The sequence below is a fragment of the Astyanax mexicanus genome, chromosome 17 (genome assembly GCF_023375975.1).
Source record: "Astyanax mexicanus isolate ESR-SI-001 chromosome 17, AstMex3_surface, whole genome shotgun sequence".
In the NCBI taxonomy this organism is placed as follows: Eukaryota; Metazoa; Chordata; class Actinopteri; order Characiformes; family Acestrorhamphidae; genus Astyanax; species Astyanax mexicanus.
This window is the reverse complement of record NC_064424.1, coordinates 31134029-31206117: the sequence shown is the minus strand read 5'-3', so window position 1 is coordinate 31206117 and position 72089 is coordinate 31134029. Positions and strand designations below refer to the sequence as shown.

The following is a 72089-nucleotide window of genomic DNA, read 5'->3' as shown; positions in this document are numbered from 1 at the left end:
GGTATAGGAGCTGGAAGCGTACGCTCTTCTCAAACAGGGAACACTTGATCTCCTTGTACGCCACGCGTTTCCTCAACAGGGCAGCACTCAGGTCCTGGTATAGTCTCAGAGAGTTTCCATTGTACAGAATTCTGTGCTCCCTTGCCCACCGTAGTGCCTTTTCCTTTTCTGTGTAGCTATGAAAACATACAATGAAAGGTCTAGGTGGTCTGTCTGTTTTGGGCTTCGGTGCTAGTGAGCGATGTGCCCTCTCCAGCTTCGGGGGTTTAGCGAATACCTCCGTGCCCATAGCCTCCATTACTACGTTCGAGATAAACTGTGTGGGTTCTTGGCCAGCTTCACTGCCTTCAGGGATGTTTATGATACGAAGATTAGATCTACGCGATCTATTTTCTAAGTCATCCAAACGGTCCAACAGTGCAGCATTTTGCTTTTGCAAGGTAGTAATGGTAGCCTCAGCCTTAACAATCTTCTCAAAGTTCTTACCCGCGAGGACCTCTGTGGAGGTGATGCGTTTTTAAATGAGTTAACCACCTCATGCAGGGAATACACAGCACTCTGTATGGGTTTCACAGAGTTTTGGATTAGAACAGCAATATCCTCCAGCAGTCCAGCGCGGTGCTTTGCGAGTTCTGTTACTAGCTGAGCTGCTGAAAGGTGCTCCCGCAGTTCGACCTCGCCTTGCTCCGGTTTGTCTTCCTCTTTGGCGCTGGCTGACGCCGCCATGGTCGCTAGTTTACCTGCTAGGCTAGCGGAAGCACGAGTCATCTGAGAGTGGATATTTTGCGCTTTTTGCTTGTTTGGCGTGTCTCGGTCTTAGGTTCTTCTTTTGCCCGATTAGATTGTTTTAGGCACAGTATTCACTGTAATAGTGAAATAAAAATGAAAAGGTATTCGGAGCTCCTCACACACACGTCTTTCCTCTATCCTGTCATACCGGAAAACCCACACTGGATATCTTAAGTTTTACATATAGCACAATGACCATTCAGGGCTTAAACTGAAGTAGACACTTGGGACACATGCTCGCTAGGAGCTTGAGAATATTACGTTCCGGTTGCACTGAAAATAAAGCATGTTTGTGAGGAGAAGTGTGCAGGCGAATAAAGAGCTTTATGGATATTTTATCTGCAGTTCAGTGCTGTATTGTGGATGCTGTGATAATAAGTGAATTTTCTATAATATAATCTGATGTTATTTTTCATACTAATAATTTTTTAGGCTATTTTGTTGGGGAGGCGTGTTCCCCGTGTAAACAATGTGAAAAAACATGCTGTTTTCAGTTGGAGATTCTGGCGACTGGTTTCATGTAGATGGCTGTAAATGTGCATGCAGGTAGTTAAAGTATTGCTTAAGAATATGAGTTGGTTAGTTTGTCGGTGTGTTTAGAATATTTGACGCTTTTAAGAATTCTACTTTCTTTACATAGTCAGAAGAGGCCCACCAGCGGGCATGCTAATAACAGGTTAATGGTATTTTGGCGATAACGATATTCTTGGCTATTTGACAAAACACTCAATTAAAAAAAAAGAAATATCAAGAATACACTACTGCAACAAAATGAAAATTAAATGTTATTATTACATACGATATGATATGGCACAGAAATCGATGGTCCAGAATGTCCTGATACTAATAATGCACTCCAAATATCTCCATATATTTAGGGTTAAAGTAAAATAAATGATACTGGACAGATATAATCTGTCTCTAGTAGATATATAATGGAAAAGGACAACAGTGTGAATTCTTTGCAAAAAAAAAAAAAAAACAGCAAAAAGGTACGATATTTCAGGTTATAATATCGTTTTTGTTAATCAAAAGCACAAGGTAGAGTAAGATAGTAGGTGTTTCTAATCAAGTGGCCAGTGAGTGGAAGCACAAGGTAGAGTAAGATAGTAGGTGTTTCTAATAAAGTGGCCAGTGAATGAAAGCACTAGGTTGTAAGTAGGTGTTTCTATTAAAGTGGCCAGTGAGTGGAGGCACTAGGTAGTAAGTAGGCGTTTCCAATAAAGTGGCCAGTGAGTGGAAGCACAATGTAGTAAGTGGGTGTTTCTAATAAAGTGGCCGCCATTGCCTGAAAATAGTCACTTTTTGTAACATACTTTCTGTCCACATGGTGTCACTGCTGCCCTTATTTAAAAAGACCCTTTGTCTCTCACAAAGGATCATTTAATGGTTTTATTTCTGAGGATAATGGGAGTAAGTACATTGTTTGTCATGGTCAGTAATGAACTCCACTAAGCAGAGTGGTGGTCTCTGTAAACCTGCCAGTTTGCTTAATAAAGCCTATTTTAACTGACTGTGCAGCTTCTTCTGCTGGTGTTAAATAATAATAATAATAAAAAAAACTCTTCTCTAAAGGCTACAGAGGGGTGCACTGGCCCCTTTTCAGAATATATTTGCTATTCATGGTGGTTTGTGGGATTATGCACAGAATGTGAGGAATGACAGAGAATATGGGGCTTTTTCAGTTCAGCTGATTTGGTAAGCATTAATGAGGCGCTGGAGGATCAAGTGGAGTTTGTGTGGTAAAACAGCTCCCAGTTTAGAGTCATTATGGGAAGAAGAGGCATACTGTGGCTTATTGTCTGTGTGTTTGGAATTAGTGGTTTTATTCAATCACAAGTTCCATAACAAAGTGCCTCAAAGTAGACCTGTCATTATAACATATTCTTCTTGGATGATATGTTGTACAAGGTAGTATGTGTTAGTAATTTTACTTTACACCAAGGTCAAAACACACACACAAAAGAACATTGTTAATATTTTTATTTACCAAAATTACATATTTCTAGTCAATTAAATGAAAGAATAAATTCAATTCAAATGTACAAAATGCAAGCTCAAACACTTTTATTATTTGACATTAGACATGCCAGACTAAATGTGTCAGGGTTCTGGCAGCATATGGCAAGCTGCAAGACCGGGATTCGAACCAGCGATTTACCAATTATAGATGGCTGTGACGTCACCAGAGAGCACACTGTGAGTAGAAAGACAGGGGGTAGGGAGTGATTTTGGACGGGACAGTAAATGTTAATATGGAGCAGAAGCTGGTGTCCTGTCCTAATTCTGTCCTGCAGTATTTCATCTCATGCAGATCGAATGTTTGTTCAGTTCTGCTGCAGAGTAGACAGCAATCTACCAATTGTTCTCTCTCAGACTCTGGCAAGCTGCATGACCGGGATTTGAACATGCAATCGAGAAGTGGATGAACTAAATGGGATAGAAAATTGCCAGCTTTGCTACAAACATTGCATTTGTGGTTCCTTAGAAATGTCAAGATAGGAAACAAGCCTCATTTTGATTATTATTAATATGATGATTTTTCACAAACCTGTTTTTTTGGTGTCCACTGGGCACTTGGTGCTCTATGCGCAACAATTGATTCAGCATATGATGGATAATTATTAATGAGTATTATATATTTAGAGATGGACTGATTGGTGGTTGTTAGTCTAATAGCGATTACTGAATTTTAGATTGATCAGCCAATCACAGAGGCCATTGAGAGAAGCTCTGGTATCAACCACATTGAAACACTGTGGAATTCTGTAAATTCTAGTAAAGAACTGCACTTTGGAGTTAAAACTGCAGACATCCCAAGTTGCAAAAGTTGATTTCAGGGATGTTACCCATACCCCACCCCCGCCCAAAAAAAAACAAAACCAAAAAAACTTGCACACACACCAAAGGATAAAGAAATTTTACTTTTCTTTTAATTAATTTGACTTTTTTTTAAATTAAATTTAGAGTATTCAGAGGTGAAATTAGTTTTATCTTTTTTCTATTTGGAAGGTTGTCACGAAGTGACCCAGGCAGGGAGACGAGGAGGCGGACACAAATGCAGGTAAGGGAAAAATGAATGATTTAATAAATAAATAACAAGTAAAAATCTAGAAAATAAACACAAAGCAGGGATATATATAAGGAGCTTAGGGAGACGGAAATAAACAGGAAACTAGAAACATAAAACTAGATATAAACACAGAGACTAAGGCGTAAGGAACAGAGGCAATGAAACACAGAGAAACGCTGAGAGACAAAACGACATGGGAAGGTGCAAAGACCGACAGAGGACAAGGCGGCAGAGGAGGGCTATTTATAGTAACAGGAAACACTAAAATTAGAAACACCTGGGGAAGGGGCAGAGCTACAAATGAGACACACATGGAAAAGTACTGAGACAGGAGACACAGGGGAGCACAGGTCACGTGGGGAAGACATAGAGACACGAGACAAGGCCAAGATGTGACAGAAGCCTCCCCCTAAACGCGCAGCTCCCGAGGCGCGTAAAAACGAACCCCGGGGGCTGGCGGCAGGGAGAGGCCAGGGAAAACAGGAGTCGGGACCGGGGACCGAAATGGAGACAGGACAGAGGACAGAGACTGGATGGGAGACTGGACGGGGAACTGGACAGGAGACGGAGACTGGACAGGGGATGGAGACTGGACAGGGAACGGAGACTGGACAGGGAACTGGACGTTGGACAGAGACTGGACAGGAGACAGAATGGGAGACTGGACGGGGAACTGGACAGGAGACGGAGACTGGACGGGGAACTGGACAGGAGACGGAGACTGGACGGGGAACTGGACAGGAGACGGAGACTGGACGGGACTAGACATGGGAACAGGGACGAGGACATTAACAGGGACAGAAACAAACACGGTGACTGGGACAGGAACGGAGAAACCACCAGGGACAGGAACCGGAACAAACACAGACACGGGGACCAAGACAGGGAGAGACACAGGGACCAAAAACACAGGAGGGTGCCCAGGATTGGCAAATGTCTGAGGGGAAGTCCAAGGAGCCAGCCTGGGCACAGTACTGGGATGAAATAAAGTTCCGGGAGCAGGAACCGGTGGGGTGGCGACTCAGGCAGCGGGAGCTGGTGCTGGCGGCGTGGCGACTCTGGATGCGGGAGCTGGTGGCGCGGCGACTCTGGCAGCGGGAGCTGGTGCTGGCGGCGCGGCGACTCTGGCAGCGGGAGCTGGTGCTGGCGGCGCGGCGACTTGGGCAGCGGGAGCTGGTGCTGGCGGCGCGGCGACTCGGGCAGCGGGAGCTGGTGCTGGCGGCGCGGCGACTCGGGCAGCGGGAGCTGGCACGGGGACTTGGGCAGCTGGCACTGGCACGGAGACTTGGGCAGCTGGCACAGGCACGGAGACTTGGGCAGCTGGCACTGGCACGGAGACTTGGGCAGCTGGCACTGGCACGGAGACTTGGGCAGCTGGCACTGGTACGGAGACTTGGGCAGCTGGCACTGGTATGGAGACTGGAACTGCTGGAGCAGACACTGAGACTAGAACAGCTGGAGCAGACTTGAAGGCTTGAACAGCTGGAGCAGACACGGAGGCTTGAGCATTTTCAGCAGACACGGAGGCTTGAGCAGCTTCAGCAGACACGGAGGCTTGAGCAGCTTCAGCAGACACGGAGGCTTGAGCAGCTTCAGCAGACACGGAGGCTTGAGCAGCTTCAGCAGACACGGAGGCTTGAGCATTTTCAACAGACACGGAGGCTTGAGCAGCTTCAGCAGACACGGAGGCTGGAGCAGCACGCACAGCAGCATATGCAGGCTCTAGGACAGCAGGAGTCCGAGGGCATGGCTCAGCAGCCTAAGACACCTCGGAGATGGGCGTGGCCGGCGAGAGAATTTCGGAGCTGGGTGTGTGCATATCCAGCGCTGCTGCTGTGAGGCCTGAAGCCGCGGGTGAAACAAAAACCCGGACTGGATCTGCAGCCTCGCCGGTAAAGTCCATTGCAAGCAGCGCGGGGCCGCCGGTAGAGACCAGCGCGGGAAAAGTTTCTAAAATAGTCCCGGAGCATGGCTGGGTTGCCGCGGAGATAGTCCCAGAGAGCGGTTGGATCGCAGCGGCGGAATCCACCTCTGCAGCCGCCATGAAAGCCAGCTCCTCAGCCTGAGGTGCTGGCGCTGCAGCTGTGGGGCTTGAGAGTGCGGTTGCCGCAAAATCCCGGACTGGATTTGTAATCCTGGAGAGCGGCTCAAGCACCGCAGCAGTCCCGGAGCGTGGCGTCTCAGCCGCGGGCTTCACGGAGTGCGCCGTCTCGGCCGCGAGAGTCACGGGGTGCGGCTTAGCAGCCGCGAGAGTCACAGAGCGCGGCGTCTCGGCCGCGGGCTTCCCGGAGCTGCCTCTGCTTTCCTTTTTTTTATTTTTTATTTTTTTTAAAGCCTTTATTTGACAAAAAATGACAGTTACAATATCACAAAAAAATTGCACATCAAAAACATTTCATATCATATTACAATAATTATTAATATTGCCTCCACCATGATCTGCTTTCTCTCACTCACTGAACAAATCCCGTCCGGGAGGGGGGAAAAACACTGCCCGCCCACACTAAAAACTGATTGGCTGTCTCACAGACTCTTTGCAGAGAACAGGCCAATCAGAACCCTCTCTGTTTCCCCTCTCTCCTTCCCACACGCGATTAGAGATGAATTCCAGGAGATTATATGTGACTCGCAGGCATCAGGGAGCCACTACCGAAATGTGGGAGACTCCCACAGCTTCAGGGAGACTTGGTTTGTTTGAAACTGGAAACACAGCTGAAACATGCTGGTTATCCAGTATTAAAACAAATATTTTTAAAATTCCTTTAGCTTGCTTACTTTTGCTGTTGTACGTTTAATAGTGGTAGTTAAATGTCCTCTTTATCTTTTGTTGCTAATGGCTCATCACTGTATGGGCTGAATGATGCACTCTTGATAGGGGTATCCATCTTAGAGAAGTATATTGTGTATTTTTCGTTTTAAAGCTGCTGTGAAGCAAGGAGCAGAAAGCATATCACTTCTAGTCCAGCACAGTTTATACATCCATATGTGGTGTGGCATCAGAGCTGTTATTTATGGTGCGAGACTGGTTTTCTCAGCTGGTGAGAGAGCCCCCAGATGGTTTGGTTCTCACTTGGGTTCTGCTACTGCACTCACCGTGTGGAAAACTGGTGTTTAAGACTTAAAATGGAAACACTTTTCATAAACTTTATTTAATTATTTCTCACTTAATAATTACAACTCACTCAAGAGGAGAAAGTGCAGATTGTAAACTTTTATTCAATCCACTATAAATGATTTAGAATCCACTCTGCATAATTCAGTACACATTATGAACTGTTCATAACTAGTTTAGTCAAGTGAAGCGGCTTTTATTGTCATTACATCTGAGTACAGGTACACAGTGAAATAAAATTACGTTATAGTGCAAACATGAACTATAACACTACGATAAATACAGCAGACAATAGACAACTTAGAGACTACAGAGACGATTTCTTCAGTATCTACTCTAAATTATTCAGTGGCCCATATGAACCGTTCTGTGTGTATTTATTAATCTACAATATATGCTATGAGTCATTCAGTATTCACCGTAAATTATTCTGCATGTACTATGTAATATGCATTATTCAATATCTATTTATATTTATTGAGTATCTGCTATAAATTATTCAGTATTTATTTATAATTATTCAGTAACTGCTATTAATGATTCAGAATTAATTCAAAATGTCCAGTAACTGCTATAAATAATTCAGTATTCATTCAGAATTTTCAGTAACTGCTATGAATTATTCAGTATTCTGAATTTTCAGTAACTGCTATGAGTTATTCAGTATTAATTTAGAATTTTTCAGTAACTGTTATTAATAATTCAGTATTGATTCTGATTTTTTCAGTAACTGCTATGAATTATTCAGTATTAATTCAGAATTTTTCAGTAACTGCTATTAATAATTCCGTATTCATTCAGAATTTTCAGTAACTGCTATTAATAATTCAGAATAAATTCAGAATTTTCAGTCACTGCTATTAATTAATTCAGTATTAATTCAGAATTTTTAGTAGCTGCTATGAGTTATTCAGTATTTATTTATAATAATTCAGTATTTATTTACAACTATTTATTGTCACGTCTGGTGTTGTAGGCACTCCTTGTCCTTCCACACTTAGCTCCAATGGCGGTTCTCAGTTAGACAACTACAACACCCAGAATGCACCATCCACTGACATCACACACACTGCTGATCAGGTGACACCTCACCTGCCCTGGCCAGGAAGTCCTGAGTATTGATTATTACCTGTAGTATTTAAGGTCTGCTCAAACACACACACACCTACGCCGCATATTGCCTGGTTTCGTCCACATTACAAAGCGTTTATTCTGTGAATTTTCATGTATTACCTGGACTGTTTATCGTTTCCGTTTGGATCACCTTTTGATACTGCCTGCCCCGTGTATGACCATTGGACTGCCTCACTATCCTGTAATGGTCTTTACCTCAAGGTATCTGTTTATAGGTGTTGTTTACTCACTGCTACTTTTGTTGTACATACCGTGTGCAGCAGTGATGGTATAGTTACTTTGAAAAAGTAATCCGATTACTGATTACTCCTTTAAAAAGTAACTTAGTTACTTTATGGATTACTTGATTTTAAAAGTAACTAAGTTACTTTACAAGTTATTTTATTAGTTACTTTCAGCAGCTGCAGACACCACCTCCCGCCTCCTTAACATAAACATTATAACCAGTTTTGCCAATACTCCCTTTATTGTAAAATGCATTTTTAACAGCAACAATTTATCTCTATTAAGTTGAACTATTTCCTAAAAATATATATATATATTTTTAATAAAAATAAAAAAATTAACTTAACATATATAAAAAATATATATATGGTCTTTCTTGATTTTACTAAACATAAATACTTGTTTTTATAAAAAATATATAAAATAAAGAAAGTCTTTTTTGACCTGACATATTTAACACTGTAAAACTGAACATTGAACTTGTTGTTCTCTGCAGGGCAGCAAGGAGTGGTTTTATAAAACAGAACCGTGTATATGGTCTAGTCCAGGGATCACATATTTGCAGACTGCGGTCCGGGTCCGGACCCAGACGTTGTCCAATATGGACCCATACCGGACCCAACTACTGAGAAAGATTTAATTCTGACAGTGTTCATTTAAAGCACCGGAACTTTGTGGCAGACCGCTGCCCTGGCTAGTGAATTGGGACGCGGCCGCAAAAAAACGCCTTTATAAAGAGATACTGGCAAAACCCGAGAACTGGCGAAAAACGAAAACGGGCGGAAACTAAAGACACGCCGAGCGCAAGAGAGAGAGACAGGGGAGAAAGCGAGACGCGTGTGATTGGGGAAGAGCGGAGGGGGAATGGGTAAGGGAGCGGTGTGTGTGTGTGTGTGTGCAGGAGATGAGGTGGAGAGAGAGAGAGAGAGAGAGTAACGCACAGTGACTTAAATAAGTAACTTTAATCTGATTACTGGATTGGAAATAGTAACGCGTTAGATTACTCGTTACTGAAAAAAAGGGTCAGATTAGAGTAACGCGTTACTAAGTACTGACATCACTGGTGTGCAGACAAACCAAGTGTCCCTGAAGCGGCGGGAGTCTCCCGCATTTCGGTAGTGGCTCCCTGATGCCCGCGAGTCACGTATAATCTCCCGGAATTCAGAAGGTGTGCCCCAAATGCGCACACAGGTGACAGACTTTTTTTTCTCTAATCGCGTGTGGGAAGGAGAGAGAGAAAACAGAGAGGGTTCTGATTGGCCTGTTCTCTGCAAAGAGTCTGTGAGACAGCCAATCAGTTTTTAGTGTGGGCAGGCAGTGTTTTTTCCCCCTCCCGGACGGGATTTTACTCAGTGAGTGAGAGAAAGCAGATCATGGCGGAGGCAATATTAATAATTATTGTAATATGATATCAAATGTTTTTGATGTTGTGAAATTTTTTGTAAAAGATAAAAAGATAAAACTCATTTCACCTCTGAATACTCAAAATTTAATTAAAAAAAGTAAAATTAATTAATATAAAAGTAAAGTTTCGTTATCCTTTGGTGTGTGCGCAAGTTTTTTTTTTGTTGTTGTTTTTTGGAGGGGGTGGGGGGTGGATTTTTTTGTGTCTTTTATGATATATGTAGTATCTGTTAGGAATAATTCAGGATCTACTATGATCAGTGTGAGAAACCATGAGAAAGTGAAGGTTCGGGTCATTGTGGAGAGCGGGGGGATTACAGGGGGAGTTGTGATTGACATTAGATCTGTTTGGTGATGCATGTCACTAAAAGGCCAAGTCGGTGAGGAATTTCCAAATGTCAGCCCTGCGCCCCTCCCTCGCTGTGGAGCGGGTGGGAAACTGAGGACTCCGCTGAGAAAAGCGCAGGGTCTCACTTTGAGAATTTATGTCACCGCCGATATTTAGAACCGCTCTGGGCAATTGACCAATAGAACGGGGCGCTCTGGAGCAGCCACACATCAGACTACACTTAAAAAAGGTGCTGCAAAGGGGCGATGCCTTAGAAGGGCCACTTTTGATTCCATGAAGATGTTTTTTTTTGTGGCAGTAAAAGCTGTTCTAAGTTTTAAGAGTGTTCAAGGTCACTGTGCTCAATGCCAGAAGTGGACTAGAGGGAAACTGAGCTTAATCCAATACCACTGGGATGAGTTGGATTGGCAATGGCAGCTAATTATCTAACCTCAGAGACAAACACAATCACCATTTGTGTTGCACACATATTTAAAGGAATGATGCAAAAAAAATGTGAGCAAGTGTGTGGAATGGCCAGGGCAGTCCAATTTCCAAACACTGGATTGATTTTTGTGCCCCACCCAGTCCTCCCCAGATACGGAGTTTACGCGGGTTGCCAGATTGACTGGCACAGTGTTTGCTATCAGGGTATTTTAACTGTGTTTATTTTCTTTTTTTCACAGTTTATGTTTGTACTTTTTGCATGCACTGAAAAATAAAAATTCACCTTTTTGAACTCAGTTGCTGGTTTCCCTGCAGTCTTAGTCGCTTTTGACGTAAATGTTCATCTTATATTTTTCCTTAGTATTTTTTCCTTACTGATGTATGTATCCATTTGTGGCGAGTGTAAGGTACAGGACAGTTATTTATACTCTTAAATTAATAAACCCAATAAATAAGTGAAATTGTAGCCAACTACGCCATCTGGACAACCCAGGAATTAAGAAAAATTACCCAAATCTACCAATCAAGATGTAGGTCACACAGGTTCGAATCACGTGGTCGGAGACAGGGTTATATTAAAATTAAAATTTTAATAAATATTAAATCTTAACAAACAAACATCACAACCAATAATTCAAAATAAATGTATTTAACAAAAGAAAATAACAAAAAGAAAAAGAAATAAACACAATCACACGGACAACCAAAAAAACAAATAAGCAGTAATGTTTTAATAACCCAGAGCTTTATTGAGCCCAAATGCTTCCAGGCTACAAAACAAAAAAACATCCTGCCACACATTCTTCTAGAAAAACTCCTCCCATTCATGTCTCTGTTCCTATAGCATGTTTAAGTGTTTCCAGATGTATACCATGACACCCTATATTAGCAGTTCCCCCAGTCTAGGACCGCCTTGAAGATACTGTCTCAGTCTTTGTATTGAATAATTGTATTATACTTACAGGAGTGTCTGCAGGGTCTTCTTCTTCATCTTTAAAGATCTTTACAGCAAAGAGACAGCAATAAATGACACTACCTACATGCTGATTTTTGTCCCAAAACTCTGGGTTCGGTGAGGCAGCGTCACAAGAAAATACATGGTCTGAGAAATATGATTACCACTTCTATCTGTTTTATTAACCAGATTTCTTGGAGATAATCAGATTAAAGAAATCTGAGTATGCTGATTACACGACCACTTAAACAACAAGATGACTGCAGAAATCTGTTTATGATCACAGTATAAAGTGTGTAAACATATTGTCAGAGTGTATTTGTAAGACTTTTATTTAAAGTTTCTGTTCCTGTTTCTGTTATTGTCTTCTTATTCTTCTTATTCTCATTACTGTGAGATCGACAGAATGGAACAGCCGCAGCGTTTAAGGTGTAATGGAAAACTCGAAGAAGCAGCTGCCGTTGTTTTAGACCCATTTATCTCCTGTCAGCTTAACAATTTAAGGGTATAATCTTTTCAGGGTCGTTTTGTTGGGCCGTTTTCGATAATTACACACAGTTTTTGGGTTTATGGATTGGGACGAGCCTCTCCCCACCACCCTTTCAAATTGCTCTGGCCACCCAGTGAATTGCCACTGAGTGGAGGGAAGATGGTGATGATGACCAAAATGACTGTAATAACCCCACACTTATGACATTTGTCACCACAGCCGTATTCCGTGCTCAATCGCTGACCCTCAAAGCGGCTTGCTCTCCTGGTTACGACTCGGAGAGAGCAGCCGCTCCATGAAAGCGTCTCTAATTGTTCGATATCGAAGTACAAACCTTGATCGTCTATTATATTCCTCAAGTGTACCACAGATATTTCAGGTATTTGCAGATGTTTTGACCGTTTGTTCTTTCAGCCCAGACGTGACTACACATCACAACAACACTCTGAATGGTCTGAAAGTTCTTCCCACAAACATTTAGAGAGATTATCTGGGCCAGAGTTTCCAGAGGAACTTAGAGGAAATAATTTTCTCCAGACTGACTGTCTGGGCCTCATAGACTCCAATGGGCGTCATATATTGTATCTCTTTTGCACCAAAAATGAGCTGGTGGCAGTTCCTGCAAACTAGCAAACTTCCTAAGAATAGAACTGGCTTTCTATTGGTTTAAGAACCTAACAATCTTATATGTAGATGTTAAAAGACATTGCGTTATGGCTCTAAATTATTTATCTTAAATGTGGCCAATAAGCTAAGAGGTATTTTTAAGTTTTGATACTGTAGTTTTCAGACATCACAAGTTGCACAAAATAATTTCCGGGATATATACAGTACAGGCCAAAAGTTTGGACACACCTTCTCATTCAATGCATTTTCTGTATTTTCATGACTTTTTACATTGTATAATACTGATGGCATAAAAACTATGAATGAACACATGTGGAGTTTTATGTGCTTAATAAAAAATGATCTTGCCTCCACAGTCACCGGACCTGAACCCAATCCAGATGGTTTGGGGTGAGCTGGACCACAGAGTGAAGAAGGCAAAGAGGCAACAAGTGCTAAACACCTCTGGGAACTCCTTCCTTCAAGACTGTTGGAAAACCATTTCAGGTGACCACCTCTTGAAGCTCATTGAGAGAATGATGCCAAGAGTGTGCAAAGCAGTAATCAGAGCAAAGGGTGGCTATTTTGAAGAAACTAGAATATAAAACATCGCGTGGGCATATATTGTGTGTAATATATTTTTACCTTCCCAAACCCAGGAAAGCATGTGCGTTAATCCGCCCTTGTTTGTGACCCTTGACTATAAAGGTTATTGTGTGGTGTGTTCCACATTAGCTGGTGAAATGGATTCATTTATGTACTGTAGACAATTCCCTTTACACTTTGAAGAAAAACATTATGACAGTAGTTTTTGCAGTTGTAATTCCTATCCTGACCTTTGGGGGCAGTACTGGTTATTTACCACAGATTAAAGCCAGCCAAAAATGGAAGCCATGTGGTAACAATGGAGGTTCAGAGGAAGCTGTTGCTTCATTCCTCTGACTAATGAACCTTTTTTGAGGAACTTAAAGTTTGAAGATCAGCGTAAATGGTTTAATTAAGTTTTGTTCTATTTTTTTCTTTTCAGAAAAGTTCTTGTTTTTCTATTTTTGTTCTCTTCTTTGCTCTCTGTCAAATAATTCGTAAGGACTTCTATGGACAAATCTCGCAACCATCTACAACAATTTCACTGAAGCTTCTTCACGGCCACAACAAAGTTGGATTATTTCTTCACTACATTTCCCAGGATGTTTTTATGGACTTCTAAGGACTATTTCAGCCAGACATGGTAAGGATGATCCTATTCTTTTATGGAAGATCCTTTTAAAATAATTTAAAAGACTGGAAAAACTTATTTCTTTGGGTGTGTTTTGTGCATTTATCAATCAATAGATTTTAATTTCTGTAATTTTAGCTTTTGTTAAATTTGCGGTTTAGTAAAACATTTATCTGCTCTTATATGATGGCACTCAAAACTTGGTATTTAAACCGTTACCGTTAACCGTTACAACATGACCCATTCAATTGTCATTGTTCCAGACCAACGTCCACTGAGATATCTCTCATAGTACATCTCTTGAGTCCTTAAGGACACATTTGCCAGCTGCTTTTTCAGAAGAACCTCTCTCTCCCACGTCGCCGCATCTTACTGGTGCTTTAAAACACATTTAAACTGTCTGCCTTATGTTTTCTAACTAGTCGGCACGGTTTTCATCACTTTTCAAGTTGTTGTCGCACTGTTATAAAGAGCCTGGCGTAGGCGACGTGTTTGCACTGAAGCGTTTGAACCTCCAGCTTCCAAAGTAAGAAGCAAAGAAATAAAAAACTCAAAGAAGGAAAAACACACTGAATATGAATCTGTGCTGCAGTGTTTTTATATTCAGCTAAGCCTCATACACTCACCTGCAGAGAATGAAAAGCCATACAGTGGTCTGGGTGATGATCGGCCAGCTTGAAGAGGGCTTAGTGGCACATTTACAAGATGCGTTTCGCTTTAGACATTTTCAGCTTTGAGTATGTTTAGCTTTAGGTGCTTTTCGCCTGAGATTAGCTTTTAGGTATTGTTAGCTTTTAAAAGTCTTTATCTGGGGCTGAGCAATATATCGTAAATACTGATCAGTACTGATATTTTATTAGTATATTTTTAAAATGTGAATATATTTCTGTGTGTGAATGAATTGCAAAAAAACAGTAGATGTAGGTTGTTCATGTGAAATTTAACACAAGAGTCAAGTCAAGTTTTATGTCAGTGCGCGTGTGTGTGTGTGTGTGTGTGTGTGTGTGTGTGTGTTCAGCCTCAGTGCTAGTTTCAGCCTTTTAGCATGTTAGCTTGCTGTTAGCTCCCTAGCCTGTTGTTATTTTGGCATGGTTGTGGCTGACAGTTCCAGCAAAAAAATCAACGACTGTGTTCCTTTTTCCTGATCACTGCCTCTTGACTGTGATTGCGATGCTCAGGGGTGCTAGTTTCCAGTGTAATACCCAAACTTTGGTTCCTTTCCAGCGGAAAGATGAGCAGAAACTGGGTTAAATCGAAGTACTGGCCATTTATTGTAGCCTGCTTGGTCATGAAATGAAAATAGAACGAGTGGCCGTGCTAAAACAACAAAAATTAGCAAGAAAGAAAACGACTGACTACACAGCTACACTACAATGTTTCTTGTCAATCCTTCCAGTGCGTCCAGTCGGATGCTACAATATCTTTAACTAAGGAAAATGACAAAAAAATAAAGCACAGTGACTTGGATAAGTAACTTTAAGGATTCAAGGATTCAATTTCAAGGATTAAAGGAGATTTTATTGTCATTCGCATCATCACATGTGGTACATGAGGTGGAACGAAATTGTGATCTCACGATCCAGTTTTACACCCAAAGAGCTGTTATTAATAGATATATAGATAAAAAAGAATACAATAAAAGAAATAGAATATACAAAATAGATAGATAAATATCCCAAGAATAAAAAAAATAAATAGAGAGTAGAAGGTTCAGCAACATGAAGTCCAGAGTGCAAGTGAGCTATAGCAGCATGATAATGTGAATTAGAGCAGTGGAGATAAAGTGTCTCAGTGCAAGTAAAGTGACCGTGTTGGTAAACAGTAAACAGTAATTTGTCCTTGGTGTCAGTGCAGTGTGTTGTTAAGTGGAGTTTAAGAGTCTTACAGCTTCCGGAATGAAGCTGTTTCTGAGTCTTGTTGTTTTGCACTTAATGCTCCGCAGCCTCCGGCCTGAGGGGAGTGGGACAAAAAGTGCGTGTGCTGGGTGGGTGGGATCCTTCCTGATACAGGTGGCCCTTTTCCTGCACCTGGAGGTGTAAATGTCTGTGGTGCTGTGGAAGCTAACTCCAACAATCCTCTGTGCAGCCTTCACCACCCTCTGCAGTGCTTTCCTGTCTGCAGCAGAGCAGCTTCCATGCCACACATTGATGCTGGAGCACACGACGCTCTCCACCACACATCTGTAGAAGGAGGTGAGGACTACGCTCCCGAGTCCAGCTCGTCTCAGCCTCCTGAGGAAGTAGAGCCGCTGATGTGCCTTCCTGACCAGAGTGGAAGTGTTGTTGCTCCAGGTGAGGTTGCTGGTCAGGTGCACACCCAAGTACCTGTAGCTGTCAACCACTTCCACCGCAGATCCTCCAATGTGCAGGGGGAGGTGGGCATGCTTGCCCCTTCTGAAGTCCACAATCATCTCCTTTGTCTTTTTTACATTGATGCAGAGGTTGTTTTCTCTGCACCAATCCTCCAGGTGTTCCACCTCCTGCCTGTAGCTGGACTCATCTCTGTTTGTGATGCATCCAACACTGCCGTGTCGTCCGCAAACTTCACAATATGACAGCCTGGATGGAGAGGTGAGCAGTCATATGTGAGCAGTGTGAACAGGAGGGGGCTCAGCACACAGCCCTGAGGGGAGCCAGTGCTGAGGATTATGGAGGGGGAGGAGATGTTGTGAATCCTCACAGACTGCGGCCTGTTGGTCAGGAAGTCTAGGACCCAGTTGCACAGGGAAGAGCTCAGTCCAAGTGAGGAGAGTTTGGTTATCAGTGTCTGAGGAATCATGGTGTTGAAAGCAGATATGAAGTCCACAAAGAGCATCCGAACGTAGGAATCCTTCTGCTCCAGGTGGGTGAGGGCAGTGTGGACCACGGAGGAAATGGCATCCTCTGTGGATCGGTTCTTCCTGTATGCATACTGGTGTGGATCCACAGTGATGTTGATGGTGGCTTTGATGTGGGTCTGAACCAGTCTTTCAAAGCACTTTGTGACTATCGGAGTGAGGGCTACTGGCCGGTAGTCATTCAGACCTGTCACTGTGGAGCTCTTGGGGACCGGGATGATGGTGGCGGTCTTCAGGCAAGTGGGGACAGCTGCCTGGATGAGGGACGCGTTGAAAATGTCGGCCAGGACGTCCGAGAGCTGGTCTGCGCAGTCTTTTAGCACCTGTCCGGGGATGTTGTCCGGGCCGGCAGCTTTCCGGGGGTTAATCCTCCTCAGCGTCCTCCTTACTTCTGCTGGTGTCACGCTGAGGGGCTCCTCTCCTGGTGAGTGTGGGAGTCTGGTGCTGGGGGGTGTGTCAGGGTTCTCAAAGCGGGCGTAGAACGTGTTGAGAGCCTCAGGCAGGGATGGGTCTTTGGAGCTTTGTGCAACGTTAGATTTGTAGTCCGTGATGCACTTGATGCCCCTCCACATGCTCTGTGGATCCTGGGAGGAAAAGTGTCCCTGGATTTTCTGAGCATATGCAGCTTTTGCCCTCTTAACTCCAGCAGTCAGGGCTGCGTTCAGCCAGGGCTTCTGGTTCGGGTAGCAAGTCACAGTCTTGGTAGTAGTGACATCCTCCACACACTTGCTGATGTACCTGAGAACAGCAGATGTGTATTCCTCCATATCCAGCTCCCCCTCACACTCAGCAGCCTCCCTGAAGACCTGCCAGTCTGTGCAGCCGAAGCAGTCCTGCAGCACAGCGGCGCCGTCACTGGGCCACACCGTGATGGTTTTCTGTGTGGGTTTTGAGCGTCGCAGTGGGGGGTGGTATGCGGGGACCAGCATGATGGAGATGTGGTCCGATAGCCCGAGGTGGGGGCAGGGGAAGGCTTTGTAAGCGTCTTTCACAGAGGAGTAAACACGGTCCAGCGTGTTATTACCTCGCGTTGGAATGTTCACGTGTTGGTAAAACCTCGGCAGCGTGTTCTTCAGTTCTACGTGGTTAAAATCCCCCGCTACCACGTAGAACGCGTCCGGATGCTTGTTCTGAAGCGAGCTGATGTTGTCATAAAGCTCCTTCAGTGCGTTGTTAGCATTAGCATCCGGTGCTATGTAAACAGCAATCACGAACACCGCCGAAAACTCACGAGGCAGATAGTGAGGACGACACTTTACAGTCAGCTGTTCTGTCGCCTCGAAGCAGTGGCTGTTTACCAACACGCAGTTTGTGCACCAACCTTTGTTTATGTAGACGCACAAGCCGCCCCCCCGGGCTTTCCCGGATAGCTGGCTGAGGTCCGCTCGGAAGAGCTGCCGGCCGGCGAGCTGGAAGGCTGAGTCCGGCATGGTCTGGTTCAGCCAGGTTTCCGTGAGACAAATCACAGCGCAGTTCCTCATCTCCTCAGAAACATTCATCCTCAGCCGCAGCAGGTCCAGCTTGTTATCCAAAGAGCGGACGTTAGAGAGGAAAAGCGACGGAATCGGGGGTCGGTTAGCATTAGCCTTTAGCCTGGCTAGCACCCCAGCGCGTTTTCCTCTCTTCTGACGCCGCTCGCACCGCCTCCTCCTCTTGCCCTTTGTCTGCAGCGATCCGCTCCCCCACGCCGGAGCGCGGAGGAGCTGCAGCTCGCCCAGCGTAGCTCGGATATTATTGTCCATAGTTGCTGTTACTGACCAAACTGACCAAACTGTCCTTAATCCTCAGAAATGAAAGCGCAGCGTAAGTTCTACTATAGACTCCAATGCTACGTCACCTAATTACCTATCCAATCAGATTTTCTCTTCTGCTTTAAATAACGATCACTCATTCAGTACCTTGCTGCATTTCAGACGCTGTTGGTCGCTCTTCCTGACGTTGTCCGCAGTTCTCTCGCTTGTGTCCTGTTCTCGCTTCTAGTGTGTCCGACCGGCGTCTCGTGTTGGCCTCCTGTTGCTAACCTCCTACTGCTGGCCGCTTTGTCGTCGGACGCCTCCCGCTCCTACTGACGGCTGCTGCTCCCCACGTCCGGTCGGCTGTGCACGGAAGACGCAATCTGCTTGCCACGCGCCGCGCCGTTGGCTGGCGGCCCGCTACTCTACCCCCTCCTGCTCTGTCCCGCCGCCGCCCCAGCCCACTGTCGGAGATAAGCCCCGGCTGTCCCGGTCCTTCAGGCGGTCGCTGTCTCGGCGTGGAGTTCGGACTCTGGTTTGGTCGCTGTCGAAGAGCGCTGTGGATCTGCTTCCGGGTTGCCTCTCCCTGTAACGCAGTGTTCTGTCGTATTGTGCAACCCGTCGTGATGTGCTTCTCGACGCCAGTGCCCATGCGCGGGGCCTTTGTTTGTTTTCTTATTTCGTGGTTTTCTGTTAAGTTGTGGTCTCCCCTCCTTACTCTTAACTGTCCTCCGATATTTTGTTTCGGCTTTATTGTATTCCTGCTGAAGCATGTTTGAATATGGGGCTTTTTCTAGCGTTTTTACTTTATTTGTGTACTAGAATAGCGCGGTTCGATAGGGTGGCAAGTTGTAACTGAGCACCGGTTCACCCGGCCCCTCTGCCTTCGCTCCGCCTCCCCTGGCCTCTGCTGCTGCTGCGGCTGGCGCGGACCTGCCCGTATCTTTCTCCTCTGGCGCGCTCTCCCTGGAACTTTGACTTTTGCTGAGCTGACTGGCGCGCTCCTGCCTGGATCTTCTAATGTTGCTGTGCTGCCTAGCGCGCTCCTGGTTCGTTCGCCGCTACTGCGCTGCTGGTGCGCTTCTGTCGGATCTGCTGCTGCTGCTACTGCGCTGCTGGTGCGCTTCTATCGGATCTGCTGCTGCTGCTGCTCCTGCCCTACCTGGAGCTTCTGCCGGATCTGCTGCTGCTGCTGCTACTGCCCTACCTGGAGCTTCTGCCGGATCTGCTGCTGCTGCTGCTACTGCCCTACCTGGCGCTTCTGCCAGCTCTGCTGCTGCTACTGCCCTACCTGGCGCTTCTGCTGGATCTGCTGCTGCGCTGCCGCGTGTGTTTCTGCCTGGGTCCTCTGCTGCTTGGCCTCTTCCTCCTCCTGTTTAGCTACTGCCGTGCCTGGCCCGGCTTTTGGTAGGCCGTTTGTTTCTGCTGATGCTGCTATGGTTTTCCCCGCGCTTGCGTGCTGTCATCCTACAAGGTAAGGTTCTTCTTTTGCCTTCCTTCCGAAGCCCGTTTGCCCCCGGCGCGTGGATGGTCCTCTTCGCGGTCTATTGACCTTATGGCTGGCCGCTCTTCTACCTCTTTTCTTTTTCTTTTTTCTGTTCTGTCTTCTGTTCGCTGTTCTGTTGATTTTCCGGACTTTTGACTACATTCTAACATTCTACCGCTCACTGCTTCCTTCTTCCGTCGTCTCTTCCCCGACCTCGCCTCCCTTACTGTCACGTGCAGTTACTCATGATTGGGTTTTCACGTATTCGCTTCTTCGTCATATTTTGTATCATGTGCATGTTTGTGTTTCTCAGTGCTTTCAGTCTCTTGCGTTCCATGTCATTGCTCCTTGCACTTTGCTCCGTAAATTATTGATGGCAGTTGGCAACATCTACTGCTCTGCCTAGTTTACGGTATTCATAATGGTAATAATATTGATAGTACTAATAGTGGTAATGGTAGTAATATTAGTACTAATAATAGTGATATTGATAATAATGATGCCGATGTTACTCTTTATTTTGTAGCACCTTCGTACGTTTCAATGCAGCTCATCGTGTGCTGTACATGGAATAAGCACGAAAAATAAATATGTAATGGTTCATAATAAAGCTAGTGGTGCTAGTACTAATTAGACATAATGCTAGAATACGAACTGATGTACAATGAATTGTCCAACTGTAGTATATTATTTATTGGTATATTTATTTATATAAACCATACATAATGATAATAATAATAATGGTACTGCTGATACTCTTACGAATTATTGTACCTGTAAAATGGATTAGTTGTTAAAGCTTAGTTTAAAGGAATATGTCTTCCTCTGCGTTTTAAAACTGTTTGCTGCTGACCTGCTTCCCGGCTTATCTTCTTCTTACCTTTTCTTTTCTATTTAATCTTCTTATCTTTTCTGTTCTTCTGTGTTTTGATCCGTATATAGTGTGTTTCTTTATTCTTACTGTTCTTTATTTCTTATGAATCGTGCTGTTGCTGCTGGACGTCTACATTTCCTTAGGGCTATTTCATATCTATGTATCTGTATCTTTATCTGTCTCTGGGTTCGCGATTTCGCTTGGGTGCTTTTCGTGTGTTCTCTGTTTGCTGTGTCGTTCGTGGCTTTTCTAGTCTCGCTTTCTTGGTTGTGGTCCGGTATTTCTCATTGTTCTCCTCGGCGCCGTTTCTTCGGCTGCGCTCGGTGCGAGCGCCGCTCTGTTTGTCGGTTTTGGGTATTTATTTCCAAGGGCGATAGTTTGCCGACTGTTGGCTATTAATTTTGACCCTCGCCCCTGGATCTGCCTCTCAGTTCTGTACGAAATGATCGGTGGTGATCGCGTGCGTTTCATTACTTTTATTTTCTCTGAAATTATTAATAAAATACGTTGTGACCGCGAAGCTGTGATCACGATCCTCATTTAAGTTGTTCTTTCTGCACTCCGATTATGTCATTGCTCAATTTAATTACCTGGGACTCAGTAATTATAAATTAATTTCATAATTGGTAACAAACTTTCTCTCTACAAAATTATTGATGCCAATTAATAAGGAACGTCGTAATAGTCAGATTATCCGAGTTCGTTTTCTAATCCAGCTATATGCTTACTCCTCAAAGGCATTGCAAAAATCCTCTTCCTCAATTTAATATAGCTTGCCATTTACAGAAATAAATCTAATTTACAAGTCTTATATATTCTCCCTATGTTTCCACTGCATACGGCAGCTTTTATGGATTTAAGCGCACAGGCATTTCACAAGCGCGCGCCGACAATATTTATTTGATCAGTTCAATGCCTCACGCTGTCTGATTTAAGCTCTACTCCTTCCTTCATTTCTGTTTGCGCGAAACATTCTGTTGCAGATAACAGGGCCCTGTTTTACAATTAAAATACTAAAAGTGCACTTCTATTTCTGTCTTCACTTCTGGGGCAGCTATCTGCTTTCACGCTCTTCTAAACTTTATGCGCCTCTGTTTGGTTTCACCTAATAGCTACCCTATGGCGAAACAGTGGTCAGATTTCACCTGTCAAATGTCAATTAGGAAACGCTGACCATCTCCATCCTGCTACGCTGGTCGCTCTCTTTAGGAACGACGCAGCCACATCCTCAGCGAAGCTGACGTCACCATTTGCTACTTGAAGAAGACGGGTAATTTCAGCACACCTGTCACACACTTAGACCAGAACTGGACCTACTGCTGAACGCTCAGCAAGCTCATTCAACACTGTCTAAGTAAGTATTATTTATAAGCAAACACTGGAGGCGGTGGAAGTACTACATACTTTAGAGTATGTTAATTTGTGCATCAATCCGGCGATTTAAATGATCTATTATACATCAACATTTGCTTTTGTTTCAATGCTTCACTAACAGTATTAACCAGTATTAAAACGATCTGTGATGCTCTCCCAACACTGCTGATTATCACATGTCTATACCTATAGCTTAATGCATTATGGCCCGTGGTCATTTACATCAACACATGCCAGGAGACAATCTCCTCTTTATCTTGGGCTCACAGCCCAGACGACATGACATGAGGATTATTGCATGTTACTAACAGCATGTTTTTTCAGGGGTCGAACCCCGCGCTCAGCGTTTTACAGGGCGCGCAGCCCGTTACTAACAGCAACGCATGCTTTGGGGGCGGTCCCCGCGCATGAGGGCTCAACGCCCAACCTAGATGCATGTTTTGGCCCTTGGCCCTCACTAACAGCAATGCATGCTTTTCGGGCTCGACGCCCAAGTGTATGAATGTAGAGCCCGTGGCTCGACTGCTCGAGGGCGCACCCCTCGCATAACCTCTTCTCTTTCTTTCTAACCTCATTTTCCTTATCTCCTCCTTCGCTCCTCTATCCCGTTGTTTCCCTCTGACCTCCTTTAGGCCCTATTGTATAATGTTTTCCTTCTACTATTTCTGTATTTATCTTATAACATATTTGTGCTGTATCTTAGTCGCTTCAGACAAAAAGTCGGCTAAACGTAATTTAATGCAAGGTAATATTATGATCGATGAATACAGAATGAACAAATGAACGAAATAAATAAAAGCATGAGGTAGGCACGCAGCCTACATATTTGTGGCATTCCCCGCGTATGATCGGATGAATACAATGAATGAACGAAAGACTGAAAGAAGGCATGCTACCGTATGTCTTTTGGGGACGTCCTCTACGCATAAAAGAATAACGAAAAATGAAATGAATGAATTATAAGGGCTCACGCCCTCGGGGGCGCACCCCGCTCGAGCTAGTATCTAGAGTATGGAAGAGGGCTCGCGCCCTTGCGCTTCGGGGGCGCTCCCCGCTCAAGGCTCGCAGCAAGCGCATGTATGAACGAGGGCATCGGCCCATACTAACAGCATGGAAAGTTGGCGCGATCAAGCGCATCACTGGGCACTACACTCATGTTAACTCTGCTTGTTATTGCACAGAACACCCACATTTAGATGCATCCAGCATGTGCTCACATTACGCAATTCACAAGTTAAATGATAAATAAACTCACTCATGCATGGGGATATTCATGGTATAAATAAAACACACCACTGTCCACAATCTCGGTGCAACATAAAATCGTAACATTGTATTATGCTATTATTAATTAAACATTTTTTTTCTATTACAGGAAGTAGAAACCAGGTAAAGATCTGCGGTGGGTATATTTATAATTTATACTTTTGGGGTTGGCTCCGCCCTGTCTTCAGTGTACGACAGGATCTGCAGAGCCCAGATGTATCAAGCCCTGGGCCGATGACGGGCCTACGCCAAAGACTCTAATACATGAAATCGTTTCTATACGACTTTCACGAACATATACGTGTACTTGTTTCGCCTACAAATATTTTGTTCAAACATTAAATAATTCAACTAACTAAATTTGCTTCCGGAGTCGTAATAGTAGAAATGAAAGCGCAGCGTAAGTTCTACTATAGACTCCAATGCTACGTCACCTAATTACCTATCCAATCAGATTTTCTCTTCTGCTTTAAATAACGATCACTCATTCAGTACCTTGCTGCATTTCAGACGCTGTTGGTCGCTCTTCCCCTCCTCCCTCCCCGCCGCCTCCAGGTTGGTCCCGTTTGGTTGCCCGGGGGTTGGCTCCGCCCTGTCTTCAGTGTACGACAGGATCTGCAGAGCCCAGATGTATCAAGCCCTGGGCCGATGACGGGCCTACGCCAAAGACTCTAATACATGAAATCGTTTCTATACGACTTTCACGAACATATACGTGTACTTGTTTCGCCTACAAATATTTTGTTCAAACATTAAATAATTCAACTAACTAAATTTGCTTCCGGAGTCGTAATAGTAGAAGTTCGGTTCTGCTGTAACTCACATGCGTGGGGCGTGTAAAGTTGGGTTCAGAACCGACGTAAAAACAGCTCAAAATAGGGTGTTCGCTAGGAGCGTGAGAAGCCGCTGCACTACTGCGCGCCGCCATCTTGCAAAAACAAGTCAGATTACTGGATTAGAAATAGTAAAGATTAGATTACTCGTTACTAAAAAAAGACGGTCAGGTTAGAGTAAAACCTTACTAAGTAACGCGTGGCTGACACCATTGTTTAAACTTTCTAAATTGTGTTAATCAGTGATTTGCAACTTGTGGGCCGTGGCCACTCCTTACTTTGAGCTTGTTGATTGGTCAGGAAAAATACAGTCAAATGACTGACAAAGGCAGCTGATGGCTCAGCAAGTTAGTTATTATAAATGTGAAGATTCTGAGAGAAATACTTGGTAGAGTTTTAGACATGATTAACATGGATTATTTGTTAAAACCAGGTCTTCTACGTGAAAAAGTTAAATCCTATCAGTCTTATAGGCTGTACTGATTGTTGTTGGTAAATGGTAGATTTAACCTTCAGGTGCAGAACATCATGTGGTGCATTAAGTTGGTTAATGTGTGGAAACTCCTGTGTAAAATCTGGGTTGGTCTGGATTTCTTGCCATTTTGTGCAGTGGTTGGTCTACAGTATACAGTTCTGAAAAATAAGAGAACACCTCAGTTTCTGACTTAGTTTCTCTTATTTTGCTTTTTATAGGTTTATGTTTGAGTATTTTTGTTTTATTCTATTAACTACGGCTGTTTCTCACAAATTCCAAATTAAAAAAATATTCTCATTTAAAGCATTTAACTGCAGAAAATGAGAAATGGCTGAAATAATAAAAAAAGACACAGAGCTTTAAGATTAACCTCAAATAATGCAAAGAAAACAAGTTCATATTCATTAAGTTTTAAAAGTTGGTTTTTAATCACAGTTTTCATGCATCTTGGCATATTCTCCTCCACCAGTCTTACACACTGCTTTTGGATAACTTAGGGCCTGCACTCCTGGTGCAAAATTCCAAGCAGTTTAGTCCTCTTGATTTTATTCCAGAGGTTTTCAATTTGGTCAAATCAAAGAAACTCACTAATCTTAAGTGGTCTCTTATTTTTTTCCAGAGCTGTATGTATCTAGATCAGGGGTGTCAAACTCATTTTGGCCGAGGGCCACATTGGCATATTGGCTGTCCTCCGAGGGCCAGATGTAACTTATAAATGTAATAAAATGTAACCAAATGTAATATATGTAAATGAATGTAATTACTCCTTAATGTTAAATAACTCTCAATATATTATTTATTCAATCAAATATTACAGTTGCATGGAAAAAATGTTTGCTTGTTGCTCTATTAACATAAATCCTTTTAATTTGTCATGTCATGAAATCCAAAAACTCCATCAATCAAGAACCAAACTATTCAAGTGAATAGAAATGACATCAAGTTATATTAACTTTGAAATTATTAACTGAAATAAGGCTTAATAAATATAAAATCAAAAATTGTGAGCTGTTAAGAACATAGCATTTCCTCAGATTTAGCAGTTCCTCATCCAACCACTAGTGGGAGCTGCAGCAGCAGCAGCAGCACCACAAGTCCGCAGTCTTTACTGAGTCAGAGCTACAGCCCAGCCACGGGCTACAGGGCTCAGCTCAGCCAGTCTGGAGCGTTTTTAAAATTTTTAAGTTCTTCTGTGTATGAAATAAAGATTTTTGTAACCGAATAATACAGCTCTCTACAGTTCATCTTTCAGCCCAATCAGCTAACAGCAGCCGTTTAGAGCATGAGTCACTGCTGGGATTACATTAAAAACAGGTCAGTTAGCGCGCTGCTAACCTCAGGATGTTTATAACTACGGAGTTTAGTGGACACACCACGGCTGCAAGGTTAGACTGTTGAAGGCTACTGAAGACTATTAAAGGCTATTGGAGGTTATTGAAAGGGTTATTGAGGGCAGAATACAGTAAAGGCTGGTTAGATAAGTGATTCACGTCCTCGTACTTTGCTGCGGTGAAACTGCGACTAGCGCTGTCACAGTGATGTTTATTAACGTCATTAAAACAGATTTTGTCAGCTATTGTCTTATAAATATTTACACAGAACTTATATCTCTCCTAAAAAGCGTTTATTTTGGTCAGTAACACTCTTCGTAACACAAAAGGCATACCGGTCTTTCGCCTTGAAGCACAGCCGTCCGTCTGCATCAGCTTCTCTTTTTCTGGACATTATGGGATAAACATTTATATGTCTCAATTCCACCCGCGAAGTTACACCTTCCCTCCGGCAGGGTTTCCACATCAATGACTACACTGCCGTGTAGTGGGAGAAAGCCGTAACTTTGCTGGTAATACAATCGACAAGCATTGTGGGAAATGTATTTTTTTGGTCAAAGAACGCTTCTGACCTATTTATTATAGACACTAAGATCTTACAAGCTCTCGCGGGCCACATAAAAAGACGTGGCGGGCCACATTTGGCCCGCGGGCCTTGTGTTTGACACATGTGATCTAGATTGTGGTTTTCCACCACAGCGTCTTTTGGGCAGCCCATGGTGAGCAGTGTTCTGGGAACACTGATAAAGTTCTAGAGGAGGACCAACACAAACAGTGCAGCAACAGATTCAGAGCTTCAGTCTCTGACTTTACGTCTACAAGGTCGAGCAGCTCTAGTAATTCATGACAGTGAGTGCGTACAGTGTTTAAAAACTCCAGCAGCACTGCTGTGTCTGATTCAATTGGTGTATTGATGTAAAAAAAAAAATTATATACTTATTCTAGACGTTTGCTTGTTTTCAAGGCACTGCTGCAGAAGTCGCATTTCCACGACGATGACTATGTGACATACCAGCTACTTCAATACATTCTGCAGTCGAGACTATATTATAACACAATGAAATGGTCTTATTTTACTGCCTAGTTAAGGAGGGGAAAAAGCAACATATTGTACCCTATAATAAGGCCTCAGCTCAGAGAGGTTCTTTTATACGTGTTCATTCCTGCCGTTCTCATCAGGAATGGCCTTCAGTTTATCCTCTCTGTTCTTACCGAGCCTGAAAGGCAGCGAGCAGCGCTTTTATGAGCTGCTCAGGATAACAATCTAAAGTGCTTCTCTTTTATATTAGCCATGCTGTGTTTCTAGGGGTATTACCTTTCAGAGCGTTATTACTGTCATTTTGCTTCATGATGGAGATTCCATTCTAACTTTTCCTTGTATTTTATATCTTCCAGTGGTCCAATTCTTTCTGTTTATGCACCAAAAACAGTCTGAATTCTTTTGTAATGGTGATTGTCCAATTTTCCAGTGGCTTAGAATAAAACTGTTTAATTAACTGTGTATATAACTGTATATTATTATATAAGACTGTAGAGAAAACATTTGACATTTGTTCTCTATAGAAATAAAGCCAATATTGTCTGCTATGTTGTCAAATTTGCAACCAAAGTCTATGCAGTAGAGACATAAGGCAAAGCCACTCACCTACTTATTTGGAAGCCCCACCCCATTTGAGTTTTTGAGCTGTAAATGTGACTGTGGTTGGGGGGGTGATTGGGGGGTGGAAAGGCAGGTAGGCGGTCTCTGCTGCAGTGCTCTTAGCCAATCAGAGGCTATATGTTTGCCTGTATAAATATTCATGAGCAAAGGCTTCACAATCCAAAATCCAACTCTTTCTTCAGAGACCACTAATTCAGTGATCTAAAGCAAGGCTAAATAGAAAAACCTACGCACTCATTCATTGGCATTCATTTATACTAGAGACCACAACTAGACATTTTCGCGCTATAAGGTGCACTTAAAATAATTAAATTTTTCCAAAAATCGTCAGTGCGCCTTATAATCCGGTGCACCATATGTAGGAATTTTACCAGTCAGATTGTAAGAAGCAGTTTCCCTTTCAGAGGTGAGTATTTTCGGTCTGTAGCCTACTGCTAAGCCTAGCTGGCACTGCTGGAGCAGCATTAGCATTAACTGCTAAGTGCACTAAGTGCTAGCTCTTTAGTTGTTCAGAGGTGAGTATTCCTGGCCAGCACTCGTTTGATTTTAAAATGAAGTCTTTTTTAATTATAGTTTGGTTTACTTAGCTTAGTTTTACTTAACTTAGCTAAGTCCACCCCTCCCAACACCACCCAGTGGTGAGACCTGCTGGTGAGACCTGCCTTATAGTGTCTCTTAAAATGAGCCACAAAATCCGGTGCACTTTATGTATGAAAATAGACCAGAAAATAGACGTTGATTGATAGAGCGCCTTATAATCTGGTGCGCCTTATAGTGCAAAAAATACAGTCATATGTGGATGGATGATTTGAAAGGTTTTCGTGAACTGCTGAGCATGTCATTTGAGGACTTCAGCTATAAATTGGCTTGCAGGACAGCTCAGCCTGTGAGACAAGTGACCACAATTTCTGGCATGTCAGAAATCCCTCCTGTTGTGTGACTGCTCATTCGCAGCTCGTTTGGGCAGTTAATCAGACATCGCTTTCCATCTCACAATGTACGATAAACGACGCGCGATGAAGCTAAAATTCGGCCTGATCATGAACTTCAGTCTCATCCGACCAGATCAGGCATAAAATTTGGCTAAAATTGTCCACCTGGTTTAACTCTGTTGAGTTATCCAAAAGCAGTGTGTACGACTGGTGGAGGAGAGCATACTAAGTTGCAGGAAAAAACAGGGTTATTCTACCAAATAGTGATTTCTGAACTCTTAAAACTTTATGAATATGAACTTGTTTTCTTAGCGATATTTGAGGTCTGAAAGCTGTGCATCTTTTTTATTTTTTTATTATTTCAGCCAATAGATGCTCTAAATGACAATATTTGGTCTAACTCTGATGGTACCTCCCTGAAATTAATTGAAAGTCAATGAAAGAACACCTGTCACACAAATGTAGTTTATTAAAAAAAATGTGCTGATGCTGAAATACATGAGCATGAACATGAGATTATTTTTACAGCAGGTACCGAGTGTTTTCAGGTCTCCATCCTAGGAGTCCTACAAGCACACAGCGAAAAAAAACAAAGGTCTTTAAAAGATGCAGAAGCGCTAGTCTCAATAAATCACGTCTCATCACAGCATCAAAGTACTCGGCAATCGGCAACAACGATAGACGACGGCTCACTCTACTCTACGACACCGTTACTGCTGTTAGATAACAAACAGCATCCGACAGAAAGATAAAGGAACATCTGTAAGCCTGAAAAAGACAAAGACGGTTAACCTGGATTTGAAAAACAACACTGTCCCGTTTTCTTCAAACGTCGAGTCTTCTTTAAACACACCTCTGATTCAAACAGACTCTCAGATGATGTAAGTGCTGATGGTGTCTGCTGTTTTGTAGATAGAAAGATCAAAGAGGCAAAGTCTTGCTGGTGTTATAGAAGGCACTATGTACTGATTCTTAACTTCTACAGGGGAAGGCTCTCCAGTTAAAGAAATGGTGTTTGTGTGAGAAATTACCAATGAATTAGACCACTCTTCTACCAGTTGAAAAACAGCTTGAGGCACAATCAGGCGCTCTTTGTCGGAAATGAGGCTTTAAAGCCAGATTTAGACATGTCTAGACTTTCCCATACGGAAATCTGATATGATCCATATGAATATGTCTGTGTGTTCAGTGATACTTGACTAAAACCTTACAAAATACAAGATGTATGTACATATAGAGTGGTGTGAAAAAGTGTTAGACCCTTTCATTATTTATTTATTTATTTTATTTTTTTGCATGTCTGTTACTCTTAAATGTTTCCGATCATCAAACAAATTGAGATATTGGTCAAAGAGAACACAAGTAGCTAAACACAAAAGGAAATATTTAAATGAAGGTTTTATTATTAAGGGATAACAAATCCAAACCTACATGGCCCTGTGTGAAAATGTTGTAATTCTGCCACATTGGAGGGTTTTCCAACATGAACCACTTTTTGTGACCTCTTGGATGAGTCGTTGCTGCGCTCTTGGGGTAATTTTGGTTGGCAGGCCACTCCTGGGAAGACCCTTCCACATTTTCGCAATTTGTGGATAAAGGCTCTAACTGTGGTTCGCTGGAGTCCCAAAACTTTAGAAATGGCTTTATAACCTTTTACAGACTGATGGATCTCAATTAGTTTCTTTCTCATTTTTTCCTGAATTTCTTTGGATTTTAGCAGGATGTTTAGCTTTTGAGTATCTTTTGGTCTATCTAGCTTTGTCAGGCAGGTCTTTTTTTAAGTGATTTTTGAGTTTCACCCTTCTCCCACATTTATTTAAAAACTGCATTTTGTGTTTACTTGTTTCGTCTTTGACTAATATTTAAATTTGTTTGATGATCTGAAACATTCAAGAGTGACAAACGTAAAAACTAATCATGAAAAACCATGAAGAGGGCAAACACTTTTTCACACCACTGTATTTAAACCTTATAGAATATGTAAGTATGATATATTGGACATTAGAGTAATACTCTTTTATATTATAACATTATTATCTTTCTTCTTTCTAAAGTCACTGCTCATCTTATCAGCTTGTCATATAGTAAGTACACTTTGGGCCCTAGCTTATACATGCCCATTGCTATCATACACCACGCCAATAAACTATTTTCACTCCTCCACCTGCGTTGCTTAAAAAGCGCTGGAGTTTACGAATATATCTATGCCGATGGGTGTAGTGGTCTGGAAATGAGGTTTGTTCAGGTAAATTTTGGGTGTATTGCTATCTTGGCAGCGGAAAACACAGGTGCACCACTGACTGATTAAAACCCACAACTAATTAAGAGAATTAGTTCATGTCTTTTGTGTGTTTCGAGTCATGCGTACTCTTGATACCAAAGACTTACTGACGCCCTGAATCAAGCTACATGGGGCATGGTTGACTACTTGTCTATAGATCGCTAAAATAGGGTCTCTTGTATTTCTTTATTTACAGACAGTGGGATAGTTGGATGGAGTAGTCTCAAACATCTAGTAGAATCTAAGTGAAGACTTGTTTTTAAAACAATGAAAGAGCAGGTGTTTGTGGTACTTTTATATAGGCTATATAGTGCATGCTGGATATAAGGGGAGTCCATATATTGTAATATACAGTACCAAAAATGTCAAAAGTTTGGACACATTTTGGCATTCAATGTTTTTCTTAGTTATTACTGAGGTCACCAAGTCTGTGGTGTTAAACACTGGTAGTTGTGTGAATGCAGCTGGATATTGTAATATTGTATATATAAATACAGTGTTCTCAAGTCTCACGCTTTGAGCGTGTGACACACGCACCTCAGCAAGTTCACTTGCTCACACGCCACACATGGTATTTCTCACGCTTGCCAATCCATCGGCTGTATATTATAACATACTCTCGTTGAGCCAATCAGAATATAGATCGCTCTGTTGTTAGGCAGACCTAGTCAAAGAGGGTGGAGTTTCAGCCAACTGAAGAACTTCTTTCTCCCTTAAGGGGCTTTGCTTGAATTTCTAAGCCCTCTTCCTACTTGTGTCAGTAACTTAAGTAAGAAATATTTGCACTTTGATAACATAAATTTCATATTAATATGTGTGTGTGTGTATTTATAGTAACTATGCAATTTGCTCTTTATTTTTTAGGATTGTTGTTATGGGATATTGGTGCGTTTTTTGTTGCTAATGTTTAATTGTTACTATTGCTACACTCGCAGTGTATGCAAAATATATAAGAAGTATTTTCACTGTCCAAAATATATATTTTGATATAAAGTGTGTTGGACTTGAATTAAGGGTTTTTTTTGTCAATAAGTGTAGACATGAATGAACTGTTGCTAAAATTAGTGAGTAAACATTGGAAATATATGTGCAAACAATGGAAAGTAAATCCTAAACTAAAAGTGTCGTAATTATAAAGCCTTTGAAATGACTCCTTCTAAGCCCCTTCAAGGTCAACATTAGGGTCAACATTTTCTACAGAGAAAGCACAGGTTGATAAATGCTGGAGCATTCCTAAAAAAAAACACACAAAAAAACCCCAGAATTTACTGATTATCAGACACATAATCCAAATCGAATCTTCATGCCATCTCGTTCTTCTCTGTCATGCTGGAGAGCTTTAGTCTCTCTTTCTCTTCCCGTGAAGCTGCCGCCGCTTTGTCTCGGGCTTCTCCCTCCACATGGAAGCCCACCATCAGCTGGTACACCAGTACTCCCACCACTGAGCCAAAGAAAGGGGCGAAGATTGGCACGAAGAACCAGTAATCTCCAGCCCTGTGGCAGAGAAGCAGAGGAACATTCAGAACAATGAACAATAATGACTGTGATTACCACAGGTGGGAAAACGTCACTAAGTATTAAGTAACAAGTAAGTTCCAAGTCTTTACCCTTTAGTCCTGAGTCAATACAGGCAAGTCTCAGTCAAGTCCCATGTTTTACACTTCAATCTTAATCAAGTCACGAAAAGTAACATCCTTTTAATATTTAACACCAATGAGCTTGATGAGTAGTATATTAACCTTACATTAACAATACATGTTTGGAAAGTTTGTATTTATTAAAGCATAAATAAATTAGCTTTATCTAAAATTAGATCAGTTTTGTGATTTTTCATTGTTGCATTAAATTAAAACCAAGTTGATAAAGTGATACTGTTTTTTTCCTGTGTACGAAACCAGGCAAACAGCTATTTTATGGAATGTACAGGGGTTGGACAATGGAACTGAAACACCTGGTTTTAGATCACAATAATTTATTGTCCCGACGGACAGTTCTGGTGGCAACAGAAGAGTTGAGGTGCCGTGGTTTTATGTTGTTTGGATACAATACGGTTTAGCACCCGAACATCCCTTTGAGACAGCTTCCTCCTGGGTCCACAGTTAATCCTGTTGGATGTGGTTGGTCCTTCTTGGTGCTATTCTGACATTACCCTGGATACCGTGGCTCTTGATACATCACAAAGACTTGCTGTCTTGGTCACAGATGTGCCAGAAAGACGTGCACCAACAATTTGTCCTCTTTTGAACTCTGGTATGTCACCCATAATGTTGTGTGCATTGCAATATTTTGAGCAAAACTGTGCTCTTACTCTGCTAATTGAACCTTTACACTCTGCTCTTACTGGTGCAATGTGTAATTAATGAAGATTGGCCACCAGGCTGCTCCAATTTAGCCATGAAACCTCTCACACTAAAATGACAGGTGTTTTAGTTTCATTGTCCAACCCCTGTACGTATTAAAATATTAAAAATACTACAATTACTTTGGCTCCAACAGCTTTAGATCCATATTTTTTAAGTTGTCTTTGCAGAATGCTGTACCAGTCAAACGTTTAAATTGTAGTTTTAATACTGAGGACTATATTAAAGCTATAAAGGAAAACATGCGGAATTATTCTGTAAACAAAAAGTTGTAAACAAACCAAAACATATTTTATACTTTAGATTCTTTTGAGTAGACAGATCTGCACACGATTGGTATTTTAATCCCAGTGTCTTCAAGAGGTAGAGTCAACTGGAATAGTTTTCTCAGTGTCTTGAAGGAGTTCCTGGAGGTTCTGAACAACAGATTCTGTTTTTCTTTCACACTGTGAAGCTCCAGCTCATCCCAAATCACCCACCCCAGATTAGCAGGTTTAGATCAGGGGATTGTGGAGGACAACGTAATTCTGTATGTGTCCCTTAATTGTTTTGGCGTCTTTAATATTAATCTACAATGTAGAAATTACATGAATGAAAGAAATAAAGAAAACATTGAATGAGAAGGTGTGTCCAAACTTTTGATTAGTACTCAACAGTACAGCTGTTTGTTGACATGGTTATTGACTTATGGACTATATAATCAGCAAGCGTACTGAATTCTGTATTGTTTATGCACAGAAACTGCTAGAATGCTGCCGGTGTCACATGATACATGTGGCTGCTGTGAAAAGCTACGGTGGTCAATAGTTCCAATACTTTGCTCTCAATAAAAATGTGTGGGTTCAGACAGAAGGTGCTGTCTTCTGAAATAACTCACGTGAAGACCTCACTGCCCCAGCCTGCGAGTGCAGTGAAGATGCGGGGTCCCAGATCTCTGGCAGGATTAACAGCATACCCAGAGTTGAAGCCCATCGACAGGCCGATCACCAGCACCACAAAACCCACAGTAAAAGCCTCCAGCCCCCGCGGGATGGGGTTGTTATAGGGGTCAACGATGGCCAGGATACACACGATCAGAGCTGCTGTGCCAATCATCTGTGAATTAATAATATACATACATATAAATATCATGTGTGTGTGTATATGTTCTGCTGTTTGATATATATATATATATATATATATATATATATATATATATATATATATATATCAAACAGCAGAATGCCTCTATCTGCTCTATTAAGCTACAGTTTGTGTACTGAACATTAATATAAATCCTTATAACTGTCAGAAATAAATACAACTATTAAGTTATAGTTACTGTTTACGTTTTTAAGTATATTTAATTTTTATAATTGATTGCTGAAGGTTCTGGACGAGGTGTTTTTTGCTAAATTTAAAGGTGGTAAAAAAGTGATGGAGTGTGGTATAGTGAATAAGGACTGCTGTGCTTGTGGTGATCGTGACCTAGTTCTGGCCACGCGACTGACTGTTGATTTTAGTCAGGGTTTAACCGGATCAGTTGCACAAGTGTTTTTTTTTACGCCAGAAATGTACCTGAACACACGTCATTTCCAGGCTGCCACACCCATCTGCTTTAATATACTCCTAAAGTCCAACGCTATTTCAAGGACGTGTGCGCAAGGTGTAAAAATAGACTGTTCACGGGGTGTATGATGGCAATGCGCCACGCTACATGCCTTGCACAGGGTGTACGATAGGGCCCACACACTGTGTTCCAAATTATTATGCAAGTGATATTTTTCCACAGGTTTCAAGCAATATGGGAAAGAAAAAGTATCTCTCTGCTGCTGAAAAGCATCAAATAGTGCATTAGGTATTTCACGAAAATTGAAGCCTGACGTGAAATGTTTATTGATTGTGCACTTTAAAATACAGTGTGCCTTGTAGTATGAAAAATAAGGTAATTTGGAACACAGTGTATATATACTTGTTTTGTTTACAGATATACATTGGTACAAATATACTTTTGGTCTAAATGATTTCAAAGTCTCAAGAAGGAAACATCATTTGGGCCTTTGCAACAGCCAGTAACATAAAATGTTCTGAAATTCTTTTAAATAGGTAAATTCATGCTTTTTATGTGAAGCTCAACTTTTAATGCAAAAAATACATAGATATTTCAAATTGATTGGCATGTGTGTAAGGTCTGTGATTTGAGAAAATAAAAAAAGTCATTTGAGGGTGAATATGGCTCCATGACTATTTTCAAAGTCTTAAATGGCCACACCTGTATAAGCTGTGTGTATAAGTGAGGCTCAACACTGGCAAGTGATGTGATTTATGGAATTTTGAGCAAAGCCTTACAGTAGGTACCGATATATGGGGGACATTGTATTTCTGATGTTGTGGAGAGAAACATAACATTGCTCGATCCACAGGGTCGAGCGTATACTAGGAATATTCATTATCACCCACAGTGGACAGTGCAGTGGGTGGTAATGATTGTGACTGGCGGTGTCTGGCTAGAATTGTCCTTGCATACAGACAAGAGACTTTGTCAAAAAAACACATCCATATTTAATATAGTAAAAAAAAAACACCACACGCATTGCCACAGGTCAGTGCAGCGATGTTTAACTTCCAATAGTATTGTGCCCATGAATTTTTGTCGTGTCCCATGGAAGCTTAAAAATAGACAAACTACAGTAACTACTTATAGGCTGAACAAACTTTTATGAACTTTTAAATTTAGCATAATATTCTGCACATTTTTGACATTAGCTTTAAATTGGCTAATGGGTTAAATATTATATTTCTCATGTCATTTCTAGTCATTATTGGTAAATCCATGGAAAGGGTGCTAAGATTACAGGCTAAAGCTGCTGTAGAGTGATATGGCTTGGCTGTTTTTGTCTTCCTCTTACCTGGTCAAAGAAGCCGTTGATCAAGCTAAGATGAGTGGAGGGGTAGGTAGCAAAGATTCCAGCGGTAGCGTTCTCTCCCACCACAATCAGACTTCCCTTACGAAACTCCCACAGAGCATCTACCATTACACACAATGACATTTGCACAAAGCCACATTACATGAAATGCCAACAGCAGCAACTTCAGCAGTTTAGATTATCTACTAGATTGAAGAGAGCTGGAACATATACACATTTACACAAGTTTTAGTGTAACGTATCCTCTCAGTCCCAGCTTTAATCACTTGAGAGTGTTCTGAGTGGCCATCTTGCTCTAAACTTAGCCCCGAGGTTCTCTGAGTTCCTGTCCTCTGACAGTCTGTCTCCTCACGTTTCATCAGATCCAGATGGCATGGCCCTAACGTACAAACATCACCCTAAACCAGGGGAATTTCATTAAAATGTAATAAGTCCATGTTAGAGAACATTATTCAAGGCTGAGTCTGGACCATGATAATGTTTTAAATTGCAGAGGTATATTCTGTTTACTCATGTAGTCTAGTGGTTATATAAACATTTTGGGTAGTCTATCATGTTGATCCATTGATCAGTTCTGGTCCATTCTTGATTAATGCTTAGTTCTGATGTATTATTGATTAAAGATTGGTTCTGGTCCATTCTTAATTAAAGCTTGGTTCTGGTCCATTCTTAATTAAAGCTTGGTTATGGTACATTCTTAATTAAAGCTTGGTTATGGTACATTCTTGAGAAAAATCTTAGTTCTGGTCAGTTCTCATATAAATCTTGGATCTGTTCCATTCTTGATTAAAGCTCAGTTCTGATCCATTTCTTATTAAAGCTTGGTTCTGGTCTATTCTTGATTATACCTTGGTTCTGGTTAATTTGTTATTAAAGCTTGGTTCTGGTAGATTCTTAATTAAAGCTCAGTTTTGGTACATTCTTGATTAAAACTGTGTTCTGGTCCATTCTTGATTAAAGCTGATTTCTGGTACATACTTGATTTAAAGCTCAGTTCTGGGTTATTCTCCATTAAAGCTCAGCTCAGGTTCATTTTTAATTAAAAGCTTAGTTCTGGTCCATTATTGATTTAAAGCTAATTTTTAGTCCATTCTTGGTTAAACCTTACTTCTGGCCCATTCTTGATTAAAGTCTGGTTCTGGTATATTCTTTATTAAAGCTTAATTCTGGTCCATTCTGGATTTAAAGCTCAGTTCTTGTCCATTCTTGATCAAAAGCTTAGTTCAGGTTCCTTTTTCATTAAAGCTCAGTTCTGGTCCATTCTTGATTAAAAGCTTGGTTTTGGGTTATTCTGATTAAAAGCTTGGTTCTGATCTATTTGTGATTTAAAGTGTAGTTTTCAGTTATTCTCATTATAAACTTGGATAGGGACACTAGCATGAATTAGCCTTAGGGTAGAGATGTTTCTTGCAACTCACCAAAATACATGCCAAATATGATCCCTGATCCAAGGAAGGCTCCTAATGTCTGGAACAGAAAGTACACAGGGAACTTCTTCCATGGCTCTCGGCCCAGAATGCACAGGGAAAATGTGACGGCCGGGTTCAGGTGGCCACCTGTAGAAACCAGAAACCAGAGGATCTTCATAATTAGGCTAATCTGACATGCCTGAACCATGATTTAGAGAGCATGTCTGGACAAAATCTACTTTGCTTTGCTTAAAAACATTCTTTTTCTCTTTCTCCCTTTAATGCTTCATACAGAAATAAAGGCACTAGGTGGTTCTAGAGCAGTTATTTGCTATATGCAACAATAAATAGCATAACTGAACCATATCTTATAGCTCCTAAAAGCGTATAGGTGTTTCTAAAAAAAGTGGCCAGTAAGTGAAAGCACAAGGTATTAAGTAGGTGTTTCTAATGAAGTGACCAGTACACAGAGAGTGGAAGCCCAGTGCACAGACACACAGCTTTAGGCCTCGTCTTACCTGAGACTTGACCACACACTAGAATTCCCAGCATGGCAGCAAAACCGAAAGCGAAGTTCACTGTCAGGAACATTCCATGAGAACCCTCGCTGAGAACCAACTGAGCAACCGCTCCACAACCAAACATCTGCAGCAGAGAGGGAAAGAGAAGCACTGCATTAAACTGTACTATTAAAGAACATCCAATCACTTTTTATTAAAGACATACAGTATTAGACAAAGGGTTTTATTTATATATATATATATATTTTTTTTTTATTTATTTTCTACTTTTAAATATTAGCCATGTTTAAAACTGAGTTGAAATCTGATCAAACGGGAACATTTTCAGTCTGGGTGTAAAAGTTTCCAGTTTCTAATGCTTAACTAATTCCATTTAACAACTTTAACATTCAACAATTTAAATGCTGCCCCTCCATGTTTAGACTTTACCTTACACAGGACTTACTGACTGGTTTCCTAAGGATCTGAGAGATCTGCTTGTCTCACAGATGGACATGCTGATCCTAAACCATTGACACATTTGTAGAAAACCAAACCAAGTCTTTAACATCTATTCTGTATAAGACAGAGGTATACAGTATAGGGTATACAGTGTAATGGGAGTACTTTTTGGAAGTTCAGTAAGGAGACAATTACAGTAACCAATCCTGCTAGAAAAAAGGTGCTAGTTAATTTATCCAGTCTTGGTTTTTAGAGAGGAACTCTCTAATCTTGTTGATGGTACAGTCACTAAACTCCTTCAGGGCAGTTCGACTGTAAACCTCAGTTTACAGTCGCACCTTTGTAGAGGGTTGACCGGTAACAGTGTTTAAAAGGAAAAAAGAGTGACATAAATTTTCAGCTTTGATTTTTCCTCAGTATTTTCCTCACTAATGTATGTATCTATTCTTCTAGAAAAGACTCCTCCTATGGATGTCTCTGGGCCTAGAGCATGATTTAGTATTTCCAGATGTACAGTATACCATGACACCCGATTTAAGCAGGTCCCCAAGTCCAGGAGAAAGCAGGAACATCAAACTGGTCAACATCTCTCTCCAGGGCTGGCCTAGAACCGCCTTGAAGATATTGTCTTAGTCCTTGTAATAAATAATTGTATTACACCGAAGACAGCATCTTCACATCAAAGAGATGATGATAAACTGAAACAGATCTTAAAAGAAAGACAAAAAAGAGGAAAGATCTAAAAAAAAAAAGGCTCACAAAAAAGAGAAGAGATCTTACAAGAAAGCAAAAGGCTCACAAAGAAATAAGATCTTAAAAGAAAGCCACACAAAAGACATGAAAGATCTCAAAGTCAACGTAATTTCTAAGATTCTTTTACAAAAAGAAAAAAAGTCTTTTCTACGTTTTTTTGCTTTTAATTTGTTTGTTTGGATTCCTTTGTTGCCTTTCATACCAGGGCTGGACTGGTAATCTGGCGTACCGGGCAAATGCCCGGTGGGCCGACAGTCCTCAGGGGCCGATGCTGTTGGGTGGCCCATTGGGCCCATCTTCAATATAGACAGTCGACTGAACCAATTAGGATATAGGAAGAAAGCGGCCACACCCACTCTCTGCGTGGTTTAGCTCTGAGCACATGGGCGACTGGAAACAGTGCATGCAGGGTCCAGCGCTCGTACTGTCTCTCTCTCGCTCGCTCGCTTAAACGTGCGCACGCGCTCTCTCTCTCTTTCTCTCTAACTGTCCCTTTTTCTCACTTTCTCTGTCTCCCGCTCTCTGTCTTTGTGACTGTCTCTCTCTTTTTCTCTCTTGCTCGCTCGCGCTCTCTCTCTCTCTCTCTCTTTCTCTCTCTCTCTCTCTCTCTCTCTCTGATGTAAGTGATTGACACCACTAATATAATTTAATTTTATCAATCTAAAGCTAATATTTCTTAAAAAGAACTCAAACACTAAAATGCATTCAGTAATTAGAAAAATATATATATTTGTAGTTAAAGTAATGCTGTTGTTTTTGTTTTTAATAAAGCGCCAAAATCATACTCATTGTTTATTTTGTTCCACCTAGATCAAAAGTTTCTCTCATAATGAGAGTAGGAGAGAACCCTGGTTTCAAGCATTTAATAAAAGAGCTCCAGCCCTGTTACAACTTTCCATCCCAAAAAACAAAACATGATTATAATAAAGATTCATTTTTTTAAGTTGATAATGGTGAGGTTATACAGAATGCCCTGTTTGTAACCTGATACAAACATATGTTATAACTGTTTAAAGGAGGAAGCACCTTTAACCTGAAGAATTAGAATTGAGCTGTTATATCAGAAAAATGGTGGAGTTAACAATAGACTCTAAACGTCTTATATTTAATATGCTGATGATACATTATGCTTTTCTGTAACCCCACATACATAATATACAAGTTTAGTGCTTCGCTAATTATGAGGGGCCGGTCTAAACCAAAAATGCCAGGGCCGATTTTTGTTGTCCCAGTCCAGCCCTGTTTAATACCAACATCATTTTAAATTTCTTCACATCTGAGGCATTTAATTCTGATGTGAGTGTGTGATTATTTACACATAAAGTTGGTGCCATGCTAATTGGTGAAATTCAAGCTCCCATTACTGGCCCTGTTACTCTCGTAGCTCCATTGTTTTGTTTTGTTTTTTATTTCTGATTTTATTTCTGATGAAATAGTGCTTGTTATCTGAGCAATTTTTTTTTTTTTAACAGGAGAGAAAAGTGTTAAACTGATTTCGATCAGCAACTAACAACAACCATTAAAGATTTCAATCTGATGACCTTGTAGATAATGAAGTTGCACACAATAGAAGTTTTGATTGTTATTTCATTGTTAGAGTCTAACCTCTAAGAGCAGACAGAGTCATTATGGGAGATGTAACTCGCATGGCAAGGGTCAAACGCTGGCGGCCAGTCCGGAGTGTCACCGTTTAATGGGGAAGCTCGTTACTTCGCCCGGCTGCCAAACAGGGAGGACTGGTATTAGTGAGGGAGCCTGTAGCGCTTTTCTCTCGACAGCCATTCCGTCTGAAGCCCATGTTAGACTAACAAGCACAGGAACACCGAATCTGAGGCAACTCTTACACACCTCGTTAAAAATAGCACCATTGCTGTGAACAAAGCAACTTATTCAAAACTCATTAAAGGGGATGTTTTAGTTAAAAGAGATAAAGCACCCCTGCTAAAAGGACAAAAACTGACAAAATTCGGAAATGCTGGTCGACCGGAATCAGACCAACATAAACCAGCTTATATTAGGATGATAAAGCCAGAAGTCTACAGTGTTGCAGGAATGTTCATACATGTGTTTCTAATTTTTAATTTCTAATAAGAGGTTTCAGGCCAGGAGTCCTTCAATTATTGGGGTTTTCACACTACATTAGTGATCTTTGACACAGGGAGACGAATTAACCCCTTTACAGGTCTTGGAACGTATACAGGCTACAAGTGTAGATGATACAAAACCCTTTTTCTCTACAGTAAAATAGGTTATTCGGTACATTCGGTACATTGCTGGGCGGTTTGGCCAAATGTATATCACAGTATTTTTTTTTTATTCTTTAATATAGGTTTGTGAGTTACTGTACTGTGAGGAGTACATATAATATAAACACTAAGGCTTTAAATCAGGGGTGTCCAAACATTTTTTGTTGGGGGCCAGAAGGAGAAATATATTTGAAGTCACGGGCCACACTCTGTAATAAAACAAATAATGAAATATACCATAATATAATAATACATTTTCCTGATTATTTCATTTACACACCATTTTACTTGACTTACTATCTTTATCTTTGACAGTGTTGTGTAAACTAAGATTTTTCAAATTGATGTTTAATTTCATGATGTCTCTTAATATTAAACTCCTTAATTACGGCAACTTTTTTAGACTCTTTTAGCCCGTTTTTCTACGCTAAAAATGCGCACCCTCTCCGCTTTTAGAATCTTTGGCCCGTTTTTCTGCGCTAGAAATGCGCACTCTCTCCGCTTTTACAATTTCTGCCCTGTTTTTCTACGCTAGAAATGCACACCCTCTCCGCTTTTAGACTCTTTGGCCCGTTTTTCTACGCTAGAAATGCGCACTCTCTCCGCTTTTAGACTCTTTGGCCAGTTTAAAATACCTTGCGGGTCGCTCCAAAACAGGAAATGGGCGGCAAATGGCCCGCGGGCCGTAGTTTGGACACCCCTGCTTTAAATTAAGGCTTTGATTCTGTGCTTCTCAGCAGAGAAAACTGACCTGGGTGTTATTTTGTTTTGTATTCTGTTTAATATTGATGTAAAAGTTGGTTAGGTTTGTGCACTGCTGCATGGAGTTTGGTGGTGCCAAGATAGCAATGAATATACGACTGTTGCATAGGTAGCTTTTACGCTGCAAAAAAAAAAAATCTTAGTAAGATTTGTTTAAAAAAAAAAAACAACAATTACAAAGTCTCAATCACCTAAACCAAGCAAAAATCACTGATATTTTTGCCTTAAATTTGGACACAAGAATCAGAATAACTGGAATAATTAAGCAATAATACCGAAGAGGGAGTGCTATAACATGTTATATTGGCACTGCTGTGTTGTGGATGTAGGCACGAGGATGCAGGCCAAATGTGATCTGTTTAGTTATTGGTTGCTGCTCCGTTTGCAGCAGCACTGTTTCGCTGCATCGTTGCTAGGTTACCTGTATGAGTAATACATGGAGAGCTTCGGTTACAGTGCATTACCGGCTGATAATGGCACTAATACAACACCTCTCAGCCAATCACACTGCAAGGTCGGAACTAACTGTGGAATAATAATAAATAAACTGTGATACTTGTAACATCTAGCTATTGGCCTGCTATTCAAATTTTTTTTTTTTTCAAAAACTTTTCCCTGCTTTGTTGACCTACAACAGTTCTGTTTTTGTTCAGATTTGTACCGTTTTACTTCTAGTAGGCTGTCAATCTGACAACAGAGTTGGCCTCAATTTATGATGCAACAATGGTAGCAAGTCCAAACAGCTGCGCTATTTATTGCACACCCAGACTGAGAATTCCAGAACCACACATGGATCTCAGAGGGTCGAATGTTCGAAGAAGCCCCAGCTGTAAACACAACAAACAACAGAATAAAAAAATATATAAAAAAACAGGAGAGTAATATGAATCTGTGCTCCAAACATCACAGGACAGGAAATGTGTTTGCTATTTACAGAGCCACGCTTGGCCCAGTGTACCCACTTTGGTGCATGAGCCGCCGTCAAGGAATGCACGCTATTATGCACAGCATGTGCTGGACGGTGTGTGTGTACCTGTTCTACCCCCTACAGTGCTGTGCTCTCCAGCTACGCTGACTTAGTAATAAGGCCAAAACAACATGGGCTGCTCCATAGACATCACCAGGACTAGATTTGTGGTGGAACACAATATTCCCAGTCAAAAAGCAATAAAAAAACGACTCTTATAACCAAGCCACACCCCATTTGTGCTGGCATTTGAGGTCACATCGTGTGTCTATTAGATATATTTTAAAATACGTATTTAAACAGTCTGTTTTTCTTATCTGAATATAGACATTTTCGAAAAACTGAAATCTCTCTCATTCATCACACAGTGATGAATATGCCTACACTCTAAGAAATATAAGTACAGATTTGTACTTAAAAGAGTACAAAGCTTGTCGCTGGGGCTGTACCTTATATTGAGGCACAAAAAAGTACCTTTCAGTGAAAGTCCTTTTTTGTACCCATGGTTTTTGTGGCAGTAAAGATCATAAAGATTATAAACATTATCATCAACTAAATATGGCTCAAAAACTTGATGATACAAAATTGTCTGGCTTTCAAATAAAAAATGTGCAATTTAAATATATATTGTTCATTAGTACAGTGATGCAGAATACTGAATGTACCCTTTGGCTGGTTAAATGGTACAAATTTGTACTTATTGCTGTTAGAAATGACTTTGTACTTCAGAGGGAACAAATCTGACCCTGTAAAGACCAATATTGTACCTTTGAGGGTACAATTATAAAGAGTGTACCTTCGAGTACAAAAAAGTACTCATATCGTACCTCTGTTTTTTAGAGTGTACATGAGTGTGCTAGCCCTGTAGGGGCGATATTGTCTCAAAAAGAAAGACATCATGAAAAAGGAAGACCACAGATGCTGCCTATTTTAATACACAAGACGCATAGGATTTTAAGGCACATTATGCGACACTAGTAAGGAACGGAGGTGTCGCCATGTTTTCCATCTAATTCAGCATTTCTTGCCGCTGGGTGGTAACTAAGTAAAGCTAAGCTAAACAAAACTATAATTCTTAAAAAAAACATTTTCTTTAAAAGTCAAACAAGTGCTGAATGTTAATATATACACAGATTTCTCTCCTGAAGACTGTTTATTTGGGTGATTAAAGTGATTCTGTTTCTTACAGTAGGCTTAGATTTCTAGATTTCCACTAAGTCTGGGTGCAACAGCATTAGCATTAGCGGCTAACCACTAGCGCTAGCCACAGTGCTACACTAAGCTAGCGGTTTGTCCCACGTAGCTTGTTTTAACACTGTAAACACGCAGGCTACACTCTGATATTCTTGTCTCTAAATTGTGGAAGAGCTATTCAGTCTTACAAAGAATTTTCACCTTAATCTTAAGTCATTTTAACTCAAAATAAGCACAAAAAAAATTCAGCAGTCAGGTTATTCTGGTTATTGTGTACAAATTTAAGCCAAAAAAATGAAGGACTTTTGTTAAACAAAGAACATTCACTCATGATAATAACTAGACATAGACACACAAACACAGATAACTCTGTAACTATTCAAAATAAAAGTCTTTTCTTTAGAGAAATCACAGATGAAACCTGAGAGTGGTGAGTACTGTTTCCTACACCTTTAGAAGACTCTTGGAAACTGGAGAAAACTGGTATTGGAAGAGTCAGGTCTGGCTAAAGCACATGGCAACAATGCCAGCGTTTAGCTCAGCTTAACACTGGACTACATCTCAATTTCTGCAGGGAAGAGAAGAATTTGAGTTCTGATAGGTGAAATGATAAGCAGTATTAAAGTCATTGCTAAGATGAGAAAAAAAAAAAGCTTGTCTGGGCCATATAGCACCGCTACTGAACTACTAAAAAAAAAAATTGACCAAATTAATCATGAAATATATTGGGGTGGGTGATACTGTCTACAAGAAAATAAAAGTTTAAGTAAACAAAAGAAAACTGTCTCTCCCAACTTTTTTTCTGATTCGGTGTCGTGATTGTCAGATCAGATCAAGACCTGCAGGAATAATGCAGACAGAATGAGGTTAAGCTCATTTTTTGAGTCTATCGAAATTCGCAGGAGATTTATAGTTCAGCTGAGAACTTGTAACAGCCGTGTAAGATGTGAGATATATAGATAATTAGATTCTAATAATTCCATCAGAGTTTTTGATGCTGTTTTTACGATGTTTGATCATTAAACCTTCAGAGAGTATCACCCTCAGAGTGAATCCCCCACTGGAGCTTCTTACTTTACACAATTCCTGGAACGTTTCCTGTCTGATACAGCTTGCATTCACAGTGGGTTTGCTACGAGGTTCAAGGTGTCATGTCTCTAAGAGACATCATTAACCATTTACTGCCATCTAGACACTTGTACATGCTCTACTGTTCCAAAGCATGGCAGAGTTGGGCTACCTCCAAGATGCTAATTGGCTATTTACCTCAAGCCTCTGTATGCACTGAGGAGCAAACTGCTAACCTTTGCTAACCTCAGAGTCTCGTCCTGATGGAAACTGATCTGCCCTGGAAGCCTCACAGTCTAACATTGGGTTAATTAGCAGCTTATTTTACCAAGTTGTAGTGCAGAACAACAAGCTAGCCTTTTAGCTGGTTTGGTTTGACTTGTTACACTATTGTTATTGTTGGCTGTTAGTGGCTAACTTTCACAACAGTAGCTTATCCAGAAAGTTCCACAGTGAATGGAATAATCTCTGTGGTGCTCACAATCTTCACATGAAACATGATAGATAACTGCCTTACATGATGTACAACAGGTTTTCTAAACTGTGTAAAATGTCAGGATTTTACAGTGATTTTAGGAGAGTGTTTTCATAGAAATGCAGATTTTTACAGCTTTAAACATCTTTATTTTAGGGCCCCACCATTTCACTGTAACTATACTGCTTTATTTTTACAGTAGATAACCGTATCCTATGAACACAGCTGCTGCCTGTATATATAAATGTAACACTTGAAGGTAAAACAGATGTTATTCAACAATTTAAATGGATTTAAGACATTTTCCAGGAATTTACTGCTGTGAGACTTTGCTGTTTTGAGCCTAAGTACCAGGCAAAAAAAAAAATTATAGGCTTAAAAAGTAACATATAGGGCACTATTTTAGTGATCTATAATGCACATATCAATTTTGCTTTGTGCAGCTGTTTTTTGGGATCGTGAGGGCAGCTCAAACTGTGCAAAAGGCATAAACTAATTCTTTTAATTAATCATGGGTGTGTTTTGGGTGTAACATGAAATAAAAAAATTGGTGTGCCAGTATTCATTCCATTAGAATAATAAGTGAAAGGTGTGCTCTGACTTTGGTGCGTTCATGTCTTACAGCACGGCACTTGTGTGTGTCTCAGCAGCGAAAACTGACCAGCAGCTTATTTAAGGGAACAGAAATGTTATTTAATTCTTTATCGCATGGATAAGATAGGATTGGTAGGATTGGTTTTAATCAGTCAGTGGCGCACCTGTATTTCCTGCTGCCAAGATTCAAACACGTCAGAAATTTACCTGAACACACCTCACTTCCAGGCCACCACACTTATCAGTGTAGATAATATTCATAAGCTCTGATGGTATTTTAGCGGCGCGGGCACAAGTCGTGAAAATAGATGGTTGATGGGGTGTAAGATAGCCACTAGCATCGGCTAAAAAACTAGCATCGGCTAAAAGTGCTGCATTTTGGAATATTGGGGATAAATAGAGGTAGGCTATTTGACAAAAGTTTGTACTCATTATCATATTTCACTACACCACAAGTCTATTTCACACTGGATTTCTCCTTTAAAGGGGAAACGAATGTTTACAGTGGTGGTGATGGGAGCCATGGATGGCCATGATTAGAAAACATACATATATAGCTGTTTTATATTTTATCCAAACCCACTAATGATTAAATAGAAAGGAAATGCATGAATTTGCATATACAGTAAAAATTTAGTCTTATTAAACAGTCCTTAAAATAAGCTGCACATGCACTATATCGACCAACCTACTGTGATACAAATCCTGCTTATTAATTTATTCTTCCAAAATCAAGGACTTAAATTTTTTTTTTCTGTTTTTGTTGGTGTAGCTGTCTCTGCTCTGCAGGGAAGCCTATTTACTACATTTTGGAGCACTGCTGTAAGGATTGTATTGCATTAAGGAAGTTAGTGGATGGTTAGGGTGTTGGATGACCTCCACCACATCTTATCTATAGCTTGCCAACTTACACCAAAGGTACTGAATGGAACTCCATCATTCCAGAAAACACAGTTCCACTGCTCCACAGCTCAGTGCCCCAATGTTAGAGGCTTTATACCCCTCTATAGTCCACATCTGGAATCAGGCATGATATAGTTCTGGTTCATATGTTCATATTTATATCTGCTCCAGAGAATCCTATTCTATTGGCAGTACTTCTCTATAGAGACTAGGTAAACTGTGTATTTACATTTGCACCTCTTTGTCAGCAATAGGTGCAATTAAAATAAAGAAGTCGAATCCATTATTTTAGAAGGCAGAAAGAAACGGATAAATGGTGACAGAGCAAGCTTATATATTATGCTTCAGTTTAAGCTGTATATTGTTTTTAATAAGGAAGGCATGCTCTTAAAGTCACCAAAACACAGCTGCTAATTTCAGACGGTGCTGTTATACAAGGCCCACTGAACTCTGAATAAAGTTCCAAAAATTGTCTTCACGGTTCAGAATGAAATTTTAAATGAAGGATTTAAAATGGAATGCTCCTCCGAGCCAAAGAGACCAAGCTGCCCAATGGGAGAAGACGAAATGGTCACCCCGATTGGACACCCTTCACTCGTGATCACTTCTAAAACCCTGCTTCTTGGAAATCCTCCTCCCTTTAGTGTTTCATAAAGAACATCTATAGGCATTTAAAGTCTTTTTATTGTAGAATATACCTTTGAGTCAAGATACAGTGGAATGAAAAAGTTTGGGTAGCCCATACCTGTCAAGTTTTAGATTTAAGAATAAGGGATATTTTCCTCTGTACTCCTAAAGCCGTCCCACCAGCCCAACGAAGGTTCAGTATCCCTTACATTTTAAGACGGGTTTACAAAAAATCTAAAATAACCACAAGTGAACCACTTACACACTACAATTAGATTATCAGAATCTGAAATGTTGTGGACATTCCTACATATGTCATTCTTTTAATACAGCCAAATTAAATACCCTTTTCTATATATTTAAAAAAAAAATTAAGATTTCATGTCTTTTTGTAATAAATGCACTCTTTTATATGATATATTTTTTATTTATTTAATGGATATAAAATTTAACAAAGGGTGCACAAATTCTGCAAAATGACTGTAGGTGAACTAAAAATGGTATTATGAGCTTTTACTAAAAGGACATGGACCAGATATGTTCCATCAGTAAAAATTAGTCCTAAGGGGCATACACAATAATTTTTAATTAATACTTCTTTCTTTTGATCACTCCACCCCTGATCAGTTCAGTTCATTTCGGTCCTCTCCACATTTCTAGTTCTAGAGTCACAAGCTGTATTTTTTTCTAAAGTCACAAGCTGTATTTTTAAGCAGCTATCAGAAAAATCTCATCACAGTTTACATGATTAGCCTACCGTTACCTTTCTTTTAGAAAAAATGCTGTATATCCATGTATGTTTTAACATCAGCTGCTCTAACTAGCTGCCTGAACTCACAGCGACGGGGGGCTTTCCCACACTGACCCTCCTTTGCAAGCTGATTGGCTGTTTCTCCTGAAAGGCGGGACTTTCTCCTTGAATCGGCTCCACGATTGGTTAAGAGATCGGTCAGTGCCCTGTCTCCTCAATAATATATATTTTTTTATTGTAGTATAATACGGGAAATTTACGGGAAAATACTAATACGGGAGGACGGTGGGAAAGAGGAGTAAAATACGGTAGTTTCCCGGCCAAAACGGGAGACTTGACAGGTATGGGGTAGCCCTGATATTCTCATGATTTTCCTTTATAAATCATTGGTTGTTCCGATCGTCATTCTTAAAAAAAAAAAAACATTTTCATTTAAAGTCAAACGAGAGCTGGACGTTAATCTACACAGATTTCTCTCCTGAAAACTCTTTATTTGGGTAAGTAAAGCGCTTCTGTTTATTTACAGTAAGCTTAGATTTACAGATCTCCACTAAGGTTAGCCAGACAGTGCTACACTGAGGAACCCGGAGAGTTCTGGTAAGCCAGGGCGATACTAGCTAGCGGTTTGTCCCTTGTAGCTTGTTTTAAGAAGATAAACACAAAGGCTACAGGCTAATAATACTAAAAAAAACAAACTAGCTTAGCGTTAGTAGGTAATGCTGCTGCCGCCGGGGTTATCAGCAGGCTACAGGCCGATAATACTTAACTCTTAACGGCAAAAGACCTAACTAGCACTTAGCGGGTAAGGCTAATGCTGCTCCAAGAGGCTAGAGACCAATAATACTCACCTCTGAATGGCAAAAGATCTAGCGCTTAGCACAGTTAGTGGGTAATGCTAATACTGCTCCAGCTGTGCTAGCCTGGGATAACAACAGGCTACAGGCCGATAATACTCAACTGTGAACGGTGAAAGAGCTAACTAGCGGTTAGCAGGTAATGCTGATACTGTTTTAGCAGTGCTAGCCGGGGTTAGCAGCAAGCTACAGGCTGATAATACTCACCTCTGAACGGCAAAAGATCTAGCGCTTAGCACGGTTAGCAGGTAATGCTAATAATGCTTCAGGCTTTGTGCTGGAGAACTAAACTGAAACTCCTGTATAATGCTGTACTTTAGCAGAGTGGCTTTACTGCTCTTTACAACCTGACTGATAAAATTCATACATAAGGCGCAGTAGATTATAAGGTGCGCTGATGATTTTTAGGAAAATTAAAGGATTTTAAGTGTTCAAAAAATACAGTATGTACATTTCCATAGACAGCAGTAGGTTTAAATAGGACAAAATGTGCAAATTTGATTTGTGGCCGACCTGTAATACGGAAATCAACCAAATAAATAAATAAAAGCTCTGCTAACAGACTGGCATTTGTGCTTAACAGATCCAGACATAGTCCTCTCTGTTTACGTCCATCAGATGTTTCCAGGAACAGCATGACTGGCATGTTTATCACACTGCTTCTGAACTAGCTTCAGGCGCTCAGTCATGGCACAGGCTGACAGAGAGAGATTTGATCTGCTCTCACAGAACCAATGAACCGTTAACATTGAAACAACATGAGATCAGGTTAGATCAGACTCAATACTGTTATTCATTTACATTTGCCAAGCTTTTCTCACCAGCTAGAGTCTGTCACACTAATGTGGACGCCCTTAAACGAATGTAATATACAGCTCTGGAAAGAATTAAGAGACATCATCAGTTTCTGAATCTATCAATCAATTCTTTGATTTTGCTATTTATAGGTTTATGTTTGAGTACAATTAACATTGTTGTTTTATTCTATAAACTACGGACAACATTTCTCCTAAATTCCAAATAATGCAAAAAAAGCAAGTTCATATTAATAAAGTTTTAAGAGTTCAGAAATCAAAATTTGGTGGAATAGCCCCACAGCTTTCATGCATTTTGGCATGATCTCCTCCACCAGTCTTGCACACTGCTTTTGGATAACTTTATGCCTGCACTCCTGGTGCAAAAATTCAAGCAGTTCAGCTTGGTTTGATGACTTGTGATCATCCATCTTCCTTTTAATTATATTCCAGAATTTTTCAATTTGGTAAAATCAAAGAAACTCATAATTTTTGTGGTGTCTTATTTTTTCCCAGAGCTGTGTATATATATATATATATATATATATATATATATATATATATATATATATATATATATATATATATATATATATATATATATATATTACATTTCAAATTGAACTGCTAATCACTTGAGCCCTTATGCATTAGGTAACAGTACAACTGACAATAAAGGGATGTAAAATGAAATACATTACAATATTATAACCAATAATAAATAATATAATAATATAATAACCAATTTAAATACTTAGTGTCTTTAGTTCCTAATGAAATACTATAAAATTATAGCTGGCCATACTTTTAACTAATACATTTTCATGATTTTTTTCATGACTTTTCCATGCCTTCAACGCATATTTTTCATGACCATACGATTTTTAAAACATATGTGCAGAAAATTAATCTGACACCCAATTTTTTATAATAAAATGTTTGTCACATCCTGAGAGCTCAATTGTGTCAGGCTAATTTACTAAATTAACTGAATTAATTTTTTAGTTTAAAATAGATTTTCTCCATCGATAAATTGAAACACAAAATTTGTAGATCAAATTTCCATGACTTTTCCATAACTTTTTGGGTATTTTTATTTTTCCAAAACTTGGAAATTGCTATTTTCAAATTCCATGACTTTTCAAGGTTTTCCATGACCGTATGAACCCTGTTAAAAGAATTGTTCTGTAAATTAACAGTACAATTGAGGCATAATAATCACTGCAAATTTATTGCACTGCAGTTCTTAGCCAGCATATAGTTTTTGTAACTTGCTCTTATAACCTTCAACAATAGATAGATAGATTACAGTACACAAAAGTAACTAGGAAGGGTAAGATAAAACAAAACTTATAAAACTACAAATACCAAAAAATGTGTACAACAATTTGTATTTGTAAACAAATACAAAAAAATACAACTACAATAAAATATATAAAGTATAAAAGTGCAAAAGTGCAGTCATTAGTGTGTAATGGAAATAGTGCAGTTGAACACAGTAGACAATGAACACCAGTTGATGTGCATATAATGAAGGTATATGGTGCCCGCTATACAGAAAGTGCAAATACACAGTTATATAATAATTAACATTTGCAGTGCAGGCTTGTGCACAAACTACTAGTGCAAAATAATGTAATGTAAAAGGGCATCTCTGAGAGTGTGTCTGCTGAGATGAGGGGTGTGTCCATGTAGTGACCAGAGTGACAAAGTGTCAGAGTCTTTAGTTTGCTGTGCTGAGAGGAGTTGAACAGATTTATGGCCTGAGGGACAAAAGACTTTCGGAGTCTGTCTGTGGAGCAGACAGTAGCCTCTGTAGGTATGTGTCCACACTGGTGGTGGTGGAGCTTCAAATTGTTGCTTCAAATTTATTGAGCAGATTATATATCTATATTACTTTTTACAGTCTCTAAATTGGTCAAATTTAGGAAGCTTTTGCATGTCATAGATGTATTGTGGATTTGCCTGGTGTTTAGACTCAGAACAAAGTCAACAGTAAATTCTTGGGAAATTCTTTCATTCTAAGCACCCGTTTTTATTTTTTATTTTTTTCCATCAAATGTTATTAGTCAAGTCTGAGGGCCAAAAAGTAAAAAATCCTGAGGTAATAAGTCAGTGTTTTGACATACTGGCTTAACATTTTGATGAAAATAATGAGAATAACGACATGTCTGGCTCTCCTGGTAAGATTTAGGCTTTTGAAAGTTCCAGTCTGAACAGTGTTGAAACAGTAAGCTTTTAAGAGTAATTTACTGCTGCGGCTTGTTAACAGCTTTGTTCGCCCTTATTTCAGGACTGAAAGGGAGGGGCAGAGTCAGTCATTTCTGGACACGTTTAGCTGCTGCCAAACTCGACACAATCCATCATCCTTTGGAGGCTTCATCTAATAAGCTTCTCTTGATCTAATGCAGTAATAGAACAGCCCATAAGATGATGTTGGGAATTGCCTTCGGGGGAAATAGCGAAGGCCGATGGCTTGTTAGAACCGGCGCTGAAACCAAGTGACGAGATGCGAGCAATCCCCGGCCTTCAACAAGATCAGTGAAAAGCCCAGCTCTGGCAGAATGCCTCAAAAACATTGAAACTATAGTTACATAACGAGAAGAAAAGTTCAGCTCGGGCTACAGGCTCCGTTTCAGATAAACGTCTGCTTTAACTTTCACTTTATTAAAAAAATTAAACAAAGTTTAGATTTGATCAGCGTTGTGCATTCTGCGTTGATAAAAACCAGATACAATCGATAATAAACTAATAATAGGAGGCAGATGGTCCATACTGGTCCATAACTGGCATAACTACATGTTCTACCACTGCTGTTACTAAGGTACACTTTCATTTTTAATGGAATACTTTGGTAAAAAATATATATTTACAGCTGTAAATATTAACAGATTGTGTTTTATGGATGCGCTGTATGTTGTGGAAAGACCAATCAACACACAGATTTGATGAGCCAGTAGAATTAAAGCAGATTGCTACATTCTACATCTACACAGCGGTATATGGAAATAATGTATTTCTTTCCACTCATAGATATAAACACATGCATAACTATGTGAACCCTGTATGTGGAGACTTCATTGAGAGAAACGTAGAAAAAATCCATCATGGTTGAAAAAAGTGTTGCTAAAGTGCCCTTTAAAGTCACAAAAAAAGAGACAAAAGAGACAAAATGCCATATTGTTTGTCCTTCTGGTTGAAAAAAGTGATCAACTGCCCACTAAGGTGCTCCTTCTTACAATAAATGCATGATTATTAGCCTTGTAAATCAAGGAATTTTACCATTTATTTCAATAAGGGCCCATCAATGAATGCCCTTCTCCCTATCCAGTAAAAAAAAAACAAATGGTACCATTATGACACACCTACTAGACAGTGTCCCAAAAGATTTGAGAGAGATTCCTTGTATTAAAACAAAAAAATATATTAATTTTTTATAGGTTTGCAACTAGTTTATCATCAGTAATAACATTGCCTAAAAAACTGTGAAACATGGTAGTGGTAGGTTTACTTGATACAAGTCCAAGTCAAGTTATTTTTTTTACTAAATGATAAACCAACTTTGCCCATCTTTGCTTCTGAAAGACTCTGCCTCTCTAAAATGCTCTTTTTCACCCAGTCATGTGAACTAGCAATTTAATTCTTATTGCAGATGTTTTTTGTATTAGTAGCATTTTTTCCAGCCTTTTGTCTTTTTTATAAAACGGTAAAATGTCACATATTCAACCTATGGTATGTGTTCTATGTTCTATTGTAAATAATTGAAATTATAATAGAAATTGTGGTTGTAAATGAAAAGGCTATATTTGTTTTGTAAGTCATGGCGACGGTCAGGCCTGATGCCAACACTGTAGTTCTTAAGTCTGTCTTTTCCCTTCTCGTCAATGGACATGGGCATCTCTAGAACTACAATCCCCAGCATGCATCTGACAATATCCTGTGTTTGGACTCATCATTCCCAGGATTTTAGAATTGTTTTCAGCTGTTACTTATTTGTATGTGTATATAAACCTGTTTGTTTGCATTGTTTTTGCGAATTATTGCCACTGTTAATCCAGTGACATATTGACCCTTTTTCTCTTGCGTTTAACTTAAAATTTTGAAGGCTAGCCCTTTTGTAGTGTTTGTACTGTTTTCTGTTTTATCCAGACTGTATTTTTGGCTCTGGTTTTCTCTTTGTCTCTCGTTTTGGCTCTGATGTATAGGTTTCTTCTCTTTCTGGGTTTGATTATCACCTATATAATGACTAGGTTCTCATTTTTTTTTTACCCTAAAATTACAGCCTCATCTACTTTCTACCACAAGCGTCTGACTTCAGTTTGTACGTTTGTACAACGACTCCTTGTTCCATTCAGCACCACTGCAAAAACAACACTGAAATAGGGTTGAAATATTGTCAGCATACTATAATGGAATATAATCAAGAGGAAGATGGATGATCACAGCCATCAAACCAATCTGAACTGCTTGAATTTTTACACCAGGAGTGCAGGCATAAAGTTATCCAAAAGCAGTGTGTAAGACTGGTGGAGGAGAACATGCCAAGATGCATGAAAACTGTGATTAAAAACCAGGGTTATTCCACCAAATATTGATTTCTGAAATCTTAAAACTTTTCTTTGCATTGTTTGAGGTCTAAAAAGCTCTGCATCTTTTTCTTTGTTATTGTAGCCATTTCCAATGTCCATTTTGCTCAAATCAGTGCAGATATACTTGACAAGCTAAGAGAATAAGGTGAAAATAAATAAAGGGACTTCATTGCTCAGCAAACATCGATACTGAGTTACTTAAACAGATTATGGCGAATGCAGCTGTGGGAGGGATGTATAATAAAAATATGTAAAAAAAAATCCATCAGTTGTATCTTTTTATCTGCTAAAAACATGCTTAAAATGAAATTAGAACACCAGTTCCCTATACGTAATAGTTTGTGTATTTGATTTCATCAGAATCTACATTATTCTGTTTTTTTTTTTGTTTTTTTTTTTCGGATACAACCCCCTTACCCCTTTTTGGGACTCTCCTCAAATTCATGCACTATTTTGGTTACGGATTTTTTAAACCTCTGATCCTAGAAATCCCCCTGCGTAAAAAACATTATTTAATGATGATTCGGCATCGGTGAAACTTTAATATGATGTTAAGTTCAAACCTGAATTTGCTTAGGGGGCATCAATTGTCTACAAATAGCTAATTTTCGCATCTTGTGGAAAAGTTGTGGAACTGTCTTTATGAAAAAAAAAAAAAAAAAAAAAAACTACCCTTATTTAAAAGGGTTTATACATGGTTTATAAAGGAGTTTATAATGCTTATTACCTATGGTAGTTAATAAATAATAATAATAAAAAAACATTAACAACCAGTATAACATAAAAATACAAAGAGAAATAACAAGCTATAATTTGCCAGGTAGGGATCCCACATTATTTTATACGGTCAAAACAAGATTTACTGATTTAATCAGTAATGATAATGTGGTGTATATTCACATATTAAATGACATTCTATATTATTTGCATTATTTGAATATTTATATTTAGAATTTAGCACGATAGCTGACATTTTCATGATTGGCACAGGTAATTTTTTACTGGTTATTTCTGATTTTTAAAGCATTTAACCATATTAATAACATAAATAAACCCATTTATAAGCCATGCATAAACCCATTTATTTTATTTTTTTATTTTATTTTAAAGTAGTAGCATCTAATTAATTAAACAATAAAAACGCATAGTTTGTAAGTTAATCTCCTCAAAACAATGAATGAAATAAAAATAAAGACAGCAGCAGAATCTCACCACCAGTATGAGGGTTCCCAGGCACTCGGCCAGCGCCTGGCGCACCAGCAGGTTCTTGATCTGGAACATGCGTGCCAGTTTGTCCAGGAGCTCCTTCTGCTTGCCCATGATGCTTCAGTCAGCCAGGGGCTCGACCCCACAGGTGAAGAGGATGATGAAGATGAGGATGAAGGGCCTGGTGATGTGCTGGACTGAACTTTTACACCGTGAAGTGAGTGTGAGTGTTTTAGAGCAGCTCAGCCATCCTACCCTTTTAAACCAAGTAAAAAAAACACACACCACACACACCAGAACTATCCCTCTACACCTTCCAGCCCTCCCAGTTCCCTCCCTCTATCTCCACCCATAACCGAGAGTAAGGCCTCCTTCTCCAGTTTTCTGTTTGATTCTGTTTTTCATATTTTGTCTCTTGCAGTCTCTGCCTCACTGCAGTGCATTCCTCGCACCAGATTTGAAGCAGATTTGAAGGTTTGAGCTTGTATGAGTGTGTATTCCTTTCTTAGTGTGGACCACCTCCCCCTAGTACAGGGGTGTCCAAACTTTTTTTGTTGGGGGCCAGAAAGAGAAATATATTTGAAGTCACGGGCCACAGACTCTGTAATAAAACAAATAATGAAATATACCACTTTAAAAAATACACTTTCCTGATTATTTTTATGTACACACCATTTTACTTGACTGACTATCTTTATCTATCTTTGACAGTGTTGTGTAAACTAAGATTTTTCAAATTGATGTCTCTTTATATTAAACTCTTAATTACGTCAACTTTTAGACTCTTTGGCCCGTTTTTCTGTGCTACAACTGCGCACTCTCTCCGCTTTTAGACTCTTTGGCCCGTTTTTCTGCGCTACCACTGTGCACTCTCTCCGCTTTTAGACTCTTTGGCCCGTTTTTCTGTGCTACAACTGAGCACTCTTTCAGCTTTTAGACTCTTTGGCCTGATTTTCTGCGCTACAACTGCACACTCTCTTTCTGCTTTTAGACTCTTTGGCCCGTTTTTTTGTGATACAACTGAGCACTCTCTCCACTTTTAGACTCTTTGGCTTGTTTTTCTGCGCTACAGCTGCACACTCTCTCTCCGCTTTTAGACTCTTTGGCCCGTTTTTTTGCGCTACAACTGCGCACTCTCGCCACTTTTAGACTCTTTGGCCCATTTCTGACACCTAGCGTTCAAACTTTGAATCTCACATTCTAAAAACCTGCTTAACAGCGGGCCAACTTTCATTCTATTTCTAAAATACCTCGCTGGGCCACTCCAAAAAAGGAAACAGGCCGCAAATGGCCCGTGGGCCGTAGTTTGGACACCCCTGCCCTAGTATGATGAGAAGATGAACTTTTAGGGCCCTATTTTAGCGATCTATAGTGCGCCGGTTAATTGTGCATCACATAGATTGATTTAAAGGAGAACTCTGTTGTAAAATTGACTTTTTTTGGTGTAGTAAAACATGATAAAAAAGTACTTACCTTTAATGAATAGCACACCTCTGTTCTCCCACAGCGTTCCAAGATCCAGAAATTGTAACAGTTTGTCCAAACACTCTTCATTCATGGGGGCATAATTTGCCCCATAATTAGTTTTTTCGCCAGGAGTGATGGCGGCACTCGGAGCTGCAGCTTGCGTTATACGATGTAAACAGTGTTTTTTAATAAGGTTCTTGTGCATTTTTTAAAGTTAAAAATGCCTCATTTTAAATGTCAGGGCTCTTCAGATTCTAGCAAGGAGGTGTGGAGCTACTTTAAGGATGGATATCGGTGGAAAAAGCGATTTATTATGCCCCATGTCACCCAGTCTAAAGGGTGTTTAAACAAACTGTTGAAATTTCTGGATCTCGGAACGCTGTGGGAGAACGGAGGTGTGCCATTCATCAAAGGTAAGTACTTTTTAGCATGTTTTACTACACCAAAAGTCCGTTCTACACCAGAGTTCTCCTTTAAATCCATCTATGTGATGCACAATTGACCGGTGCACTTTAGATTGCGAAAATAGGGCCCTGAAAGTTCATCTTCTCATCAAACTTGGGGGAGGTGGTCCACACAAAGAGAGGAATACACACTCATACAAGCTCAAACCTTCAAATCTGCTTCAAATCTGGTGTAATGAATGCACTGCAGTGAGGCAGAGACTGCAAGAGACAAAACACGGAAAACAGAGTCTCTGTAGAGTCTTTGTAAAATCCACTGGAGATCCTATATAAATCTAGTTACAGAGTCTAGGTCCGGGTTTTGTTGGCCGAGCCACATCAGAGCCACTGAGGCAGGAAATACCTTAAATGATTAGTGTAGACTTAACTTATTAGGGTTTACAGTATAAAATTCATGAGTTCAACTCAGATTTTTAAGTCGGTTTCAGGGAAGTGGAAATTTGGAAAGCGTTAAATGAACTTGAGTTATAATGTAAGCTATAAACCCTTTTTCCTCTTCCCCACTCCTCCGTTTATATTAAGTTGAACCTAGTAATTTTGTAAACAGTGTAATGATGGATTTTATGAAGGTTGCTCATAATGATGAACGTTTATGAGAGTTGTTCATAATGTTCTCAGCATGGTTTTATACAAAAAAAAAACACACCATTGAATGTAATAGATTAGTAGGTGCAGTTAGAGTGTGTATGATTATAGTGGATCCTCCCTGTTTGTTCTGTATGAGTGATTAGTGGAGCATTAGCAGAGAATCTTTTCACAAACCTGTAGAATTACAGATGTGCTGCTGCATGTTCTGAGATTCTCAATGATCCTCCTCCTTTGTGTGAAAGAAAGAAAGTGAAAGAACGAGAATGGAGGGGGTGTGTGGGTGTGTGTGCAGCAATTAAACTGGACAAGCCAACGTGCTACCAAATAAACATAGTCAGTGGTCAGTGAGAGTGTCTACCTGTAATTAACTCTATATAACATAAACCCAATATAGCATAAACCCAAATTAACAAAAAAAGTTAGTGGTCAGTGAATTTGTCTATCTCTAATTATCTCTGTATAACATTATAATAAACTCAAAAAAACATGAAGTCACTGGTCAGTAAGAGTGTCTACCTGTAATAAACTCTATATAATATTAGAAGAAACGCAAATTAACATTAAGTTAGTGATAACATAAAGACAGTGGTCAGTGACAGTGTCTATCTGTAATTAACTCTATATAACTTTAGAATACTAAACCCAAATAAAAGTAAAGTCAGTGGTCAGTAAGAGTGTCTACCTGTAATTAACTCTATATAACTTTAGAATACTAAACCTCTGTCCCGCGGAGCTTTTTAACTGTCTCGCGGAGCTTTTTAACTGTCTCGCGGAGCTCAGCTACTGTCACGCGGAGCTTTTTAACTGTCTCGCGGAGCTCAGCTACTGTCACACGGAGCTTTTTAACTGTCTCGCGGAGCTCAGCTACTGTCACGCGGAGCTTTTTAACTGTCTCGCGGAGCTCAGCTACTGTCACACGGAGCTTTTTAACTGTCTCGCGGAGCTCAGCTACTGTCACGCGGAGCTTTATAACTGTCTCGCGGAGCTCAGCTACTGTCTCGCGGAGCTTTTTAACTGTGTCGCGGAGCTTTTTAACTGTCTCGCGGAGCTCAGCTACTGTCACGCGGAGCTTTATAACTGTCTCGCGGAGCTCAGATATTGTCACACGGAGCTTTTTAACTGTCTCGCGGAGCTCAGCTACTGTCTCGCGGAGCTCAGCTACTGTCTCGCGGAGCTTTTTAACTGTCTCGCGGAGCTCAGCTACTGTCACGCGGAGCTTTATAACTGTCACGCGGAGCTTTATAACTGTCTCGCGGAGCTCAGCTACTGTCACGCGGAGCTTTATAACTGTCTCGCGGAGCTTTATAACTGTCTCGCGGAGCTCAGCTACTGTCACACGGAGCTTTTTAACTGTACCGCGGAGCTCAGCTACTGTCACGCGGAGCTTTTTAAGTGTCTCGCGGAGCTCAGCTACTGTCACGCGGAGCTTTATAACTGTCTTGCAGAGCTCAGCTACTGTCTCGCGGAGCTTTTTAACTGTCTCGCGGAGCTTTTTAACTGTCTCGCGGAGCTTTATAACTGTCTCGCGGAGCTTTTTAACTGTCACACGGAGCTTTATAACTGTCTCGCGGAGTTTTATAACTGTCTCGCGGAGCTCAGCTACTGTCTCGCGGAGCTTTTTAACTGTCTCGCGGAGCTTTTTAACTGTCTCGCGGAGCTCAGCTACTGTCACGCGGAGCTTTATAACTGTTACGCGGAGCTTTATAACTGTCTCGCGGAGCTCAGCTAATGTCACACGGAGCTTTTTAACGGTACCGCGGAGCTCAGCTACTGTCACGCGGAGCTTTTTAACTGTCTCGCGGAGCTTAGCTACTGTCACACGGAGCTTTTTAACTGTCTCGCGGAGCTCAGCTACTGTCCCGCAGAGCTTTTTAACTGTCTCGCAGAGCTCAGCTACTGTCACGCGGAGCTTTTTAACTGTCACACGGAGCTTTTTAACTGTCTCGCGGAGCTCAGCTACTGTCACGCGGAGCTTTATAACTGTCTCGCAGAGCTCAGCTACTGTCCCGCGGAGCTTTTTAACTGTCTCGCGGAGCTCAGCTACTATCCCGCGGAGCTTTTTAACTGTCTCGCGGAGCTCAGCTACTGTCACGCGGAGCTTTTTAACTGTCTCGCGGAGCTCAGATACTGTCACACGGAGCTTTTTAACTGTCTCGCGGAGCTCAGCTACTGTCTCGCGGAGCTCAGCTACTGTCACGCGGAGCTTTTTAACTGTCTCGCAGAGCTCAGCTACTGTCACGCGGAGCTTTTTAACTGTCTCGCGGAGCTCAGCTACTGTCACACGGAGCTTTTTAACTGTCTCGCGGAGCTCAGCTACTGTCACGCGGAGCTTTATAACTGTCTTGCAGAGCTCAGCTACTGTCACGCGGAGCTTTATAACTGTCTCGCGGAGCTCAGCTAATGTCACACGGAGCTTTTTAACTGTACCGCGGAGCTCAGCTACTGTCACGCGGAGCTTTTTAACTGTCTCGCGGAGCTTAGCTACTGTCACACGGAGCTTTTTAACTGTCTCGCGGAGCTCAGCTACTGTCCCGCAGAGCTTTTTAACTGTCTCGCGGAGCTCAGCTACTGTCACGCGGAGCTTTTTAACTGTCCCGCGGAGCTTTTTAACTGTCTCGCGGAGCTCAGCTACTATCCCGCGGAGCTTTTTAACTGTCTCGCGGAGCTCAGCTACTGTCACGCGGAGCTTTTTAACTGTCTCGCGGAGCTCAGATACTGTCACACGGAGCTTTTTAACTGTCTCGCGGAGCTCAGCTACTGTCTCGCGGAGCTCAGCTACTGTCACACGGAGCTTTTTAACTGTCTCGCGGAGCTCAGCTACTGTCACGCGGAGCTTTTTAACTGTCTCGCGGAGCTCAGCTACTATCCCGCGGAGCTTTTTAACTGTCTCGCGGAGCTCAGCTACTGTCACGCGGAGCTTTTTAACTGTCTCGCGGAGCTCAGATACTGTCACACGGAGCTTTTTAACTGTCTCGCGGAGCTCAGCTACTGTCTCGCGGAGCTCAGCTACTGTCACGCGGAGCTTTTTAACTGTCTCGCAGAGCTCAGCTACTGTCACGCGGAGCTTTTTAACTGTCTCGCGGAGCTCAGCTACTATCCCGCGGAGCTTTTTAACTGTCTCGCGGAGCTCAGCTACTGTCACGCGGAGCTTTTTAACTGTCTCGCGGAGCTCAGATACTGTCACACGGAGCTTTTTAACTGTCTCGCGGAGCTCAGCTACTGTCTCGCGGAGCTCAGCTACTGTCACGCGGAGCTTTTTAACTGTCTCGCAGAGCTCAGCTACTGTCACGCGGAGCTTTTTAACTGTCTCGCGGAGCTCAGCTACTGTCACACGGAGCTTTTTAACTGTCTCGCGGAGCTCAGCTACTGTCACGCGGAGCTTTATAACTGTCTTGCAGAGCTCAGCTACTGTCACGCGGAGCTTTATAACTGTCTCGCGGAGCTCAGCTAATGTCACACGGAGCTTTTTAACTGTACCGCGGAGCTCAGCTACTGTCACGCGGAGCTTTTTAACTGTCTCGCGGAGCTTAGCTACTGTCACACGGAGCTTTTTAACTGTCTCGCGGAGCTCAGCTACTGTCCCGCAGAGCTTTTTAACTGTCTCGCGGAGCTCAGCTACTGTCACGCGGAGCTTTTTAACTGTCCCGCGGAGCTTTTTAACTGTCTCGCGGAGCTCAGCTACTATCCCGCGGAGCTTTTTAACTGTCTCGCGGAGCTCAGCTACTGTCACGCGGAGCTTTTTAACTGTCTCGCGGAGCTCAGATACTGTCACACGGAGCTTTTTAACTGTCTCGCGGAGCTCAGCTACTGTCTCGCGGAGCTCAGCTACTGTCACACGGAGCTTTTTAACTGTCTCGCGGAGCTCAGCTACTGTCACGCGGAGCTTTTTAACTGTCTCGCGGAGCTCAGCTACTATCCCGCGGAGCTTTTTAACTGTCTCGCGGAGCTCAGCTACTGTCACGCGGAGCTTTTTAACTGTCTCGCGGAGCTCAGATACTGTCACACGGAGCTTTTTAACTGTCTCGCGGAGCTCAGCTTCTGTCTCGCGGAGCTCAGCTACTGTCACGCGGAGCTTTTTAACTGTCTCGCAGAGCTCAGCTACTGTCACGCGGAGCTTTTTAACTGTCTCGCGGAGCTCAGCTACTGTCACACGGAGCTTTTTAACTGTCTCGCGGAGCTCAGCTACTGTCACGCGGAGCTTTATAACTGTCTTGCAGAGCTCAGCTACTGTTACGCGTAGCTTTATAACTGTCTCGCGGAGCTCAGCTAATGTCACACGGAGCTTTTTAACTGTACCGCGGAGCTCAGCTACTGTCACGCGGAGCTTTTTAACTGTCTCGCGGAGCTTAGCTACTGTCACACGGAGCTTTTTAACTGTCTCGCGGAGCTCAGCTACTGTCCCGCAGAGCTTTTTAACTGTCTCGCGGAGCTCAGCTACTGTCACGCGGAGCTTTTTAACTGTCCCGCGGAGCTTTTTAACTGTCTCGCGGAGCTCAGCTACTATCCCGCGGAGCTTTTTAACTGTCTCGCGGAGCTCAGCTACTGTCACGCGGAGCTTTTTAACTGTCTCGCGGAGCTCAGATACTGTCACACGGAGCTTTTTAACTGTCTCGCGGAGCTCAGCTACTGTCTCGCGGAGCTCAGCTACTGTCACACGGAGCTTTTTAACTGTCTCGCGGAGCTCAGCTACTGTCACGCGGAGCTTTTTAACTGTCTCGCGGAGCTCAGCTACTGTCACGCGGAGCTTTTTAACTGTCTCGCGGAGCTCAGCTACTGTCACACGGAGCTTTTTAACTGTCTCGCGGAGCTCAGCTACTGTCACACGGAGCTTTTTAACTGTCTCGCGGAGCTCAGCTACTGTCACGCGGAGCTTTATAACTGTCTTGCAGAGCTCAGCTACTGTCCCGTGGAGCTTTTTAACTGTCTCGCGGAGCTCAGCTACTGTCACGCGGAGCTTTATAACTGTCTCGCGGAGCTCAGCTACTGTCTCGCGGAGCTTTTTAACTGTGTCGCGGAGCTTTTTAACTGTCTCGCGGAGCTCAGCTACTGTCACGCGGAGCTTTATAACTGTCTCGCGGAGCTCAGATACTGTGACACGGAGCTTTTTAACTGTCTCGCGGAGCTCAGCTACTGTCTCGCGGAGCTCAGCTACTGTCCCGCGGAGCTCAGCTACTGTCACGCGGAGCTTTTTAACTGTCTCGCGGAGCTCAGCTACTGTCACGCGGAGCTTTATAACTGTCACGCGGAGCTTTATAACTGTCTCGCGGAGCTCAGCTAATGTCACACGGAGCTTTTTAACTGTACCGCGGAGCTCAGCTACTGTCACGCGGAGCTTTTTAACTGTCTCGCGGAGCTTAGCTACTGTCACACGGAGCTTTTTAACTGTCTCGCGGAGCTCAGCTACTGTCCCGCAGAGCTTTTTAACTGTCTCGCGGAGCTCAGCTACTGTCACGCGGAGCTTTTTAACTGTCACACGGAGCTTTTTAACTGTCTCGCGGAGCTCAGCTACTGTCACACGGAGCTTTATAACTGTCTCGCAGAGCTCAGCTACTATCCCGCGGAGCTTTTTAACTGTCTCGCGGAGCTTTTTAACTGTCACACGGAGCTTTATAACTGTCTCGCGGAGTTTTTTAACTGTCTCGCGGAGCTCAGCTACTGTCTCGCGGAGCTTTTTAACTGTCTCGCGGAGCTTTTTAACTGTCTCGCGGAGCTCAGCTAATGTCACACGGAGCTTTATAACTGTCACGCGGAGCTCAGCTACTGTCACGCGGAGCTTTTTAACTGTCTCGCGGAGCTTAGCTACTGTCACACGGAGCTTTTTAACTGTCTCGCGGAGCTCAGCTACTGTCCCGCAGAGCTTTTTAACTGTCTCGCGGAGCTCAGCTACTGTCACGCGGAGCTTTTTAACTGTCACACGGAGCTTTTTAACTGTCTCGCGGAGCTCAGCTACTGTCACGCGGAGCTTTATAACTGTTTCGCAGAGCTCAGCTACTGTCCCGCGGAGCTTTTTAACTGTCTCGCGGAGCTCAGCTACTATCCCACGGAGCTTTTTAACTGTCTCGCGGAGCTCAGCTACTGTCACGCGGAGCTTTTTAACTGTCTCGCGGAGCTCAGATACTGTCACACGGAGCTTTTTAACTGTCTCGCGGAGCTCAGCTACTGTCTCGCGGAGCTTTTTAACTGTCTCGCGGAGCTCAGCTACTGTCACGCGGAGCTCAGCTACTGTCACGCGGAGCTCAGCTACTGTCACGCGGAGCTTTATAACTGTCTCGCGGAGCTCAGCTACTGTCTCGCGGAGCTCAGCTACTGTCACGCGGAGCTTTTTAACTGTACCGCGGAGCTCAGCTACTGTCACGCGGAGCTTTATAACTGTCTTGCAGAGCTCAGCTACTGTCTCGCGGAGCTCAGCTACTATCCCGCGGAGCTTTTTAACTGTCACACGGAGCTTTTTAACTGTCTCGCGGAGCTCAGCTACTATCCCACTGAGCTTTTTAACTGTCTCGCGGAGCTCAGCTACTGTCACGCGGAGCTTTTTAACTGTCTCGCGGAGCTCAGATACTGTCACACGGAGCTTTTTAACTGTCTCGCGGAGCTCAGCTACTGTCTCGCGGAGCTTTTTAACTGTCTCGCGGAGCTCAGCTACTGTCACGCGGAGCTCAGCTACTGTCACGCGGAGCTTTATAACTGTCACGCGGAGCTCAGCTACTGTCTCGCGGAGCTCAGCTACTGTCACGCGGAGCTTTTTAACTGTACCGCGGAGCTCAGCTACTGTCACGCGGAGCTTTATAACTGTCTTGCAGAGCTCAGCTACTGTCTCGCGGAGCTCAGCTACTATCCCGCGGAGCTTTTTAACTGTCACACGGAGCTTTTTAACTGTCTCGCGGAGCTCAGCTACTGTCACGCGGAGCTTTTTAACTGTCTCGCGGAGCTTTATAACTGTCTCGCGGAGCTTTTTAACTGTCACACGGAGCTTTATAACTGTCTCGCGGAGTTTTATAACTGTCTCGCGGAGCTCAGCTACTGTCTTGCGGAGCTTTTTAACTGTCTCGCGGAGCTTTTTAACTGTCTCGCGGAGCTTTTTAACTGTCTCGCGGAGCTCAGCTACTGTCTCGCGGAGCTTTTTAACTGTCTCGCGGAGCTTTTTAACTGTCTCGCGGAGCTCAGCTAATGTCACACGGAGCTTTATAACTGTCACGCGGAGCTCAGCTACTGTCACGCGGAGCTTTTTAACTGTCTCGCGGAGCTTAGCTACTGTCACACGGAGCTTTTTAACTGTCTCGCGGAGCTCAGCTACTGTCCCGCAGAGCTTTTTAACTGTCTCGCGGAGCTCAGCTACTGTCACGCGGAGCTTTTTAACTGTCACACGGAGCTTTTTAACTGTCTCGCGGAGCTCAGCTACTGTCACGCGGAGCTTTATAACTGTTTCGCAGAGCTCAGCTACTGTCCCGCGGAGCTTTTTAACTGTCTCGCGGAGCTCAGCTACTATCCCACGGAGCTTTTTAACTGTCTCGCGGAGCTCAGCTACTGTCACGCGGAGCTTTTTAACTGTCTCGCGGAGCTCAGATACTGTCACACGGAGCTTTTTAACTGTCTCGCGGAGCTCAGCTACTGTCTCGCGGAGCTTTTTAACTGTCTCGCGGAGCTCAGCTACTGTCACGCGGAGCTCAGCTACTGTCACGCGGAGCTCAGCTACTGTCACGCGGAGCTTTATAACTGTCTCGCGGAGCTCAGCTACTGTCTCGCGGAGCTCAGCTACTGTCACGCGGAGCTTTTTAACTGTACCGCGGAGCTCAGCTACTGTCACGCGGAGCTTTATAACTGTCTTGCAGAGCTCAGCTACTGTCTCGCGGAGCTCAGCTACTATCCCGCGGAGCTTTTTAACTGTCACACGGAGCTTTTTAACTGTCTCGCGGAGCTCAGCTACTATCCCACTGAGCTTTTTAACTGTCTCGCGGAGCTCAGCTACTGTCTCGCGGAGCTCAGCTACTGTCTCGCGGAGCTCAGCTACTGTCTCGCGGAGCTTTTTAACTGTCTCGCGGAGCTCAGCTACTGTCACGCGGAGCTTTATAACTGTCACGCGGAGCTCAGCTACTGTCTCGCGGAGCTCAGCTACTGTCACGCGGAGCTTTTTAACTGTACCGCGGAGCTCAGCTACTGTCACGCGGAGCTTTATAACTGTCTTGCAGAGCTCAGCTACTGTCTCGCGGAGCTCAGCTACTATCCCGCGGAGCTTTTTAACTGTCACACGGAGCTTTTTAACTGTCTCGCGGAGCTCAGCTACTGTCACGCGGAGCTTTTTAACTGTCTCGCGGAGCTTTATAACTGTCTCGCGGAGCTTTTTAACTGTCACACGGAGCTTTATAACTGTCTCGCGGAGTTTTATAACTGTCTCGCGGAGCTCAGCTACTGTCTTGCGGAGCTTTTTAACTGTCTCGCGGAGCTTTTTAACTGTCTCGCGGAGCTTTTTAACTGTCTCGCGGAGCTCAGCTACTGTCTCGCGGAGCTTTTTAACTGTCTCGCGGAGCTTTTTAACTGTCTCGCGGAGCTCAGCTAATGTCACACGGAGCTTTATAACTGTCACGCGGAGCTCAGCTACTGTCACGCGGAGCTTTTTAACTGTCTCGCGGAGCTTAGCTACTGTCACACGGAGCTTTTTAACTGTCTCGCGGAGCTCAGCTACTGTCCCGCAGAGCTTTTTAACTGTCTCGCGGAGCTCAGCTACTGTCACGCGGAGCTTTTTAACTGTCTCGCGGAGCTCAGCTACTGTCTCGCGGAGCTTTTTAACTGTCTCGCGGAGCTCAGCTACTGTCACGCGGAGCTCAGCTACTGTCACGCGGAGCTTTATAACTGTCACGCGGAGCTCAGCTACTGTCTCGCGGAGCTCAGCTACTGTCACGCGGAGCTTTTTAACTGTACCGCGGAGCTCAGCTACTGTCACGCGGAGCTTTATAACTGTCTTGCAGAGCTCAGCTACTGTCTCGCGGAGCTCAGCTACTATCCCGCGGAGCTTTTTAACTGTCACACGGAGCTTTTTAACTGTCTCGCGGAGCTCAGCTACTGTCACGCGGAGCTTTTTAACTGTCTCGCGGAGCTTTATAACTGTCTCGCGGAGCTTTTTAACTGTCACACGGAGCTTTATAACTGTCTCGCGGAGTTTTATAACTGTCTCGCGGAGCTCAGCTACTGTCTTGCGGAGCTTTTTAACTGTCTCGCGGAGCTTTTTAACTGTCTCGCGGAGCTTTTTAACTGTCTCGCGGAGCTCAGCTTCTGTCACGCAGAGCTTTATAACTGTCTCGCGTAGCTCAGCTAATGTCACACGGAGCTTTTTAACTGTTCCGCGGAGCTCAGCTACTGTCACGCAGAGCTTTTTAACTGTCTCGCGGAGCTTAGCTACTGTCACACGGAGCTTTTTAACTGTCTCGCGGAGCTCAGCAACTGTCTCGCGGAGCTCAGCTACTGTCCCGCAGAGCTTTTTAACTGTCTCGCGGAGCTCAGCTACTGTCACGCGGAGCTTTTTAACTGTCACACGGAGCTTTTTAACTGTCTCGCGGAGCTCAGCTACTGTCACGCGGAGCTTTATAACTGTCTCGCAGAGCTCAGCTACTGTCACGCGGAGCTTTTTAACTGTCTCGCGGAGCTCAGCTACTGTCACGCGGAGCTTTTTAACTGTCTCGCGGAGCTCAGCTACTGTCACACGGAGCTTTTTAACTGTCTCGCGGAGCTCAGCTACTGTCTCGCGGAGCTTTTTAACTGTCTCGCGGAGCTCAGCTACTGTCACGCGGAGCTCAGCTACTGTCACGCGGAGCTTTATAACTGTCACGCGGAGCTTTATAACTGTCTCGCGGAGCTTTTTAACTGTCACACGGAGCTTTATAACTGTCTCGCGGAGCTTTTTAACTGTCTCGCGGAGCTCAGCTACTGTCACGCGGAGCTTTTTAACTGTCTCGCGGAGCTCAGCTACTGTCACGCGGAGCTTTATAACTGTCTCGCGGAGCTTTTTACCTGTCTCGCGGAGCTCAGCTACTGTCCTGCAGAGCTTTTTAACTGTCTCGCAGAGCTCAGCTACTGTCACGCGGCGCTTTTTAACTGTCTCGCGGAGCTCAGCTACTGTCACACGGAACTTTTTAACTGTCTCGCGGAGCTCAGCTACTGTCACGCGGAGCTTTATAACTGTCTCGCAGAGCTCAGCTACTGTCCCGCGGAGCTTTTTAACTGTCTCGCGGAGCTTTTTAACTGTCTCGCGGAGCTCAGCTACTGTCACGCGGAGCTTTTTAACTGTCTCGCGGAGCTTTTTAACTGTCTCGCGGAGCTCAGCTACTGTCCCGCAGAGCTTTTTAACTGGCTCGTGGAGCTCAGCTACTGTCTCACGGAGCTTTTTAACTGTCTCACGGAGCTCAGCTACTGTCCTGCGGAGCTTTTTTACTGTCTTGCGGAGCTCAGCTACTGTCTCGCGGAGCTTTTTAACTGTCTCGCGGAGCTCAGCTACTGTCTCGCGGAGCTTTTTAACTGTCTCGCGGAGCTCAGCTATTGTCCCACGGAGCTTTTTAACTGTCTCCCGGAGCTCAGCTACTGTCACGCGGAGCTTTATAACTGTCACGCGGAGCTTTATAACTGTCACGCGGAGCTTTATAACTGTCTCGCGGAGCTCAGCTACTGTCTCGCGGAGCTTTATCACTGTCTCGCGGAGCTCAGCTACTGTCACACGGAGCTTTTTAACTGTCTCCCGGAGCTCAGCTACTGTCACGCGGAGCTTTATAATTGTCTCGCGGAGCTCAGCTACTGTCACGCGGAGCTTTATAACTGTCTCGCGGAGCTCAGCTACTGTCTCGCGGAGCTTTATAACTGTCTCGCGGAGCTCAGCTACTATCTCGCGGAGCTTTATAACTGTCTCGCGGAGCTCAGCTACTGTCACACAGAGCTTTTTAACTGTTTTGCGGAGCTCTTTAACTGTCTTGCGGAGCTCAGCAAGACAGTAAGTGAGCTCCGCGCAACAGTTAAAAAAACTCTGCGCGACAGTAGCTGCACCCGCAAAAAAAGTTGATTTCTTGAAAATGAGAATAGATTCTGAATCGTTCAATGTTAGAAACACGATTCGAGCTCATACACACATACACTGTATACACACATGTATACTGGGCTTCCTCCAGAAGAACACTTGCACATCACTTACTGTGAATCCATATGATGTTGATTTTAGCACATCGTCAGCTCTCTGGACAGAACCGTTTACCAGCTATGTGGAAGCAGTGCGGTGGTTAATCAGTGCTGTCAGCTCCTCGGTGAGGAATGCGACGGTTCAGTATTTCAGTATATTCTGAGGTTAGCCTCTTTCACTGACGCTGCAACTTGCATCGGGTTGTGGTTGTGGTCTGATCATGCTCTCACGTTTAGAACTGCAGATTTAATGTTTTTAGTGGAGGCCAGGATGCTGGTGGTTTGACTGAAATTAAAAACATGCATATTTTCATTCAATCTGTAAAAGCTGGAGTTGATCATGTCTGTAAGTTGTAACGCATATTAAAGGGCAAGTGCATTAACTTTTAAAGAAGAGGTTTAGTATGAAACTCTGGGTTTATGTACAGAAAAGATATCATCTTAAAACAGCATATGCCGCTCTAAGATCTCAAAGTTCTTTTCTGCATTAATGCTGCAATAGAGAAATGTATGTTATCTATTGTTATATTTAAGTCTTGAGACAATAACCAAGCGTCTCAGAATCAACCTTATTTAGAATAGGTCTTGTCTCTGTCCTAGTGGGCTTGGAAATTGTTTTTCAGATCAGTCTCAGTCTCAGTCTTAGTCTTAGTCTTGGTCTTGGTCTTGGCAACTACCAATCTTAGTCTTGACTCTGACTAGACTACTAAAAGTCTTGGCCTAGACTCAAACTAGACTACTAAAATTATTGGTTTTAACTTGGACTTGACATGTCCCAGTCTTGGGCTTGACTCAGAATAGACTACTAAAAGTCTTGGTCTAGACTCAGACTCGATATATTTCCTGTTTCAGGCCTAGACTCAGACTAGACTACTAAAATTATTGGTTTTAACTTGGACTTGACATGTCCCAGTCTTGGGCTTGACTCAGAATAGACTACTAAAAGTCTTGGTCTAGACTCAGACTCGATATATTTCCTGTTTCAGGCCTAGACTCAGACTAGACTACTAAAATTATTGGTTTGAACTCTGACTTGACATGTCCCGGTCTTGGTCTTGACTCAGAATAGACTACTAAAAGTCTTGGTCTAGACTCAGACTCGATATATTTCCTGTTTCAGGCCTAGACTCAGACTAGACTACTAAAAGTCTTGGTCTAGACTCACACTCGACATGTCCCAGTCTTGGTCTTGAATCAGACTAGACCTCTAAAAGTCTTGGTCTTGACTTGGACTTGACACGTCCCGGTCTTGGTCTTGACTCAGAGTAGACTACTAGAAGTCTTGCTTTTGACTTTGACTTGACATGTCCTGGTCTTGGTCTTGACTTGGACTTGACACGTCCCGGTCTTGGTCTTGACTCAGAGTAGACTACTAGAAGTCTTGGTCTAGACTAAGACTTGACATGTCTTGGTCTTGACTCAGACTCGACATCTCCGGGTCTTGGTTTTGACTCAGACTAGACTACTAAAATTATTGGTTTTAACTTGGACTTGACATGTACTGGTCTTGTTCTTGACTCAGAACAGACTACTAAAAGTCTTGCATTTGACTTGGACTTGACATGTTCAACTTGACATGTTTGACGGTCTTGGTCTTGATTCAGACTAGACTATTAAAAGTCTTGCTTTTGACTTAGACTTGACATGTCTCGGTCTTGGTCTTGACTAAGTTGTCTTGAGAGTAGACAACTTAAAGTCTTGGTCTTTCCTTAAACTTGATATGTCCTGGTCTTGCTCATCATTCAGACTAGAGAAAACTAAAAGTCTTGGTCTTCACTTGGACTTGCCATTTTCCAATCTTGGTCTTGACAACCACACTAGTACTGAAACAATCCCATACAATGACATAACCTGGCTTTTGAACTATTTGATGATAACAGTCTGGATGGTCCTTTTTATATTTGGTCACAGTTTCCATTTCAGTGTCAGATCTTTTAGAAATATCTGGAAGACTGAATTGGTTGACTACAATACATGCCTACACTCAATCATTATCCATCCCAGATGTCCAAATTTAAAATTATGATGATGATAATGAAATTATGTACTGTGAATAGTATGAGAAATCCTGATTATAATCATCTGTTTTAAATCACATTGTTATTTGTTTTAACCTCGTCTCTAGTCCTCAACTCT

At 42.0% G+C, this 72089-nt stretch overlaps 1 protein-coding gene across 1 annotated transcript; it reads right to left on the bottom strand.

The window, feature by feature from the left end:
- Positions 1-29962: 29962 nt before the first annotated feature.
- aqp3b (aquaporin 3b) lies at positions 29963-56549 on the bottom strand. Its single transcript, XM_007237955.4, has 6 exons — positions 56287-56549; positions 38054-38180; positions 37545-37682; positions 36109-36227; positions 34098-34315; positions 29963-32354 (listed from the first exon to the last, which is right to left on the bottom strand). Exons 1-6 carry the CDS (start codon positions 56392-56394, stop codon positions 32162-32164), a joined length of 903 nt encoding a protein of 300 aa, XP_007238017.3. The 5' UTR covers positions 56395-56549; the 3' UTR covers positions 29963-32161.
- Between the last annotated feature and the right edge of the window lie 15540 nt (positions 56550-72089).

Bases quoted from the DNA above. Each gene is read 5' to 3' on its own strand.
- aqp3b (XM_007237955.4), bottom strand. From the start codon at position 56,394: ATGGGCAAGCAGAAGGAGCTCCTGGACAAACTGGCACGCATGTTCCAG. The intron at 38,181-56,286 runs GTGAGATTCTGC...TCTCTGCTGCAG, and splicing joins TGGGAACCCTCATACTGGTG to ATGTTTGGTTGTGGAGCGGT. The intron at 37,683-38,053 runs GTAAGACGAGGC...TGGTTTCTACAG, and splicing joins AGTGTGTGGTCAAGTCTCAG to GTGGCCACCTGAACCCGGCC.